The 60,948-nt window shown below is 37.1% G+C and overlaps 2 protein-coding genes and 1 pseudogene across 3 annotated transcripts in view; all 3 read right to left on the reverse strand.

The window, feature by feature from the left end:
* The window catches only part of LOC107304755, a 3,475-nt gene extending 738 nt beyond the window's left edge, over positions 1–2,737 (reverse strand). The window contains exons 1-6 of one of the 2 annotated variants that reach the window (XR_001550782.2): positions 2,571–2,737; positions 953–1,248; positions 650–865; positions 474–566; positions 284–385; positions 1–81 (exon numbers count right to left, since the gene is read on the reverse strand). The exon at positions 1–81 is cut by the window's left edge and continues 738 nt beyond it. Coding sequence is in view for 1 of the 2 variants with exons in the window: in XM_015840270.2 (XP_015695756.2) it covers positions 507–566; positions 650–865; positions 953–1,248; positions 1,322–1,661 (912 nt within the window). In the remaining variant the exon portion in view is untranslated. Of the gene's footprint in view, positions 82–283; positions 386–473; positions 567–649; positions 866–952; positions 1,249–1,321 lie in introns of both variants that reach the window. The other variant, XM_015840270.2, reaches the window with a different exon arrangement.
* Positions 2,738–4,401: 1,664 nt separating this feature from the next.
* On the reverse strand, positions 4,402–7,839 carry LOC102715326. Its single transcript, XM_040526716.1, has 4 exons — positions 7,060–7,839; positions 5,681–6,862; positions 4,642–5,195; positions 4,402–4,537 (listed from the first exon to the last, which is right to left on the reverse strand). Exons 1-4 carry the CDS (start codon positions 7,837–7,839, stop codon positions 4,402–4,404), a joined length of 2,652 nt encoding a protein of 883 aa, XP_040382650.1.
* Positions 7,840–44,467: 36,628 nt separating this feature from the next.
* Positions 44,468–50,832, reverse strand: LOC102715603 (annotated as a pseudogene).
* Positions 50,833–60,948: the final 10,116 nt, after the last annotated feature.

Consider the following 60,948-nt stretch of genomic DNA (forward strand, 5'->3'; position numbering starts at 1 on the left):
AGTTTCAGTAGCAATTTGGGTTGGAGACTTTGGTTCTTCACCTTCGTCAGGTTCACGCTGTCTTTCTAGTTCCATCTTGTCCTACAGAAAAAACCAATTATAGATAAGGATATGGACGGACTAGTTAGGTTTTTGTAAAATAAATATTCATTCCTATTCATCTAGCATCATTAAGTTGCAGAATCGAAATATATATAGGAACAACATTAGAATGATATGAATTAATTCTAGTATGAATATCCAGATATGCTCTGATTTTCAGAAGTAAAAGATAATAACTTACAATAACTTCCTTTGCAAATTCAGTACAACCCTTCTTTGAGCTAGTCATACATTCCCCAAAGAATTCAATAGCATCTGGATCTCTATTTTGAAACTTTGACCTCTAAAAGATGAAGGCATATATAAGTTACAAGCTGAAACAGAACATTGTGCTTTATTCGATAAAAGTAGATATACACACACAGGCTTACAAGAGAAAAGCGATGTGCAGTGTAGGAACGAGATCATGTCCTTTGGTGAAGCTTGACTTGGCCTCGATTTTCCTTATTCTTGTCACAGGTTTCCTGAAATAAAAATAAAAAGGCTAATTATCTTGTTGTCACATTAGTAAGTCACTTCAGAGCACACAAGTTTATGAGATTTTCACCTTGTGCTTTGGATCATTCCACTTCTTAAGAAGTTTTTCCCAGTCGGCAGCATTTACATTTGGTGGTGGACCTCTTAACTGGATTTGTTCATATGACAATCCATTAAAGTAATTCTTTTTCAGATGGTAACGTTGTTGCCTTACACCCTTCTTAACTATATCTTCACATGTTTTTTTGCTTGGTCCGTCATGGTTAACATCAACAGCTAGCCTGGTCTAATATAGCAAAAAATCAGAAAATTAGTAGTGATGAATCCAAATAGAGAATTTTAAACCTGATGGGGGAAGGTACATTATACTTACAGCTACTACACCTAGTACTTTTGAAATATGATCAATGTTTTCAACTGTGGCTCCTTCATTATTATCATTTTTATAGACTTTCTTGTAGTTCTTCCAGTGTGGATATATAGGAAGATGATCTCTAAGGGCAACACCACATTCAGATGCTAGTTTTGCAGCCTGTACCGGATGTTCAGGGCGTATCTTCCCTTCAGGTACAAAAATGGCCAATCTGGAACCGTGTCGTTCATTTATCTTGTCAAGACCATGATCCATAGTCCTCTTACGCACATCACGTCTCTTGGGAGTAGGTGCACCTAGCAATCAAATGATTTTTGAGACATATTCTAGAAGAAATTTACACATGCACCAAAATAGAAACTAGTTTACCTCCAATAGATACAACAAGGCTAGAATTGGAGTGAACTTGTGCATGTTGGTCCTCACATGCGTCACCATCAATTGTATGATTGTTAGTGTTAAAAGTTGAGTAATCCTCATTAAGATTGTTGCCTAGTTGGCTTTGGCCTCCTACTGAAGTGTTCAAAGAAATTGGCATATTTATTCCATCAACAGGTGGGCTATTCAGTCCAGATAATAGTGATCTTGTGCACATTGGAGTACTGGATTGTACATCATTAGTAGTGATTCTTTGGTATTTTGAATGATGTTTACCTCCAGGAGCCATCAAAGAAGCCCGGTAGATCAAGGAAACAAAACTATTATACATAATAGTACCTTATGCAAAACAAAATCACTACTGCTATGGTGCCAACAATCCAAATGGAAAGAAATGAAATTTTGATTAGTTTTAGTAACAGACACAAAAGAAATTGATTTCCTTGAGCTTATCTATCTTATTTTATGAAAAGATTAGCACCTTAACATGTGGTCTAGTAGATGTGCATATCTCTTCTTCCAGAGCATCCTGTCCTATTCCATCCTTCTCAAGCTCTGGATTGTCTTCATCAGATTGAGTACACTTCTCAAGACATGGATCGTATTCAGAATCAGATCCCTCATCTTCAACATTTTTGCTCATGTTCTTATGACATCTTGTGTGTTTATTGGCACTCTTCCTCTTGGTGGTCTTGCTAAGGGATTCTACTAATTTACGCAAGTGTAGTGACTGCACCATTGCTTCATTGTTCTTTATGTTCTCATTCTGCTTGCGCTCATAGTCCGTAAGTTCCATTACTTCAAATATTGAGTAACATGTGTAGGGGTATAAGAACACAAAACTAATTTTGAATTTTTATTATTCTACTGAAGTTCTTGTTCCATCTAATATTCTATCTTGGTAACCTCATCCCTATAAATCTAACTTAAAATTGCATAATGAAAAAATTGGAGAAAGTCTGGCAAACAAGTGCAGTGTACATGGAGTTGCAAATTATACTTACTAGCATGGTACAAGTAAAATTAATAAGGCAAGTTGGCATAGAAAAATAAAATGTACTGCATCATCTAAAGACTAGTTAATATGTATTGAATAATTTGTTGCATCATCTAAAGACTATTTAATATGTGCTGAAATATTTACATGCTAATCTACAAAAAAAAATCAGAAGAAGAAAAGGGGGTAAACCCTTGATTAAATAGAGAGGACTCTGGAGGACAAACTCCCAAATCCCCTCACATTTGGAGAGTTGATCCAAGCCTCCTTTCCTTGGTCTGATGAGGAGATATGCTGAACTTGTGATACGTTGCTGCACGAATTTGGAGCAGGAGAGAGAGAGAGGAGAGAGAGAGTCTGGGATGGAGGATGTGTAGAAATGGGGCAGCTTGTGGAGGCGCTGCTGGAGGGAAAGGAGAAACCCAGGTGGGTGCAACTTATATAGTACTGACAGAATTACGAAATTGTCCTAGCAAAGAACACAGGCAAAGGAGAAACCTAAGGGCAGTTCTACCATTTCGCATTATGTTTTGGCGCCAGCACGAAAATTTCGGTCACTGTGGAGGGAAATCCGGAGGGAGAGTTTACTGTCATTTTCTAATACCCAAGTCCATTTGTAAATGGATGAAAAATAGTTACTAGAGTAACCATTTTTCCTACTTATTTGAAAAAATAGCTACTTTTATATATGGCCGAACAAAATAAAATTTGTACAATTTTTATAATTAAAGGAATATTTCAACCATATAATGTACATTTGTATAGGGAATTATACCAATGTATATGAGAATTGAACATTTCAACCCTCTAATGGCTTATTTAGGATAGTGAATGGTACCAACTCGTCTAAGAATTGAACATTTCAATCAAAATTATTATTATTAGGGTGCTCCAGGCTATTCATCAATTAAGAGACTATCGTCTTATAATAGTTGAGACAACGAAAGTTGTAATCATTAATGTACTAAAATAATTTTTTATTATATTATTTTATTTTCTTCACCTCCATGTAGCAATTTTTTTATATTGATTCCTAGAAGTCATAAAAGGTAACAATAGATTTTGACAATTGATTTCTTATCTAATAAAACACAATATTGAAGGAAAACACTAATGTTATAATAATATTTTTTTCTCCATTTAACCATGCACTCAATGAATGTGCAACAATTATTGCACTTTACCAAACAAATATGCCAACTTTTTTAAAATACAAATATTTGTAAAATGTTTAGTAGGAATTAAAGTTAAGAAAAAAAGATTGGTTCCCTTTTAGAAATGCTTAAATTTAAAACGGGGTGAGTACATCGATGTTGTTAACACATAGGTTTAGAAATGAGAAATAAAATAAATATGTTTTCAATATGTAAATATTAAAATATTTCTTAGCCTAAACATTAATATTAATGCTGGGTTCTTTTGTCCCATATTATTTCTTAGTTTTTTCGTGCGCGCTCACCGAATTGTTGAACAGTGCACTTTTTGCAAAAAAGTTTCTATATATAAGTTCATAAAAATCATTTTAGAATAGATTTTCAATTTTATACTAGCTAAATTTATCATTTATACTATTAAATAGCTATCAAAAAACAAATATTTGTTTATCTTTCATCCTTCATCAAACAAATGAACACATCAATGTTTGAGCATTGAATCGTAAACTATTGAGCCTAGATTTTTAGATAATGCATATTTAAGATGTAGATAAATAAGACTTTGAAGAATTAAAATTACATTTCACAAAATAATACACATGATTTTAAAGATCTGAAACTCTGATACAACAAAATAGACCATGTATTTTTTTTTAATTTTATGGTACTACGGATATTAATCTAAATTGAAGTTACAAAAAATTAAAGTGAAAACTTAATACGGTAAACAGCCAAACACAACTAAAACTCCATTACGCTTACGCTCGAAAACATCACTGAGTTTATAACAAAGTCATAAATACATTTCATCAATAAGCATACTGAATATTAAATTTCAGAAGCACGACAACAATATACTGATGTCACATAATTGAGGAAGAAAGAGATGAAAAATTACATTTTGCTAACTACCACAAATTCTATTCATCATCAGTTGAATTTGTCTGGTCATTGGCTTCAGCATCGCTACAGTACTCAAACAAAGTTTCATCTTCATCTTCACTGTCAGTTTCACTAACCATAGGATCCTCATTTTCTTTCATAATCCTCTCAAAACTGTAGCCTCAACATTGCTTTCAGTACCCACATCACAATGCAGAGTTTGTATGATAGGGTCAATATAATTTAACACACAAACTCCAGATGAAGAATTGTCTTACTGGTATGCAACTTCAGTCTGTTGCAGGTGAGCATCATCTTCCTGGCACCTGTCAAACTCAGGCACATCAAATATATGTCTATGATTGAAATCCTTCACAACTCGCCAATTTTTCCCTAGTTTTGTATCCTCCAAATAAAAGACTTGTGATGCCTGTGTAGCCAAAATAAAAGGATCGTCCTTGTACCAACGACTTCCAACATTAATGCTTTTTAAGTACCCATCATTTTTCATACGATACTTCTTTCCCTCGAGATCATACCATTCACATCGAAACAAAATCACTGAATGGGTCTTGTTACTGTTTTGTATATAACTCAACTCAATAATTTCTGTGAGCATACCATAGAAATCTATTGTTTCACTGTTATGAGTACCTGCTGTCTTGATGCCACAATTTTGAGTTTTCTTAGCCTTCTCACGGGCAACTGTGTTAAATCGGATGCCATTTATAATGCAGGACGAATATGATCTTATACATTTGTCAGGACCATGAGCCAATGCATAGAGGCCTTCACTAATTTCTACTGATCCTTCCCTATGCAAACCTTGAATCTGTAGGACATGTCAGTATGTAGTACTTGAAAATAATCAGTACAATAGCTAGAATTTAAATCCAGTACACTTACATGATTCTGGAACCATTTTGGAAATTCTTTCGCAAGCCTCTAATCAATATTATCTGCATTTTCTTGCTCTAGTACATCTCTAAATAAACTGAAATAGGAATATAAATTCTGTTAGTAGATTTAAAATATGGTAATATGAATTTGCTATAACAGAGCAAAGGACTGAAGAGATAAGATTCGGAGAACAAGAACTTACTTTATATATTGATCAATCTCATGACAATTATTTAGCACATACCAAATCATCTTATCATATTCACTATGTAAATATTTGAGCGTACAAGCTCCTAGTAGATTAGCACCGTGTAAAAAAACCGAGAGATCAGAGGGTAAAATGCTTGTCCTTCCATCTCTGTTCCTTTCTCCTCTAGTAAATTTTGTTTGAATATCATCAAAATATCTTGAGCAAACTGTCAAACATTCAGAGGCAATATAAGCCTCTGCAATAGATCCTTCGGGTCTTGCTTTATTTCTAACAAAATGTTTCAAAGTGCCTAGCTTTCTTTCTACTGGATACATCCAGCCATACTGAACTGGACCCCTCAGAATTGCTTCATCTGGTAAGTGAACAGCCAAATGAACCATTACATCAAAAAATGCCGGTGGAAAAATTTTCTCAAGCTTGCAAAGGATTATTGGAATTTCAGCTTTTAACTGTTGCAAGACATCAATTTTCAAAGTCTTAGCACACAACTCCCTAAAGAAGTTTCCCAGCTCCGCGATTGCCTCATATATATCTTTTCGCACAAGCCCTCTTATGGCAACAGGTAAAATGCGCTGTAGTAGTATATGGCAATCATGAGTCTTCAATCCTTGCACTTTATATCCATCAAGATCTACACACCTTGTTAAATTAGAGGCATACCCATCTGGAAATTTAACACCACTTAAAAATTGGCAGAAACTTTTCTTCTGCTCCTTATTCATGGTATAACATGCTGCTGGCTTTATATAGGAATTCCCATTATCTTTTAAGTGTAATTCTGTTCTTATACCTTGGTCCTGCAAATCAAGTCTTGCACTGACTGTATCCTTTGACTTGCCATCTATATCCAGCAAGGTTCCTAAAATATTATCACAAATGTTCTTCTCAATATGCATAACATCAAGGTTGTGTTGTAACCTTAGTTCTGTCCAATAAGACAGATCAAACAGGCTACTCTTTAGACACCAATTTGGTTTATCATTCTCTACACGTTTTCTCTTCTTATTTCTAGCAGGATGCTTACCTAGGGTGATATTTTTAACTTTCTCTAATTGTTCTAGTACTTCAGCACTTGAAAATTTTCTAGGCCTCTCCCTATTTTCATGTTTTCCATTGAATGCTCTGCTTTTCCTCCAAGGATGGTTGTGTGGGAGGAAACGGCGATGACCAACATACCCAATTTTGTGCCTCAGTCGTTGTAAGCAAGGTTCCTCATCACAATCTGCACAAGCAAAGTAGCCCTTTGTGCTTCGCCCAGACATAGTACCACGGGCAGGATAGTCATGAATTCCCCAAATAAAGCATGCTCGTAATGAAAAAACTTCGTCAGCATATGCATCATAAGTAGGCACACCATTCCAGAGACGGATCATATCTTCAATAAGAGGCTGCATATATACATGAAAATCTTTACCCGGTGCTTTTGGTCCTGGGATAAGTAAGACCATCATAAAATTGGACTGCTCCATGCACATCCATGGTGGGAAATTATATGGTATCACAATGACTGGCCACATACTATAAGAATTACTCATGTTACCAAATGGGTTAAAACCATCCGTAGCAAGACCAAGCCTTATATTACGAGGATCTTGTGCAAATGATTCAAATTTTGTGTCAAAATGTTTCCATGCTTCACCATCCGTCTCATTTCATTTTCAACAACTAATCTCTTCTCCTTGTGCCATCGTGCACACTCAGCTCTATCCTTTGACATAAAAATTCTTTGAAGTCTTGGTATTATAGAAAAATAACGAAGAACCTTTTGTGGAACTCTCTTTTTGCCTCCTTTGTCTTTCCACCTTGACTCTCCACATACTAGACAATGATTGTCATTTGCATGCTCCATCCAAAATACGGCGCAAGCATACTTACATGCATGAATTGACTCATAGCCTAGTCCAACCTGTCGGAGTATATTTTTGATCTCATTGTATGACTTTGGCAAATTACTACCATTAGGAAGTGCTGCAGAAAGCAATTGTAGCAAAGAATTGAATCCATAATTAGTAATTCGATTGTAAACCTTGATGTGCATTAGTTTAATCAAGAAGGATAGTCTTGAGAATTCAGTGCAACCCGGATAAAGCTCACGCTTGGCCTCTTCAATCAAATTTGCAAATATATTAGGCCCATTTTCATCATTTGCTGCAGCTGTGTACAGATCCTCAATTAAACTAGGCACTCCACTGTCCTTATTTTTCTCCTCATCTCCAAAGTCATCCTGAACCATTGAAGCCCCTTCGCCAAATATCCCTTCTTGATCTGCTATATAGCCAAGTTCATCATCATTCACATCAACTTCCGCTTGAACATCATTTATTGATTCTCCATGGTGTATCCATCGAGTATATGTCCTTGACATTCCGTAAATATGGATATGGTCCTCTACCTCTTCTTGAGATTTGCGTTCATGATTAAGACAATGACGACATGGGCAAAATATTTCATCATTTTCACTGAAATGATTTCGAACAAATTGCATAAATTGGGCCACACCATTTACATAGGTAGGAGTGAACGGCAAAGCATTTATCCAACTTTTCTCCATTTCACCCTAAAAACAAAAATATTGATGTCAATCCCCATATTGTGTGCAAAATAATATCAATGTGACATACAATTTAACACATCAGTGTAATATTAATGTTTTACTATGGCAATATTTACATAAAAACATATATCTTTTACATTTTAATACATAAGGTTCAGTGAATAAATAATTTTCTGTATAGGCATTTCATCAAACAGCTTCAGCTCAAAAAGTTAGGGTTAGAGTTCTAATCAAATTTTGTTGAGATCCGGTATAGAGAGCTAAATACAATGAGATTGGTAAGTATCAGTTAGGAAAAAAAACAAAATCGATTTCTTTGACATTTATAATTTGTAGGATTCAAAGAACCCAAACATCTAAATACTAAAAATTGCAAGGCATACAACTCACTTTCGATTGCACACAGCACCTTGAAATGTTTTGCTAGCTATCTTCTTATCGGAAGATGTTAACAACACCAAGAACCATGGTGGAAGATTAGAAGAGAAATGATAGAGTAGATCAGAACACCACCCCAATCCTTTTTCAGTGGTGTATTCAAGTGAGCAAGAATGGGGAAAGCTAGCTGCAGCCTGCAGTATGGTGTGGATATTTTTAAAGAATCTATGACGATTGAGAATCATCATAAACAATATAGAAGCCCTATGCTTCCAAATATGTGACAAATGCCTTCTTCGTCATAATGTTGTAAGCATTTTATGACAATACTTAATTATCATTGTGCAACATTAGCGTCATAAAGTTTCATTGACTGGTCAGTACTTGGCTTCCTAGTTTTCTATGACAAAATTCTTTGGATATTTTACGACGTAATTTTACCCATCGTCATAAACATATAGGCCATGCTAAAGATTCTGGCAACATGATTTTTTCGTCATAATTGAGCACAATACATGACAAATACATCTTTTGTCATTAGGGTAATCGTCATAGTAGACCAACTTTGTTGTAGTGTATAATGCTAATGAATCTAGACATATATTTAAATTATATATATTCATTAATTGATGAATTTAGATAAGGCTAGAAAGTCTTACAATATCAAATGGAGATAGTATATTGTAAAACCGATGCACGAGACTCCAAAATCTGCATTAGTCTTTTTATTTGTAACATGGTAATTGTACTATCTTTAAGCAACTATGTACATTTAGGTATCACAATTTACACTCAAAATTTTACTACATTAAAGTACATGATGGTATCTAAAGATGTAAAATTTTACACTAGAAAAATATAACATCTTCTTAACGGTGATAAAATTGTCCCGTGTAAATTGACTAACCGAGGGCTGAGGAGCGTGTTCATATATTACCACACTTGTATTTTTTTTATCGTTTTTGTGTAAAAAGTGTTAACTCAAAGTCCTCTAGATAGGTGGTTTGGAAGGTAAGTTCACCCTACTTAATCCAGATTGCCTAACCTCTCTTTTTTATAATGTACCTAACTTCATCCACATTATTTATTGAACTAATGGGTATTCATTTATAAGCATATTTATCATAAAAACATAAAAATGAACCATATTGTTTATAATTTAACTTAAAACTAAAGTTAATTTAGACAAATTTTACTTTTCTAATCAGATATGCATATCTGTAATTTAGATAAAGGTAGCAAATGTAGATAAAAATGGTTTTGCAATTATGGAATATCGGGAGGTGTTAATCTCTTAATGTAAAATTTGTATCAGCTATATAACTTTAGATAAAAAAAATCCGTCAAAAACTTTCAAATATAACAGTACCATAATTTGCGTGTAATTATGTTATATGCAATTTTAACATTATTGAGAATGTATGACTATATTAGAACCTACACTCGAAATTTATCTTGGTACCTTAGATACATACTATTTAAAGCTACCAAAACTATTATTTGTAAAAATGGCACATCTCGGTACATTTTTAAAAATAATAATATTGCCCATGCATTATACATCGCATGTAGCCGTAATATCATGCATTCTAACTTCTCAAAATATGTCGTAGCTGTAGGATCGTAGAGGGTCTTTTTTACCTCAAAAGCTAGCCATTGAGGTGAGGGGCTATCCCACTTATATCCTAGGCCTATTGCCCTTCCACAACTAATGTGGAACTATTCAACAATCTCCCCTTCACACATTGGTGTCCCTTAGCCCCTTCACCGTAGGCCCCACATGTCCATGGTCTCTCAGGTATACGGGCACGTAGGCACCTGCAGTCCATCAGTCCTTCACACATTGTGTCTCTCAGGCTAGAGATGTTAAACTAGCTAGGCTCTGATACCAATTGTAGGATCATAAAGGACATTTCCCACCTCAAAAACTAGCAATTGAGGTGAGGGGTTCACTCACTTATATCATAGATCCATTGTCCTTTCACAACCAATATAGAACTATTCAACAATACAAGCAAATCAAAATGGCAAGCAACTATGTATTGCTACATGTGTGACTATATAACCATGTTACTTTGAGTTGTCAATGTGCCATACCCACATGATAAATGTTGCTATATAAACCCCCAACCAACACCTGATTCCTCTTCAAAGACAAGTTATTTCCCATCACTAATCCATCATCATCATCATCATCAAGTGTGTCAGTGTGCTTGTCTACTCATACAATTAATACACAAGATGGCCATGACCACGACGATGATGGCACAGCCATGCGGCAGCTCTGCGTGGCGTCACGCCGTCATCCAGACCGCCGGCGAGCTAAACCTGTGCTCCCGACGACGTCCATCCTCGCGGACGACGACGACGACGGTGGCGTTAGCCAAGAGACGACCGGCGGTGCGGTGCCGGTCGTCCCTCCGCGACGACAGCTGCGGCGGCGGTGCCGCATGCCAGCTGGTGGACGACGGGATGCCCGTGCTGCGGCGGAGGATCCTGGAGATGAAGGCGGCGGCGGCGGCGGTGGCCGAGTACGACGAGGAAGACGACTCCTCCACCATCACCTGGAACGACGAAACGACGCCGGAGGACGTAGAGTGGCACTGGCGCGGCGGCGGGCAGCTCTTCCATGCGCTGCGGGGCTCCATGATGGCCTTCTCCTCCCGGCCGGGCGTCGCCGTCGGGATCGTCGTGTTCTTGGTGGCCAGCGTGCCGGCCTCTGCCCACCTCGCGCTCTGCAGCCGATTGCTCGCCGAGTTGCAACGGCTTCATCACTTCACCATGCCTTCCTCCGTGGCATCACCCTCGCGTGCCGGCACTGCATGACACGGTGAGCAGGTTGAGCCGGACCAGCACGACTAATTTTTGACATGAAGCCTGATGGGCCAGGCCGTGCATGCCTAGCACGGCACGGCCCAAGTCCCAACTATACCATGACCAAGGGCCGAGTAGGTTAACTGATTATCCGTTTTATTACCGGCTACTGTAATTCATAGATATGTTATTTAGTTAATCATAAAATTAATTACAACAGACATTGAATTTATATGGAGGTTAAATTTCTTGAAAGACCCATGAAGATATAAACTAGGACATGCTATTTTCCTATGCAAATTTCGATTTTTTTGTGATTGAGTTTTTTCAATCACCTAGTCAATGGTATGTTAGGTGCAATATATTTTTATATAAAAGTTCATCATACGATATTTTTGAGTAAATTTTTAACTTTGTTGTAGTTAATAATTAAATCTATTTGTACCTCAAATAGTTATGACAAGAATCACATAATATTATTACCTCCTTGCATGCTGTGATGTGAAACTATGCACATGACTTCGGGAGAGGACATGGACAGACTTAGTACTACGTTCTTCTACAATAGTCATAAATTATGCAAGTATAATATATGAAAGTGACGCAATACAAATATCAGCACACACAGTCGTCATCACATAGAGGTGTCATACACTTTTTAAACCCCTGTCAACAAAAGCAAATCCTTGGCCCTACGTTATGTCAAAGTTTCTGAAACCATATGGACATTATTTCCATATAAACCCTAACTTGTTTATTCTATAAATGGTCCAACATGATTAAACTGAACTTCAAAATAACAGCCTATCAACAACATTGTTTTGCTTCTTCTTATGCTTATAAGCCAAAATTTAATTTTTTTAACCTTAAACTTAGAGTTCACTTTAAGGTTTTTTCACCGAAGTTTATTTTCTAGCCTTGGCTTATAAGCATAACCATAAGCGAAAAAGATTGGAGTGAAGGCACCTTGAGCCTTGCTTTTACTGAAAGCAGAATGGAAGCAAAAAATCAGGTGCTGGGATTACTTGCTTACAACATAATACCGAACACAACTTATTTAGTCTCCAAACCTCCATAACATGACCAGACTAAACAATCTCTGTTTATAGCCCGAGCCACTCCAAACAAAAAAATTTTTAACCTCACAATACAATGACGTCTTAAGAGGAGAAAAAATAAATAAAAACAGTTTTAGCCATGTCCATCTCTACTCTAGATTGATTCATATTTTTGATAGCTCCCAGCATCTACAGAATCATCGTCTGATCTATTTCTCCTTCCTCGTGAGAACTTCTCTCTAGAATATGTGATCCAACATTATTGCACCATCAGTTGAATGAACAGGACTATTTAGAACATAGTGGCCATAGCTCAGGATAAACTTGAAAACATGTCGTTCCTAGATCCTCCCATCCCTAACAAATATCAAGAAAAATCTTGTGGTGTTTTCCCATGACATGATGCACAAGAAATGGCATGTGGTTTGCATCATGAGTTGCTTGAGTTTGGAAGGTAGAAGAGGCATCCTATATTTGAATAGGTATCCATTAAGCACAAGAGAATTGGTATTCAATAACTGAACTTCACAGAGCCTCCTCCTTTCCACAGAGATCAAATATTGCCCAATTTTACCACACTCATAATATCTTCAATTCGCACAATCTCTGGGAATCTCATTTGTGCCACCTGGTGCCATGATTCTTACCTTCTTGTGTTGTGATGGCATTAATTGTGACCCTAAAAAGGACTGCTCTTTAATAACCCATTTCGATTTCTGCCGTAGCATACATGTTTCACTTCCCAATTTTAAGTACATGTACATATAGTACCTAACAATTCCCGGCCCCGGTTGTAAACACAAGTGCAGCTTTATATTTATCTGATACTAATAAATAACTAAGAAATAAGAGAGTAGATTTAAGTTTGGTATGAGCTATATACACTGACTAATGTTACCCATACATGTCCCTGATCATATAGAATAAGATCGAATTGTGTGTGATTTGATAGGCTTGAGCTATGCCAAGTAAGCTCAGTAGAAAAGGATGGTAGCTTCTTCCTAGGAACAAGAATAGTGTCTTGATGTAGAGATTTAATGTCTCAACAATGTCAAACAATGGAATATATATATTCCCTAGAGCGCACGTTAACATTGTCACTAAATTAATAGAACAACAGCTAAACTATGTAACTTTTCAAAAGTGGAGTGAGAGTTCTGGGAAGGATAAAATACCGATTAGTTTGTGTCTTCAATGATTCTCAAGCTCTTATCACAATTCAGCTTCATCAACTTGAATGGAGTATTGCAGATGGAACATACAAACTGTCATAGACATGTTGAGTTATCACTCAACTCACCAATTGACTGCACAAAACTAAAACTCAACATCCCAAAGCCTCCCTTTCCCAATATAATTACAACAGAGCAATGGGACACTGTACCTCACTATCATATACACTTCTCATCAGGAAATTCAGTATATATAGAATACTTCAGATGACATGGCAATGGGACATATTCATTTGCTATAGTACATATAGGATAATAGATAACTAGTTAACTAGAAAGTAAAAAAGATCATTAAACAATTTGCAGTGGAATGATTGAGAAACAATATTTTACTAACATCAATTGATGAGCCTAAGAAGTGAAATACAAATAAGGCCTATTTGTGTCTTGAGTAGTTGAGTATATATGTTTGTTTTTCTTTTGTAATTACTACCCTCTTCTAGATAGACGAGCATGCAGGTCGGAGCTACCGCGAAGAATGTGGAATCCTTATTTGTTGAAATAGCAATCTTCTGAACCAGAATATTTTCGAGATACTAGCAAGAGCTCAGTATGATCTTGTAACTGAATTCCTAATTCCTCCTAGTCCTAGTAAATATCAGTGCCCACATATCTAGAAGGCTAATGATATTTTTCCCATGACACTTTGTGCTATGATTATTACTTCATATGTGCTCTAGTTCAAATATATTTGAAGTAGAGTGCATATGTTCGCTTTGAGAGGGCAGGTGGTTTGATCTCTGAGTTTGTATTATTTAAAGAAATGCACACGTGCATATATGTGCTTCCGGTGTCAATATTAATAAAACTACTAACTAGCCTATGAATTTAACGAATTCTAAAATTAAATTGCACAAATATTAGTCCATATTAATATATTTGTGTTGTTTTCGTCAGAAAGAAGTTAGATTACTGGAATAATTAGCATTATGATTAATTTGTGTGTCTACCATACTTTAAATATAATCCTTGTCACAATAATCAGCCTTCACATCTCAGAAACTCAAATGAATGTTTCTAAAGAAGGTGTAATACCCTTACCTTCAATAAAATATTCTCGAGAACAATTATAGCTCTGATGAACGATTAAGGACAACGAATGCATATATCAGGAACTGACAACTACTTCTCGAACATCTACAATATCTAGCTAATTAAGGAACAACATTAATAAACGTTAGCTTTCAGTGACTCATTGAGATGTACCATAAGACAAGCGTAAGATTTGTTGAATACTCTCGCCTAAAAAAGTGCAAAGCCATCTTTTCCAAATAGAATTATGAGTGAAAGGCACCAGCGGTCTCTAAACTTGTATGTATGTGTCATCTAGGTCCCTAAACTCTCAAAATACATTTTTGGGTCCCCAAACTTGTCCGGGGGTGTCATCTAGGTCCAAACAGACTCCAACCCGCTCTATCCATTGACGTAGCATGCCACGGTGGCGCCTACGAGAAGGAAGAGAAAAGAATAAGTAGGAGAGAGAGAAACTGACATGTGGGACCACATGGCACCACCAACACGTAGGCGCCACCATGGCATGCCACGTCAGCGGATGGAGCAGGTTGGAGCTCGGTTGGACCTATATGACACCCCCAGACAAGTTCGGGGACCCATAAAAGCATTTTGAGAGTTCACCTAGATGACACATGCATACAAGTTTAGGGACCACCGGTGCAATTAACTCTAGAATTATTATAATAAGAACAAACATGGGCCAACCACACTGTATCTCACACTGCTGCGCCTTCTAACCAGGAAATTTAGGAAATATTTAGTCTCATCTTTTGGCTTATATTAAGCACTAAGCGAAACGATTTATTGATACATGTTCTTAGGATCTCTATAATAAAAAAAATCAAATCTAAATTTAAGTTATAAAATTTAAATTTTGGTTTATAAACATAAGCATATGAGAAAAGACGATGCTTATAAAATGTTAGGTTGAGATGACAGAGCAAACGGACTTGCTTATATGCCATCATTGAGTCATGGATGCTACTCCATCACTAAGGTTTTTCATATTTATTCATATAACAATGTATATGTTTTGTATATATGTCTAGATTCATTAGCACATAAATAAATTTAGACAAACCAGAAAATCTTATAATATGAAACGTGCGGAGTAGATGCCTAGTAGGCAGTTGTTTATCATAATCACAAAGATCTGCATTGCTCTTTGCTCACGTATTGATACAGTCATGCCATCTCTGTTGAACTTGTGTTAACATAACAGCACAAATTCAAGTAGCTTCTGTTGGGCTCAAATGGTTTTTTTTTCTTATAACATTATGTTGATCAGCCTGAAATAGAGGTCTGTTTTGCCTAATTTTTCTTATAACATTATTATATATCGAAATATCTTTCGCCAAGTATCCTAAGGTATCAAAGTTTTATCATAGAATATATATATAGTATCTTTGAGATATCTTCTATGGAGCAGAGAACCTCACGAACTCATCTCGATCATGATCTTCAACTAGGGTTTGCTGAGAAAACCTTATTGCAACCGGCAAAAAACCGTGAAGGAGTTCTTCTCTACACCAAGCAAAAAGAACAGATGTCGCGTTACATTTAGTGCTAGTCGTCACATTCAGATAACCCACCTAACTCTATTTTAGTATGGATCTGTAATTTGTATTCCAGTTGCCTCCCATGCCGTGAAACTAGTTGTGCAATCCTACTTATCAATGGTTGTAGCTACAATTCAGTGAAACTACTTGTGCCATATTGACATAATTCGAAACAGCCATCTTGTGAAAGAGTGGACTACCTTCGTCTCTATTTAAAGGCTACAAAATTCATACCATATATATATATATATATAAAATTAATTGTTTGGTGCCTACCTGCAGTAGACAAACATTGAATTCACATTGTGATAGGTCTAGAATAACTTTTGGGAGTATAAGTCCCAGTACAAATGATTGTTAATTAATTAGCGCCAGGTTTGGGATGATCAGACATTAACTATGTGGATGTTTTTTTCTGATGGTGTTGAAATAAGATGAGTGCTTGTCATTATAATTAAGCCAAAGTAATAATGCATGCAAAGAAAAAACATATTCATGGCTTGTCTTAGCTTCAATTGCTTACTAATTATCATTCCCCAGCCACTGTTTCACTGTACACTACAGTAGTGGATGTTAGAATACTATGCTGTGGATTAGAGATTAATGATCTATGGAGCAGTTGACTTTTATAATTTTTGTGCTTACTCAATCAATGGATACTTGTCAAGTTGAAAAGGCCAATATTCATTCGTATTCCTATAGAATTTGTAACAATAATTGCTACTGACTCATTTTGTCTACTAGCCGAACATCATTTAAGCGGGTGTATATCTATTCTATGTTACAAGTGTTTTTGGCCCAATGTAAATATATTCATGTATTAATGACTATATTTTCTGTATATATTAAGATTTATTAGCATCCATATGAATTTAAGGATGATCAAAAAATCTTATACTATAAAACGAATTTAATTAATAGATCTTAAGAGGTTATTCTCATTAAAATAACGAGTAAGGGCACATGCTTAATTATACTGTTAAGCACCTCACTAAGTACTCTGCATTGGAGGTGATACACCAATACATGATATAATCTGCTTCCCTAGCTACATCTTGGCAGTTTCTATGCAAGTGGTGCTAATCGTGCCAATTCTTGGTAAATAGAGGCACCTAATGTAGTTATGGTATTTATTGGCAGAAATTTTGTTATATACGTTGGTTGGGCACCAAGAGTAGGGTTTACAAACCATTCGCTAATCGGAATATTTTACATGAGCGTTTTTGTCAATTTTCGTTGAACCAGAAATACTGAAAAACCAAATTTCAAATAATTTAAAATTTATTTTATTTTTTCTATTCTGACCGGTTTATCTAGAAGTTTGTCAGCTCGAAACCATTAACAAAACTGTTTTTGTCGGTTTAGTAAATATTGTCATATTCTATTTTTTATATATAGGAGTTTAGAGCATCCCCAATAGCTCATCTATCTCATACTCTATCCTGAAAATAGAGGATGAAGACTACAAATTGAGCTCCAACAGAACGGCTATCCTATCATCTATTTTTAGATGTCATCCATATTAGGAGAGAGAACCATCATATTTGGATTATCTCTCCATACTCCAAAGAGATATAGAGGATGTCATATATGGATGATTTAGTGGAGTATAAAGAGATATAAAGGATGAAACTAGTTTAGATGATCATCCAAATGAAGTTATGGATGATCAAATTTAGATGACCTATTGGGAATGCTCTTAGTATACTAATCCTTAGTTTTTTTTATTTAACGCTATTAGCTTTTAGATGTATGTTTAACTGTTTTTTCTATTTAAAATTTTATACAAATATATAAAATTAATCATGCTTAAAGTTTCTTTGTGAATAAATTAAATAATAACGAAATAATTAAAAATTTAATATTTTTAATAAGATAAATAGTCGAATATAGACAAAAAAACAACGGTGTTAAGTAAAAAAATGAGGAAGTATCAATACAACTGAAAAGGGGAAGAGAAGAGCGTTTTTCCAGTTCCTGGACATATTTTACGGCAACGTTCACCAACCAACCGTTATATGTCAACTAGCCATGTGTTTGCTTCGTGGTATAGTTACGAAGACCGTAAACTAGGTAACCGAGCTAGATAAGTTTTATGGGGATGAAACTCCTTTCTCATATCATAAAACTCTCTTATTTAATAACCCTACCTACCAAGTCAATAATTTTATTGATGTGACACCCTATTTAAAGTACATGATATCCCATAAAACATATATTGAGACTGCTTAACAACGCGTCTTTTGACACACCTCTTCCATGTCACAAAAATCATGGAATTGGCCCATCCAGGACCTGCTAGTCTTATATACGTGGTGCTATACTATCCATACACCGATCCTACCACGAGAAATTTCACCATCTTTCAAAACATACTCGAAATTACCATAATTTCTAATCTCCAGTTGCTTTGTGTGTTAAGGTATTAAAATCTTAAACATAAATTTTAGTACTGGAGGTGTCTTTTCAAGGATGGTAAAAATATCCAAATAACCGTTTAATCAACCCAACGAAACCAACTTAAAAAAAGCGTCAGAATAAAATGCAAGTGTATGCTCTTTACCTTCAATCTCTCATGCAACAAAATCAGTATAATAAAAGAACAACTTTCTTGTGCCATCATCCTGAACAAGAACACTGAACGCATAAAGCATGTGTGCAAAACGAAGATCACACCACGAGGGAGTAAAGCCAAAGAAGGTTGTTGAGAAGGAAATCAAGGAGATCAAGCCACCGGATGCTACCTTTCAGAAATGAAAAGCACATATTAATTGGACGACGACGTTAACGTTGCCATCTTTTCACTTCTGATTACTTTTATAAATCAAAATTTGAGTTTTTAATCTTAAATTAAGGGTTGATTTTGGTTTTTTTATCACTGAAGTTGTTTCTCGGCCTTGGCTTTTAGAATACGTATATAAAGTTTTATCACTGAAGTTGTTTCACTAAGAATACGTATATAAAGTTTTATTCATAAATTATTTTTCGCTTGTAAATATGTAATTTAACTTTTTTCCATCAAAAATCCAAATCACGAGCATCCCTAATTATATCTCCAAGTGATAGGGACCTGGAACGGCCGGAGGAAGGCTGAATCTTGCTTGTTGACAGTAGACGTCCATTAATTTTCGTGTCGAAATGGGAAGGTTTCTGTGTCGATCCATTTGATAGCATTCTCGTTGGGCCATCCCAACCAGAGATATGTATACATATGGGATTCATACAAATATCTTCATGTAATATACTTGTTTGTAAATAGCATCCATCGCCTGTGCTTTCCGAAGATGACAAATTAAGTTAAAAATCTGCTAATGAAGACATGGTGCAAGTTGATTTATCATATATCAGCAAAATTGAAGTTGTCCAGCAATTTATCCTTTTCGACAGGGACCATGGATCGATGCAGTAAAGTAACAGTAGGTGAAAGTGAAATAATTAACTTTTTGCCACTTTTATATTTGATCATAACAGATTTATCACTGTACTCACATGTCATATACACACGAGGACTCATATGTCATAGCAAGCAAGTGATAAATCTGTTATCCTTCATTTTTAAGAGTAGCAAAAAGTTAAATGTCCTAGTGAAAGTAATTAAAGTGCAAAGGGAGCAAAAGTAATTAAAGTGCACTAGCTAATTGGTTACTCCACTGCTGTGATTAACCATATTAATTTGTTAGTTTGAATTGTCAATGTGGCATGGCACTTGATTCGTTTGCTATATAAACCCTGGCAACAACTTGATTACTCTTCCAAGACAAGTTCTCATTCCCATCACCATATCAAGTGTGTGTGCACGACGCTGCAGCCTCCTGAAACATGGCAATGTCCGGCAGCTCTTCATGCCATCACGTCGCCGTCAGCCGGAGCACCACCGCCGAGCCGCAGCACTGGAGGTGGTCCCGGCGACGTCCATCGTCAGTAGCACCGACGACGGCGGCGGTGGCGTTAACCACGAGGCCGGCGGTGCGGTGCTGTGCCGGCAGGCAGCTGGTGGACGAGGGGATGCCCGTGCTGCGCCGGAGGATCCTGGAGATGAAGACGGCGGCGGTGGCGGCCGCCGAGCAGGAGGACGATCTCTGCTGCCAGCTGGTGGAGGCGTCGCCGCCGGCGGTGTGGCGCGGCGGCGGCGGTGGCCTCGACGACCAGCTCTTCCACGTGCTGCGCGGCTTCTTGATGAGCTCCCGGCGGCCGGGCGTCGCCGTCGGAATGGTAGTGTTGTTGGTTCTCAGCGTGCCGGCGTCCGCCTTCACCGTGGTTTGCAACCGTTTGGTCGTCGAGTGGCAACGGCTTCTCTTCAACCTGATCATGAAGCAACACCAGCTTAATTAATTGATGGAGGTGTATTATACTTATCTCTATTTGTATGATAGAACTAATATAAACCGTTTACTTTTTTAATTATATTATCATATCTATTAAATATGTTATCCGAATTGTAACTGAAATTATATTCGGATTAGTTTCCTAGTAGGTTTCTCCCGGTTGTTTTCTACTAGGAGGCAGATTAGTTTCCTAATAGGATTCTTTCGCCTAATCCTACTAGGACTCTTAGATTTTCCCCTTATATATACTCTTGTAGTCTGCACGGGAAGAAGAGAGTTATCATTATTTCCCCTGCATTGTAATCATATCCTCATAGTGGTTATTACCGGTTGGCGTCCGTGGTTTTCCCGCAAGGGTTTTCCACGTTAAATTTGTGTCTCGTTTGTGCCTTTTGTTTCTAATAAGTGGTATCAGAGCCGTGAAGATTAATCTACGCTACGCTGCTGCCACCGACCGGGTTTTTTCTCGGCGATCTACGGAGTCGTTGTTCCGTCGAATTGCATTATTCGGCGAGAGCAAATCGGAGCCGGCATCCTCACCCAGCAGGCGCGCGCACGCACAGAGAAAGCAAATTGTTTTTTCTCTACTCCTCTCACGCACGTTCCAAACACTGGAGTTTCGCGTATCTGCTAGGGTTTAATAAATTAATACTAGCAAATTCAGGATCTATTCCCAATGGCGAGTTTGAAGTATGATCTACCTCTTTTGGATCGAGACACAAGATTCTCATTGTGGCAAGTGAAGATGCGTGCAATTCTTGCACAGCAAGATCAGGATGATGCGATTGATGGATTCAACAACAAAACGACAAGTGATTTATCCGACGATGAGAAGAAAAGAGATCGTAAGGCTATGGAATATATCCATCTTCATCTATCTAATAATATTTTGCAAGAGGTGCTTAAGTAGAAGACAGCCGCCGCGCTGTGGTTGAAGTTGGAACAGATATGCATGACAAAGGATCTGACCAGCAAAATGCACCTGAAGCAAAAGCTATTTTTGCACAAGTTGCAAGATGATGAGTCTATGATGGATCATCTCTCCAGTTTTAAGGAAATTGTTGCTGACCTTGAGTCCATAGAGATAAAGTATGATGAAGAGGATTTAGGCCTTATTCTATTGTGCTCGCTGCCTAGCTCATATGCAAATTTCTGAGATACTATCTTGTATAGTCGTGATATTCTAACTTTGCAAGAAGTTTATGATGCTTTGAATGCCAAAGAAAAGATGAAGAAGATGGTACCTTCCGAAGGTTCTAATTCACAAGCAGAAAGCTTGGTTATTCGGGGCAGGGAATAAGAGAAGAACACGAACAACAAATCAAGAGACAAAAGTTCTAGTAGCTACTACGGGAGATCAAAGTCCAGAGGCAGGTATAAGTCGTGCAAATACTGCAAGAAAGGTGGACATGATATTTCTGATTGTTGGAAGCTACAGAACAAAGAAAAGCAAAAGGGAAATTACAGACTGAAAGGTAAGCAAGAAGAGCAAGGTAAAGCCGCAGTTGCTACTGAGAATAAATTAGATGCAGAATTACTGGTTGCTTATGCTGGTTGTGTACAAACCAGTGACCAGTGGCTTCTTGATACTGGATGCACCTATCATATGTGTCCTAATAGGGATTGGTTTGCTACCTTAAAACTGTACAAGGTGGTAATGTTTTGATGGGTGATAATACGCCCTGCAAAGTTGCTGGCATTGGTACGATACAGATCAAGATGTTTGATGACTGTGTTAGAACATTGTCAGATGTGCGACATATTCCCTGTTTGAAGAGAAATCTCATCTCTTTGTCTACTCTTGATCACAAAGGATACAGATATTCCGGTGGAGACGGAATTTTGAAGGTAACAAAACGCTCTCTTGTTATGATGAAAGCTGACATTAAGACTGCCGATTTGTACCATCTACGAGGTACTACGATAGTAGGTAATGTTGCTACAGTTACCGATCCACTATCAAATTCCGGTGTTACTGATCTTTGGCATAGGCGTTTTGGGCATATGAGTGAAATTGGTTTGGCAGAATTGAGCAAGAGAGGATTACTAGATGGACAAAACATCGGAAGTTGAAATTTTATGAGCATTGTATCTTTGGCAAATACAAGAGGGTGAAGTTTACCACATCCACACATACTACTGAAGGTATTCTTGATTATGTGCATTCTGACTTATGGGGTCCTGCTCGTAAGAGGTCATTTGGAGGTGCTCGTTATATGATGACTATCGTTGATGATTATTCGAGAAAAGTTTGGCCCTATTTTCTAAAGCACAAATTTGAAACCTTTTCAGTATTTAAGGAGTGGAAGACTATGGTCGAAAGACAGACTGAAAGGAAGGTGAAAGTTCTTTGTACTGATAATGGGATGGAGTTCTGTTCTAGGCAATTTAAATCATATTGCAGGTCAGAAGGTTTTGTGCGCCACTACACCGTTTCTCATACACCTCAACAGAACGGCGTAGTTGAGCATATGAACAGGACAATTATCTCAAAGGCCCGTTGTATGCTGTCAAATGCAGGTTTACCTAGACGGTTTTGGGCGGAAGCCGCTTCCACTGCTTGTTATCTCATTAATCACTCACCCAGTTATACCATCAATAAGAAGACTCTAATTGAGATGTGGTCTGGTTCCCTAGCTAATTATTCAGACCTAAAAGTATTTGGTTGTACTGCTTATACTCACGTTGATAACGGTAAATTGGAGCCTAGAGCTATTAAGTGCATTTTTCTTGGTTATCCTTATGGTGTGAAAGCCTACAAGTTATGGTGTCCTGAAACCAAAAAGGTTGTGATTAGTAGAAATGTCATCTTCAATGAATCAGTTATGTTGAATGATAAGTCTTCTACTAATGTTCCTGTTGAGAGTCAGCAGAAAGCAAGCGTGCAGGTGGAGCGCTTGATCAGTTCAGGACATGTACCAGAAAAAGAGAATATTACTATTAACCAAGATGCACCGGTTATTAAAGAGTCAGATTCTTCTGTTATTGAGCAGTCACCAAAATACTCTATTGCACAAGACAGAGCTAGATGAAATATTAAAGCCCCTCAAAGATTGATCGAAGAAGCGAACATAGTTGCTTATGCTATGAGTGTAGCAGAAGAAATCGAAGGTAATGCAGAACCTTCTTCATATTTTGAGGCTATTGTTTCTGCCGATAGCAATAGATGGATAGCTACCATGCATGATGAGATGGAGTCACTTGAAAAGAATCAAACTTGGAAATTGGTGGAATTGCCAAAGGAGAAGAAACCTATCCGTTGCAAATGGATTTTCAAAAGAAAGGAAGGTATATCTCCAACTGATGAGGCAAGATACAAAGCAAGGTTAGTTGCTAAAGGATATAGCCAGATTCCAGGTATTGATTTCAATGATGTGTTTTCCCTAGTTAAGAAGCATAGTTCAATTCGCACTTTAGTTGGTATTGTTGCAATGCATGACTATGAACTAGAGCAATTAGATGTGAAAACTGCATTTTTACATGGGGAGTTAGAATAAGACATCTATATGGAGCAATCTGAAGGTTTTGTTGTTCCTGGTAAACAAAACCTTGTATGTAGGTTGGATAAGTCACTTTATGGGTTGAAACAATCACCTCGGCAATGGTACAAGAGATTTGACTCTTTCATGCTTTCTCAGAATTTCAAAAGATCACAATTTGATAGTTGTGTTTATCTAAAAGAGGTTAATGGTTCAACTATATATCTGCTTCTTTATGTTGATGATATGTTGATTGCTGCAAAAGACAAATCAGAGATAGCAAAGTTGAAGGCACAATTGAGTAGCGAGTTTGAGACGAAGGATTTAGGTGCAGCGAAGAAAATTCTCGGTATGGAAATTACTAGAGAAAGACAGTCTGGCAAGTTGTATCTTAGCCAGAAAGGTTATATTGAAAAGGTCCTTCGTCGCTTCAATATGCATGATGCAAAACCAGTGAGCACTCCTTTAGCTGCACATTTTAGATTATCTTCAGATTCCTGTCCACAATCAGAAGTTGATATTGAGTACATGTCTGGAGTTCCATATTCAAGTGCAGTTGGTTCACTTATGTATGCCATGATATGTTCGCGTCCTGACTTATCACATGCATTGAGTGTTGTCAGTAGATACATGGCTAATCCTAGCAAAGAGCATTGGAAAGCAGTTCAATGGATTTTCAGATATCTACGTGGTACTTCTAATGCTTGTTTGCAATTTGGGATGTCTAGAGATGGACTTGTTGGTTACGTGGATTCAGATTTTGCTGGAGATTTGGATAAGAGAAGATCGCTTACAGGTTATGTTTTCACTATTGGAGATTGTGCTGTTAGTTGGAAGGCAAGTTTACAAGTAACTGTTGCCTTATCTACTACTGAAGCAGAGTATATGGCTATTTCTGAAGTTTGCAAAGAAGCTATTTGGCTCAGAGGCTTGTATACTGAGCTTTGTGGAGTTACGTCTTGAGTAAATATATTTGTAACAGTCAAAGTACAATTTGCCTTACAAAGGATTAGATGTTTCATGAGAGAACTAAGCACATTGATGTCAGATATCACTTTATTCGAGATGTTATTGCTAATGGTGATGTTAAGGTATTTAAGACAAATACTCATGATAATCCAGCTGACATGATGACAAAGTCAGTTTCTGCCACTAAGTTTGAGCTTTGCTCAAGCTTGGTTGGTGTTACGGTATAGTCCAAGAGACTATTTGGCGCGCAATCAATTTGACCTATGAGATGTATATTGGTGATTGATGATTTTGATGCTACAAGAGGAAATTCGTCTCAAGGTGGAGATTGTTAAATATGTGATCCGAATTGTAACTGGAATTATATTCGGATTAGTTTCCTAGTAGGTTTTTCCCAGTTGTTTCCTACTAGGAGTTAGATTAGTTTCCTAACAGGATTCTTTCGCCTAATCCTACTAGAACTCTTAGATTTTCCTCTTATATATACTCTTGTAATCTGCACGGGAAGAAGATTGCATGGGAAGAAGAGAGTTCTCATTGTTTCCCCTGTATTGTAATCATATCCTCATAGTGGTTATTGCCGGTTGGCGCCCGTGGTTTTTTCCCGTAAGTGTTTTCCACGTTAAATTCATGTCTCGTTTGTGCCTTTGTTTCTAACAATATCAACTATTGTTAAAAAATATTATTCGTATTGATGATAATAGTAATAGTAGAATACCTTCTATTTGGCGTTTATTACATACTTCTGCATGTATTGCTATACTTCTTTTTTTTTTCAAAAAACACAGTAGAAGCACAAGGTCTTAGACATGTGTATGTAAAAGTTAGGAGTAATACACACCTATCTTGTTTACGTTTTCTCTGTTTTTTTAAAATTGAAGTTATGCGAGTACTATACTATGCGAAAGGGACATAAATACACATTGCACCACACACACACCACGTGCGTGACACGAAAATTCCGTAAAGTTTGGAAATTCCTATCAGCAAAAGCACTCTCCCTTGATTGTGTATTTGTATTTTGTTTTCAAAGAAGGCCGAAATTGTTCTAGCTTGTTTGGCACAACCAGCCTACCTACACCCGGTACCACAAAACACATCTTTTTCCACGCCTAAGGGACTCTTCCAAACACATGAATTTTACAGGATTTTTTAAGAAAACAATTCAGTTCCTCCAATTTTACTTTGAAAATCCTATGAACTGAAGAGGCTCTAAAACATTTTTTTTCTTGTGTCTGACATCCAGTCAGCAATATCACCCGGGTCGGTAGTAAAGACATTGTGATTTTTACTGACATATGCTTGTTCATCTGTTACTAAAAATAAAAATGGTTTTCACAAGCGGTCCTATTTTCAGTCCACCTCAAAATATAAAAGGGAAGTGTTAGAAAAAAATATTTTTCTTAGTGTCATCGTTTTACAACAATTATTTGCATGATGTTGGGATGAATTACAGACACCTAAAATATTTGGAATGAAATGTACTGCAATATACTCCTCCATCGAGGCAACTGGGTTATGGACGTTCCAAACTAATGTTGGTGTACGAGTGTTTTTTTTAAAAAAAATGGGATAGACCCGAGTTCAACCTCCACTGGCGTAGATGTACACAAGTAACCACTAGCAAGATAACTTGGTTGTATGATCACTTACAGATTGTTTGGTGTTTAGTATAAAATTTGTTATATGTTTATATCTTAGGTATTAGGAGATATTAGATTTTACCCGTAACTTATCAAGTACTATAAAATTGCTTTTGTTTGATGTGTGTGTGGTGGGGGGAGGAGAAAACGAAAGGAAATAGTTCCCCAATGGGGTATTTCGTATGACGCATAAATCTCTTTCACTTACCACTGGCAGAGGATCCCGTGCGTCATTTGGTGCAGGCAGGTAACACAGTATAGTACCACAGCAGCCACTTGGCCAGGATTAGATTTCCATCGGCAGCCGGCCGGCCGGTTGCTGTGTCGTTAAAGGCCTCTTCGGTTTGAAGAATTTTTTTTTAAAAAAAATAGAGGAATTGAACTGTTTTATCTGAAAATTCTATAAATTCCTGTGATCTGAAGAAACCCTAAATTTCCTAACATGTTGTAAATTTGAAACCTAAATAAAATTACTAATGGTGCGGAAGTAATGGGATTTGAAAAGGAACCTGTTAAAATTCATTTATATATGCGTTCTTAAGATTAAAAATTTAAAGTTTAGCTGGTAAGTACAAGCAGAAATGAAAACAGGAGACTGTCTAAACCTTAGTTGTAGACTATGAGAGCCCTCCAGTTTGGGGGTGGGGAGCCTGAGCAGTCGCTCAGCCTGCTCTTTGTCTAGGACGGTCCAAAAAGTGAGAGGCAAATGCATTGTAATTTTCTAAAGTAAAGCATATCCTAATCTTTTCAGTTTTTTCGGTATGTGTACGTGTGATATGGACTGAAACAGTTTTTTCGGTATATGTATGTGTGATATGGACTGAAAATAAATCTTTTTTAAGACAGAGGTTGTAGCTAAAAAACTGTTCATGTCTTTAGCTGGAGTTGACAGTACAATTCTAATCTAAATAAGTTATGTTTCCCACTCTTAATGGTTTTACAAGAACAAAGTTTAAATATTATTCAACTAAGCAAACTTGAATTCGATCTGTACAAATTATTTCTTCAAAAACTACAGTAGCATGCATGAGAGATATGACCGGCAAAAAAAATAGAACTTGGCAGTGACAAGCAGCTTAATCGATACTGTGACGATTTGAATGCCAAATCCTGTTCCAAACCCAGACCCCCACCAAAATTATTGTTCCCGCGTATGCCAGCTTGCCTCCTCTTTGGCATGCACGTTCTCAAAATTGTCCTCCCGAGGCCTCCCATTCCGAATAAGCCCTCACAAACAAACTTTTCACTAATTGCATAAACTTCTCAATCCTCAATGAGTCAACGTATATGTATTCTGCATTCCTGCTATCTATGAGCAGAATATGCAGCATGAGTTGTAACTTATTTATATATGAACTTGTTACTTACTAACATTGCCACACCATATCAAGGCCTACAACTTAATGTTTATTGCGGAGCTAAGCCAACCCTTGGGACTTATGATGATGGCAAACATACATAATGTAAATGTAATGCTTATGAAATATGGACATATATTTTCTATATTTAAGATAAAGAGAATACAGTTACTATACAAACCATCATCAGTCTCTTCAGAGCTACTATGCACACAAACTGTCAGTATTTAAAACAAAAATGAGAAAAGGAGAGCGCCACAACTACCAAGAACGTGGCACGGTGAACTACAACCATACGGTGACGCCTGATGAGACAATCGATCAGACAGTGACACAAGATGCGAGGTTAGGACGTCAAACTAACAAAAGATGAAGAGTCGATTGGATGTAGCTCGTGTAAGGCTACGAACCTGCGGGCCTTCACTTCACTACACCTAGCGCGTCTGCAGGCTGCATGTGGTCGTGATTTATCATCATGTGGGTTGCCTACCGACCTTATCATAGGAGGTGGGAGCCACACAAGCCATAGCTATAGCCCGGTCGCCCCATCTTGCCCAATAGGCAATTCCATTAGTAACATCAGGTGCGCTCAACACGACATTCTATGTATAAATCTTCCATATATAAAGTTTAGTTATATTATTTTGTTTGTATAATCTATGTAGATACATCTTTCTAAGATTATATTTTAATGTAGATTATTCTACTATATAATTTATATGTTAAACTTGTTTCTTTGTATAGATTTTCTACATTTACACTTCTGTGTGTGTAATGAAGAAACTATATACAAACAAACTTAAAGTATTAAAAAATTATGTATATAAACTAAACTAAAAATACATACATAGGTATTCATGCATGTGGGTACAAGGTCACAGTGAACGTTCGCCTATTGGACATGCCCCATTGGAGGTGGAGCTAAGTCAGGGTAAGGCGGCTGCCACTAGAGCAGAGGATTGTTGACACATCCATTATCGTGTGTGTGTCATCACCAGGTGACCTCATCCAGTTAATCTCCATGTTTTGTGCATGTCAGTTATGGTACTCTGTACGCATTATTGTCGGCATGAGTTATGGCTCTAACGATGATTGTTTGGTTTTTTTAGAAATACTATTTTGCAAATGAAAAATCATTTCTGGATAAAACTTTTATAAATGTGTTATATAATTAGCGTTCTTTAAAAAAGGCTAAAAAAATAAACTATGATGAAAACAAATCAAAATTAAAAATTAAAATATGGCTTATAAGCAAAATTTTCACTCTAAATTTTGATAGCGAGATATAAAGTATCTAGATATACCAAAATTTGTACTAGAAAATATAATTAGTATCTTCCAATACTTTATGAATGATGGTGAAATTGCACATATTGTATAACACGATAGAGGAAATGGAAAAACATATTTTGGAGAAGAACACCCAATACGGCAGAGAAAACCAGAATATTAGAGTGCAAGGAACTGGGACATGAGCACGTTGTTCTCCGTAAGTTATATAGTGATACAAAATGATCCATCTGCTTTGTAAATACTTCAGTCTACAACTACTCTCAAGAATTAGCGTCGGTCATTTGTTAAAACAGTAGTCTTCTGAACCGAAATGTTCTGAAGATATTAGTGGTCGCTTTGTATGAACTTGAAACTGAATTCCAAATTCCTCCCATTCTTAGATACTGTAATTATTCACATATCTAGAAAGCTTTTGACATTTTAGATTTGCTATAGAGGCGGAAGCTAGAAATGGACCATGACAACTCAACGACGCATGCAGAGAATATACAGATTGCTTAACAACTATGGAGTAATTTGTACTCTTGCATCCATTTGAATTTTACTCTCGACACTGACAACTTGGAGTTTTGTATGTGTCGCTTAGTTTCTCTCATGTGTAGCAGAGCGACACATATATCTGTGCATGTAGCCTAAAATAGGGCGTGCGTTCTTATGAGAGAACACACAAAAAAAAACAAGAAATCTATTAATCCAGACTATTTACTAGTCCCAACTAATCCCTACTTTCTATACAAAGTTAATGTCATTCTCTCCTTACTCATGAAGCCACATAATCTCAATTATTTTTAGCCTTAGGATGATACACCAAAGGTATAAATTAAACACATTATCTCAATTATTTTTAGCGTTACGATGATACATCAAGGGCGTAAACTGTATCTCTTCATATCACTTTTTATTAACCTTTAGATAATTCATCAAGAGTGTAGATTGCATCTTTTTTCTTAAAATGCACACCATATAGTCCAACCATTTATAAACTATATGGATAATTGATAAATGTACAAAAATATATAAACACATGACAAAAATCATACAACGGGTAAGAAATTTTGGCATCGATTATATTTTGGGCCTTAATCTTACAGTCAGTAAGCTCATCAACCGGCATGCATAGGCAACAAATGAAATAAAAAAAGATTATCTACCAGTTCCCAGTCAAATAATTCAGAAATGATAATTTTCTACCATCCATTACTGTGCTTATTAATTCATCAAGTGAACATTATCGATAATTGGACTTGTGGGATTGTCTGAAGGTGGTAAAAACATATACAAAGTCAGCAGTAGGGTTGGTTGTGATTGCTGGTCTCGTTGTGGCTAGTTAGGAATGTTTGGGTTTCTGAAAATGTCTTGATAAAATCTCCATTGATTGCAAGGAGCTTAGAAAGCCTTTGTCTGCCGAAAGTAATATATGGGCTAATTAAGACCCATAAGAAGATTAATTTTTTAGAAACTTATGAAAGTCTAACTCATGGGATGATATGTGAGAATGTTTAATACCACTTAATTTGCTTATATATTCTGAGAGACATAGCATTTGAGACATGTGTGGTGTAGAGAACAAGAGGAACACACGCGCTAGCCTCGCCTGGCCAAGCACGCGCGTACGCGACATGCGCGTGAATAGTTCGTCAAAACTAGTTCCTCATCCATGTCTTGTTTTGCTGCAATTTCAGTTTTGTTCTATCTAAATAATCCGGTGCACGGATCGACGTGGTGCGGAATCCGTATAAGGTACATGCGATTTATCCGGTTCAGATAACTTGTTCATTCCATATCTTGCCCCTCACAGGCTCACGTCGCACCACCTGGTGTACCTTTAATTATCTCGTAAATATTATAAAATCCCTTACATATTGTTTGTATCTTATGATTTTAGGTAATGTCCAAAGGTATTATATTTTAAATCGGACGTACTAGTATTACATCAGATTCACGATGAAACCATCCGTTATATATATTATAGTCAACACAGAGTTCCTCCCCTCCGGAGACATCCAGTAGTTCCACAGCCTTCAATTGACTTCCAAGCATGGGGCGAGCAACACAGCAAAAAATGAGATGGATTTAGTGCCTAAGCTCCAATAGTTAAACTGCAATAATTTTTTGCCTAATCCAAGTACAAGTGCTACAAAAGGCAACAGCACGAGGTCCTTTTTTAGAAGACACACATTGGGTGTAAGGATGGATTGAGTGTTCCGTAGTCCTATCAGTACTTTTCCAGGATCTTGCAAAAATATATGTACTATCTAATCCATTACGCTTTATCCAAAATACCATTCACGGTGAACTAACAGGTTTTAAAAAAGAGCAATTTTACGGTCTTTGATAAGGTATCAGAAGATACCACTTTTTTCTATGTAAATTTTAATATCGTTTGGTACCTTAGATACTAGCGGATATTAAATTTTACATTAAAATTTTGATACCTCTCGGTGCCTATTTAAGATAAAATTGCTCTAAAAAAAGAATCGATCACCAATGATGGCTGGAACACCAAACAATATATGCTTGCTCTGATTCAAACAGCACCAAAATCTAATAGAGTCTCGCAAGAAATTCATTTGGACATGAAATTCATCGAAAGAAACTGAGCAAATAATTTTGGAAAGGCTAGCAATAAGGTAATTATCGATTCTATTTGAACAACGTTTATGGATAAAGGGATTTTCTTCAATGTGCCATTTTGACATAAAAAGACTTAACACATGTTGTCGAAAGAGTTTGGAGAACTGGTTTGTTGGTGGATAAATTTGTTGTTTGTAATAAGGTAAACTGATAAAGACTCGTGACATGATACTTCCTGTTGCCACAATCACTGTTCAATGTGGTACTTGACATTACTCGTTTTGTTCCATATCATAAGAGTTTTTGATTTTATTTAGATTAATTCATATATTAATGCATATATTTTCTATATGTCTTTAGATTCGTTAAAATACATATGAATTTAGACAAAACAAAAAAATTTTATAATATGAAACGGATAAAATACATAATTTGGTCCATATATATAGCGACAGCAGAGGATAGAATTTCTGATGTTGACTCACATTAAGTAGAAAGAGGCTTTTGGAAGCATAGCGGAGAAGTGGGCAATTTAACTAGATCTATTTAATTTATCATACGGTCTAATTTCAATTAAAATACGTCGGGGTCCTTATTCAATTTCATGAATTCAGAAAGTTCAGCTACCATGAGCTAGCATTACTTTCGTACATACCAATAAATAGGAAAAAATTGATAACAACAATTGTTACGTTAAATGATAAAACTAATTCACTTGCCGACATGATCAAACACAGCAATGAGATTGAACATTTAAGGGGCAATTGCAAATCTGATCCTATTTTAAATGCAGACTATGAATTTGATCCTACTTTTTCAACTTTACAGATTTGACCCTCTTTTTTAAAAACAAAGCAGCTGAGTGACCCTGCTCCGTGAAGGTCATCTAACACCGTTAAATGAAGATCGACTTGATCGACTTGCCCTTGCTCTTTTGACCCTATTGTATATTAACTTATATGAAATAAATGTAAATATTTATTAAGAAATGTTGGAATAAAGTTTGAACTATATTTCATAGATTTGATGTTAGTTCGATATATATAATTTCAAAATTGATAAATTTGATTTAAATTAATATAATTCGAAATTTGATATTTATTTGATAGATTTGAGATTAGTTTGATATATATAATTCTAAATTCAATAAAGTTGACATGTAAGTTATTATACTTCAAAATATGAATTTTCTTTAGATAGATTTGAGGCTAATTTGATATATAACTTAAAATTCGATAATTTCAACTTGATTTAATAAAATTCGAAATTATTGATTTGAAATTCGATAATTATTGATTTAAAATTCGATAATTTCTTTGATAGATTTTGAAGTTAATTTGATATATACGCGCCCAACGAGTGGCATATCGTGGCCGGCTTCCTCGTGTTCTGCCACCACGCCGGCGTGAGGCCGTCGCTCGCCGTGTTCAGGCATTTCTTCAAGCTGTGCATGTTCAAGTTTAAGGGCTGGTACTACTTCTGGGGCAAGGACACCTTCAGGGCGCTCTTCAAGGGGCTGCCTAAGCACATCAATGGGTGGAAGGAGGGTTTCTTCTTCCTGTCGTCGCCGGTGCCATGGTCGTGCCAGGTGCGGTGTAGGGCGGGCCGCTGTCCAAGACCTCTACCGCCGACCCGGTGCTCACCACCGAGGAGAAGAAATTCGCGGCAAAGCTTCTGGACGCGCACCGCGCAGTGGTTGATGTCAGGACGTATCTATGTGAGAGCAACCTCGCTGCGGCATTCTCCTCCAACCTCGCCGGCGCAACATCACCGCAGCCTCCGTCTCCTCCCCCACTGCCGGCCACCGCCGGCGCCGCCTCCTCCCTGCCCGCATTGGACCGAACTGTCGCGCCGCCCAATCTGCAACAGCGCGAGCGCCTCCTCGCCCGCGCCGCCGGCGAGAGGGCCACTGGGGCATGGCGTGGAGCGGCCTCATCCTCCTCCCCTTCCCCCAACCCCGCTCGGCGCCCCTCACTCCACTGTCTGAGGGACACTGCGCTCGGCGTCGACGCCGCCGGCTCGCCCGACCATGCGTCGGCTCCCCACACCGCGCTCGGCGTCGCTCCTCCCTTGGCCCCGCTCGGCACCGCCTCTCAGTGCTGCCCCCTCAGATCTGAGACAGATAGTGAGATGAGAGAGAGATGGAAATATTACTGAGGGGCAGAATAGTCCATCCATATTTCAAGTTTATTTTTTTAATTCATTTATCCTAAACCCTAACGGCATGCATCAACCAGGGTCAGACGGATCGTTTGCTTTTGAAAAAGAGGGCCAAATTTGCAAAGTTGAAAAAGTAGGGTCAGATCTATATTTAGCTTTCAAAGTAAGGTCAGATAAGTAATTATCCCAACATTTAACTTAGATTTCTTGCGCTTGTAATTACCTCTTTGTATTGCCTCTATTTATCCACGTTAATTACTTTGGTCCCGCTGTTATACTTCAAAAAAAAATTGTACTATCCATGCAGAAAATCACACCGTCGATGTACCACTAGAGATTAATTCCTTGTGTTTTTATTTTTTCTTCTGCTTGTAAGACATATTTGAAATATCAACTCTAATTGCGGAGTTGATTTTTAAGTTTTTCACCGTGGTTTATTATTCCAGCTATTGCTTTAGGATCACTAGAATCACGTTTCCAAAAGTTATATTGACAAATTATATCTCATTTTAAAATGTACCGTTTATTTTTTTTTCATGGAAAGCTAAAAGATGAGTCTCTTTGCAGTGATCAGCCATTAATTAACAGTGTGCATGTTTTCTGTTCTTGTTGAAAGGAAATAGTGTTAGTCATTCTAATTATATATGTCCATGTAATAATCCATGAAAAAAGATGCCGTGCTTATATATATCTTAATTCATGATGATGAACTATTTCATTTTCCAGCTCTGTCTAACTATAGTTATATACTTTCACTCTAAACCAATTATATATCTAATTATAACCTTGCACTGCCAATAACAAAAACAAGTTGCAAGTTGGCTACGAATGTGAAATACAATTTTAGGTAACAAAAAAAATTGCTGGCGAATTGTTATATCTTAGAAAATCATTTATCCAGCAGACCACAGAAAAATTACTGAAGCGTTTCAAAACCAAGAAGAGACCAATAGAGATTTTCTTCAGTGGATCAATGAACAGATTTGTGACAACAACTGGTTGGGTTCTTTTACTTGATGAAGGATGAAAGATACTGATTTTTATAGCTATTTAATAGTATAAACGATAAAATCAACTACTATAAAATTAAAAATCTACATACTCTAGAAAGTGAAAGTGCGCACGTAAAAGTCAAGATCTATAGAACCCGCAGCCGTATGTCCTCACGCTGCATCGAACTCTTTGGATAACACAAGGAGTAGGGTACACGAATGGTGCATCCTTTTGCATATTTTGCTTGATTGTGACTGAAATTTTGTATCATGGTACTTCATTGCGTCCTGTAAACCTGGAGCGGGAGAAGTTGTGGTGAAACATGACCAAGCAACAGACTGGTGCTGAGATCCGTTCATGTTAACCGTCATGCTTCAATCTGCAGCTGAGCAGGAAATGATGAAGGATCTCAATCCTGGAGTCCTGGTGCCTCTCATGCCAATTCTCAACTAGATGATCAATAGCTATAGCTTCAGCTAAATTTTATGGAAGCTTTGCTTTGGGCCATTAATTTGCTGTTGGAAGCGGTCTTTTTGGGAAGATTGGAGTATACCTTGCTTATATTTATCAACCTGTTGCAAGTTTTGACAGTCGTCCTGAAAGATCGAACTAGTACTTGTTCACTTTTGTAAATATAGGTGTTCTATAATGCTTTCTAATGTTAGTACAGCTAATCAACACTGTTTATTTTTCCTAATCCATTGTATCGGATCTACTTATACTATCACAACTACTATTGATACTAGAATATTTTTTTACTAGTAGTAGAGCTTTAATCAACAGTTGAGATTCTTATATCGATGACTACCAGTGGAGAGTATTATAGTAAAGCTCTTTTAAATAAGGGTTATTATGGGAGAATTTATCCTCCCGACTTGGTTTCATTTAAATAAAAAGAAACTGACATCAGTTTGAACGTATCATTTACATTAAGAGGGATTGATAATATTGTTTTCTAAGCTAGAAACCTTGTAAAGTTCTCCAATAGGTTAGAGCTCAAATTAGTGACAGACACAAACGAGAATACATTATTATCTTAAAGTCGGTTTGGAAAAATCACGGTTTAGACATGGAGATCAAAACCGCTCGTTTGCACAAATAACATAAGTGCATGAATTGAGCCAAGTCAATCACTGCATCATCTGTCTAGCTAGCTAGGTGTACCTTATAACTCAAAAGATCTAATCTAGTCGAAGAACCAGTGAGTTGAGATATAGCATGACTGAAGATCACGAAATTTCACAGCTGAGCATATGCATGGTGTAGCGTGTTTGATCTGAATTCCCTATGCCTCCCAGTCCAAGTATATATTATTTGGCTACAATTCCTTCCATATTTCATCAGGAGCTAGACAATTCTTGTACTTAGTTTCTATTTGCTCTCTACTATTTATCAACTGACTAGTAGCTAGATAAAGATAGCTGTAAGACGAAACTGACTAGTAGGTAGACTGCATTGCTCCTAACTATTACCAGACAAGATACCACTCGCATCATTATGTTGGTACACTTGTCTGCATCGATTAATTTGATGTATTTTTTGCAGTCATGGGCACAAATATGTCACGAGTTATCATAACTTATTATATTAATTTATTTCAAATAAAAACTTATTATATTAATTTGCTGTACATTCTAGAACCTTCCAACTGCCTCCTGGAGGAACCACTTACATCAACAACCTTCAAACCTTGATAAAAATCTTCATGTGTTCTTGGTTCATCCTATAGTGATGATGGTCTCTGTAAGTTCGTGGTAGAGGATCTGTACCAAGCATTTGCACTTGGAACACCGAACTTGCCAATGGAATGGGTATGTGATGAGCCATGCAACAGTGATAACAACATAGGCAGAGATTCATGATGTGGAATATGCAAGGTCACCCGTGATATGTAGCCAGAAATTTTTCGTTGGGTAGTTCTATGGTACAAGTTGACGTCACATATATCCAGATTTTTAAACAACATAAATCACAAATATGAGTATAGTTTTAGTTAAAGGATAATACAAATATAAAAGTAACATAGATGGGTTCTTGTGGATCAAAATCAGGGTTAGTCACTTGGCCACCTGAATTACCACTAGGTACGCCGTGTCTTGTGTGCGAGTGAATGGATCGATCTCATCACCTAAAGTATTGATTAGCTGCAAGTTCTCCCTCTAAATGTACAATTCACACTTGCACTCCAATATTAGTTTTGTACTGCATATCTAGACATTTTTTAAAAAAATTAATGCAGGTTGTTTAAGGCTGACAGTGTAAGTGATATCTACCAGCTGCATCAGCAGCACTGACCATGACAAATATGGACTAATATTTTTTGATACAAAAGCCGGCAACATTGGTTTCCATTTACTAACAATTAATTAAACCCTGACACAACTTTGTTTTTATCCAAACTAAATATCCTCAAGCCACTCTATATACAAGTTAATCGATTTATGTGTCATATTTGAGCAACATTAACTACAACAGTAGGAGCAACGACCTCTTGAATGGAATCATACACTTAAAATTAACCTCCTGAAGCCTCCCATTCCTAAATATACCTTCACATATACAATTCAACCAATTGCACTTCTCTATCCTCAGGTACAGGTGCATTCTGAAGATGCATGGTTACTATCAAGGAATTCAGTTGCCCCAGATGCCTGCTATTTATCAGCAGCATATGCAGTCTGGTTACTTGTAGATAAATTGTTCACTTTACCCACACCATCACAGGAGAGAATATAAACTGAATTACCAAACAAGACTAACTGAATGTTTATTGTGTTTATATGCAACTAAACCATCCTCTCAGACTAGTCATAACAGCAAACACAAAGTAATGCTTATGAAATTTGGTGTTACGCTCCGTAGATTCCCAAATACTTGTCACCATTGACGGGCAGTGCTTCATGTTTTTTATTTGAGCAAGAAAGGGCCTTCCATTATCAGAAAATAAAACACACAAGTTTTGCAGGAAGGCTAAACTGACAGCAACTAATGAAAACTGAATAATAAAATAATATCAAGATAATAGAGCATCGACCCAATATTTTGGATGCCAGGGTGAAGCTAGAAAATTAGTTCGTCAGGGTCAGAATACACTAAACTTACTTAATTTATAATTTATAGTATCATCTTAGCTGCCAAAATAATATAACAATAGATTTCGTTGAAGATCATCGTGGTCGGATGACCCCGATGGATGTGCTGTAGCTCCGCTGGCACTGGCCACTGTTATTTCAATCTTGACAGGATATTCAGTCATGCAATGGTATGGTCAAGCTGTCACTCATGTTCATCCTCTGACGTGGATGGTCATGCGAGTACGTACTTTGCTTTTCTGGTCATTGAAACGATATTCCTAACACCGTCTTGCTGAGTATACGCTATCAATTTTGAGCGTAAATTTTGGTAGGTACTTAGATAATAAATTCTCCATAATTACGTTTGTTAGCGACAACAAATAAGGTTAGAGATAATAATGTCAAATAAAAACTCTATAGATAAAAATAGAATCCTAGAGAGACAATATAGAGCATTTGTCTTATACTCGGTGTTTCTATCTCTATGCACAGTATATATAAAAGCCCATAAGACTTGTTGCAGTACAGCACATAATATATAATTATTTGTATTCAATATTTTTCATGATGTCCACCATTTTCCTTTCCCTTGCCAGTGCTCTACTATTTATTGACTTATATGGAGTTGGAAGAACGGATAGCTGGTTCATTTTTTTTCTTTGAAAATATATAGATGGCAGGGAAGTACGGTTTCATCAAGTAGCATGTTGTATTAATATAATTAATTGCGATGACGCTTATATCCACATGAATTAATTAACATATGTCAAGCTAATTATTAATTTTGTGTACAAGATATTGATCTACCCATTATATAGCTAAATATAATCTGGTTCTTGGTAGCAAGTTTTTCAAGCCTGACTAACCATGCTTGATAGTTGCACTGATTGATTAACCAATGCGTTATATTACATCAAACAAAATATATTGAAAGTCGACATGTTTTAGGGTCGATGAGAACGTTCTTCTCAAAGTCATTGAAGCACAGAAGTCTACGGAGCTATAAAAATAGATAAAGTTTCAGCCACCAAAAGAGCACAACTATACTCATGTACACACATCTGAAAGAAGAAAACAAGATAAGAGAGATTAGTACAGTCAGTCATTAAACTATATATGATTTCAAATGAAATACTGTGGTTTTCTGCAGCCAAGCTGATTTTATATATAGCTCAAGTTAATCAACACACTGTAGGGAGGAGTAAATCTTTGTGTTGTTGCTGTTCAAGAAGACCATCTTGGACAAAGGTTGTGCAGTCTAACGGTCATCATGACCTATGGGTTTTGCTAGACTAGACCAGACAAAGGGACTAGGTGTGTGACAAGGTAAGGCGATGCCTTTCGACGGTAGAGCTGTTGCTTTCTACTTTGTCATTGTTCGAAGTAAGATTCCCAATGCTTCTCATGCTCATGGTATATGCATACAGTATGTGTAGACATGATACCAATATGTGAAAGGTTAGCATATCCTTCCTATATTTATCATATCAAGAGAAGTTAGTGTTGGGCAACCAAGGGACTGGTGTCCCCTTATAATAAACCACAATTAATGCATCTTTTAAATAGTCCCAATATAACTCACAGCAGATGTTACTGTCAGTTGTGATTTTGAAGGATGGTTAATTAAAAGTATGGAAATGCAATATTAAGTATTAATGAAATGTTTGATGCTAGAGGATTCATCGGATGCTCACAATACCTGACTCAAAATGGCAGAGGTCCCAGCCAATAGCCCATTAGTAGAGTTGGCAATAGGATAGGTCGAGGCCGGATTGGTTAAGAATGGCCCCAAACTCAATGGGCCCCCAACCCCAACCGAGGCCTTGTGGTGGATGGGAAGGGTGCGGTCGGCGGTGACGAGCCGGGAGGCAGCGGGCCGGCTGGCGGCGATGAGCGCGGAGCTGTTGGCCAGTGCGGCGATGGGTGTGGAACTGACGAGCTTCGAGAGCACGAGCGGTGACGGTGGGAGTGGAAGCCAAAAGGGCAGCAGCAGAAGCCGGAAGGGGCAGCGGCAGCAAGAGAGAGGGTATGAGAGATGTGAAAAAAATTAAGGTTTGATTTTATATATGCTTCAGCAATTGGGCCTATTGGGCTAGATTTTTAATGGGCTAATACACTTCAGGCCCTGTGGAAAAAGCTTTTAATGGACTATCACACTTCAGATCCATGGGCAAATCTGTAACAACAACGAGCTGCTCTCGACAACTACATTCTCACGTTGGGTACACCTCTGGGTTGAACGTACCCACAAGAGCGAAAGCATGTGGCAGCCTCTTGCTGTCTTGCACACTCTCCTTGACTGAGATGACAAAATTTTGGGCCATGCAACCTTGCAGCCTCATGCAAATCTGGAGTGTGAGAACACATGATGAAGCGTGACTGAGCAACAAGCTGTTGTCAAGTTCGGTTCATGGTAACCATTGTGTTTGGATCTGCAGGAAATGGGGAAAGATCTGAATCCAGGACTCCCACTGCCTCCCATGAAAATTGACAACTATGATCAATAGCTGTAGCTACTGCTAAAAGTCACGGAAGTTTCTCTTTGGGCCATTTGGCATTTGCCATTGGAAGCAGCCTTCTTGGAAAGACTATATAGTTTGCATGTGTGGTGCTTTGTGATTCTATTTATCAATTAGTGCTCGTTAACTTGTATAGACTGTATTTCGGTAGAATTTGTATGGCTTTTTCGCAATTAATGGTCACTGGGGAAAATTTGTCCACCTGAATTGGATTTATTGAAACGAAATGTAAATAAAATCATTCTGAAAATCTCATTTTACACAAAAGGAGTTGAAAACATTGTATTCAAAGAAACGTTATATGCCTTCTCAGGCCGCATTTGATGCGGCTATATAGTAGGTTATCCAGTTTCCCTCGTTTTCCACGTGCACGCTTTTCGAACTGCTAAACGGTGTATTTTTTGCAAAAAAAATTCTATAGGAAGTTGCTTTAAAAAAATCATATCATATTTTTTAATAATTAATTAATCATGTAGTAATCTATTACTATATTTTCTGTGCGGGTAACTTAACTTATCCCCGTCACTGCCGACCGCGGACTCTGTAGATCAATTAATGCTCAAATTAGTGAGATATATGCAGCATGCACACGAGAATACATTTCAGCTTCAAGTTATTCTTGAAAAACAATTGCATAGCGGTGGAGATCAACATGGTTCAGTTGCTCGAAACACATAACTGTATATGAACTGAGCTCCCTCAATATCTGGTCCAATAACCTGTGGGCTAGATCAGAACTGACAAAGGACGATGTGGCATGCATGAATGGCATTCTTCGCAGAAATATTGCAGACTATGGAATTTCATGGCAGTTATATGGCGCATGGTTTCGCAGATGAGCAACATACACTGGTATAGTGTGTTTGATCTTAATTCCCTATGCCTCCTAGGCCGAGTATATATTGTTTGGCTATAACAGTTTAGATTGTGATTTACAATCTGTGAATTTTTCCTTAGTTCTCACAGTTCATTTCTTCGGGAGCATCCTTCTTTGGAACATTTCTTGTATTTAGTTTGCATATGTTCTCTACCATTTTACAACTAGTAGCTTGGAGTGTTTGGAAGACATATGTTACAATAGGTTATAGTTGGGGAAACTCTTTTTAGCACACGGGTAGATATCTACATGTGCGCTTGCATGTCATCTACATAATCACCAAAGAATATGAAAAAGGTTTTATAATATACATTAATATGAGTTATATCACTGTAGAAGCATGCAAGTTTAAATTCAACATCCTACAAAATATAAATTTATGTAGTATATAACTCCTATAATTATACTATATATACACATACATGCAAGATTTATGACTAACTAGATATTACTTTTTTTATTCTTGTTAGATTGCGATAAAAGAACGTTGTTCACTGGGATTGCACAAATTTGCCTGAATACTTTATTTTACATGAACTAAAAGACAGATTCTAATTGAATTGTATTAAGAACCGATGTGTGCGTCTTTAAAAAGATTTCTATTTAGTATATCTTTAGTATAGACATGCCTTAATAGCATGGTGGATGGTACACATAAGGCCATAAAATTTATTTGTTTAAATATGATTATATATAGATAAAATTGTGCAATGTCTAAAACATAAACTTTATTTTGATCGTTTGATTTTTTTTGTTATTAAATGTCACCATACGTCAGCACACGTATATTTGATATATGACTTGAATTGAGTTAATGTGCAATTAGATCTATTTTGAGAAAATTAGTTCAACTAACAAAATTAAATGATACATAAATGAAAATATTATGACAAGGTAGCATTAGCAAGGATGTAATGCTAGGCAGTTTTAGCTGACACGAATAAAAATTGGAGTAAGCAACTATTTAGACCGTTGGTGTTGCTGGTTTTGGTCCCCAAATGGAATATCCACCCCATTCGTTATGGTTGCATGCTTTAGGGAGATTCAAGTTGTACTTCATGCCTTCCATAAAGTACTTTCGTTAGTATTTTATTTATACGCGTATTGCAACAGTTACATACTGTACGGGTTTACTGTTGATGTTACTTCTGAGGTCATTCTTAGTGGCCTCTTTCATGTCACAGTTTTTAAGTATGATGTGTCAGTGTTTTATTTTTGTTCCGTGGGAGGACATCTCTCAGAGGCCTCTGTCATTTCACATTTCACAGTTTCAAACTTAATAGACCATTAAATTCCTGCAAGAGAGCATGCTAAAATATGCCATACAAATTACTACATGAGAGAAAAATAGGAGGTGGACCCCACACAGGATCTGGATAAAAGAAATGTTTGGCCTCAGCGGGCTTTCATTTGCTTGAAAATAACGCCACAAGTTTTTTACTGGGATGAAATGGTTCTCTTCTCTTTTTTAATTAAATTATTGTCATGTTATAAAAAAATCTGATGTGGCATCTAATTAATACCAAATGAAAGAACCACTGAGAATGGTCTTATAGTGTGTAATGTCTGGTCCACGTTATGGGACCAGACTGGATTTTTGACATTTTGATCCTTTTGAGAAAATTATTTTACAAATAGACCCCTAAAAAATACTCCCTCCTCTAAATGTTTGATGTTGTTGACTTTTTAAATACATGTTTGACTATTCATCTTATTTAAAAAATTACATAATTATTAATTTTTTATATCATTTTATTTATTGTTGAATATACTTTTATGCTTATATGTATAGCTTTAGATATTTGATAAAAAAATTTGAATAAAACGAATAGTTGAATATTTATAAAAAGTCAATGGCGTCAAACATTTAGGGATGGAGGTAGTATATGCTTAGGTACTAAAAATTCTCAATTTGGACTTGATTCCACCTCCTCTCTTCCTTGCTCTTCTTGGGCGGTTGCATAATTCGAAGTGAACTAGGGCTGTTTGATCCAGGAATTTTTTTTAAGTCACTTGTCAAATCAGATGTTTGGACGTTAATTAGGAATATTAAATATAGACTAATAACAAAACTAATTGCATAAATAAATGCTATTTCATTAGACAAATTTTTTAAGCCTAATTAATCTATGATTAGCAAATATTTACTGTAGCACCACATTCGTTAATCATGGACTAATTAGACTCAATAGATTCGTCTCGTGAAATAGTCCAGAGTATGGGGTGGGTTTTATTAATAGTATATATTTAATACTTCTAATTAGCTTTTGTTTATGCAAGTGACGACGGGTGGGATGGTGCCATATTTCACCAATATCCATTAGCTTTTGTTTATGCTTATAACATAAAAGTTAAATTTTTAAAAATTGATTTTGGGGTTTTTTAATATAGTTTATTTTTCAATAAAGGCTTTTAGATCACTGAGAATACATATAAAATTTTTATTGATAAATTATTTTCTATCTGCAAATATGCCGTTTGATTTTTTTTTCAAAAATTGAAAAGATGGCACCAAAAGTTCCTACATTATTTCCCCACCCTCTGTTGCGTTTAAAGAGCTCATGCATAACCTACTGACTACATTATTTTCTTTAAGCAAGAATTTCAGCTTTTAGTTTATTCAGTTTGATATGATGATGTATTAACAATTTCATTCTTATACATGAACTGTAGGGCAATTGAAATGAAATTCCATGATATGCCGTCATCTAATTGTTGGTCAAAGTTTTATGCTGGTTACAAAGTACTAACAGAGTGTTTATGAATGCAAGCAAAACTAATGGATAACGTAGCATCCAATAGAACCTTTTTAATCAAACATCAGTGTAAATTGTAATGGTACTGTTCATTTCGAAGAACAAGATAAGTTCAAAACTTGTAATCTCTCCGTTTCATAACATAAGATATTTGACTTTTTTATTTACAATGCTTGACAATTTGCCTATTCAAAAAATTATAGAAATATCATTTATTTTGCTTGTAACTTATTTTATTATCAAAAGAACTTTAAGCACGAGTTGCCATTTTTTTATATATATTTATACTAAATTTTTAAATAAGACGAATAGTTAAACGTTGCAACCAAAAAAGCCAAACATATTATACAACGGAATCAAGCGTTTAGCGCACTTCTAGCGTTGTAATACTCATGTGGTTCAGAGATCTTCTCGGGTTGTCTCTCGAGTGTTCGTCGTTCTCGTAGTTCCTCATAGTGAAATACATAGGCTCCTTGGGAGCAGGAAGCACTGCAACCTCGTTCTCCAGCATGAACACGATGGATGACATGAGTGGCCTCGCACTTGGTTGATCTTGGACACACAGGAGTCCCAAGTTAATACATCGCAAAGCTTCATGGATTGGGCAACTCTCCACAATTGATGCGTCCATAAAATCCCTTGCATTACCATCCTTCCATAAGCTCCATGCCTGATAAAAATTAAGTTCCAATCAAGTCATGACATTTAGTTTTGAGTTGTACTTCTTCGGTTTTATATTATAAGATTTCTTGGATTTTTCTAGATTTATCATCTATTATCTATCTATCTACCTATCTATCTATTATATTATAAAGACAGACTTAAAAGCAGACTCCACGTTCGCTATGGGGCTAAAAATTTTCACGTTAATCGGAGAAAAAAGAAAAAATACCGTTAAATCATGGTGCGTCCAGATTATAACGGTGTAGATTAATCGGAGAAAAAGAAAAATATGACCACTGGATCATAGTAGGATTAGATTTTAACGGTATAGATTAATCTAATTCTTTTCCCGACTGTTTCGATGATGTTTGTATTTATCCGAGTATGAATTGGTGCCATCTACGTAATATTTTTTCACCGCATCGTCGTCCACGTATCGATGCAGGACTGGCCGACTGGGCCTACACCAACCAGCGTCCGCCCGGCAGTTTCGACGGCAAAGATTAACCAATAGTAGTCCCGAGGATTGTATGAGCAAGGTCCGAAGAGTCTCTTTCTAATTAACTTGAAGGCAAACGTGGTCTAATAACATTTGAGAGTTGGTTTTATGAGCAAATGACCAAAATATATTAAACTACTTTTGACCAAAAGATACTGTTAGGTCTAGATTTCAAGGTCTGATATTTTAGATAAATCAGAAAATAAAGTAACATAAAAAAAAAGCCATCATGTTCACTTTCACCGGCTAGAAAATCTTACATTAATCAGAAAATAAAAAATAATCCAATTAGAATAAAATTTCGAAGTTAAAAATAAATAAAAATAATATAGAAGAGTTCAGGTGTAAATACAATTTAAGAAAGTCCAAATTTTAGATTAAAAATTTAATAATAATATAAAAGAGTCCATCTATAAATACAATTTGAAAACATCTAAAATTATGGTTAACAATAAGTAAAATTAAGAAAAAGAGTCAACATATAGATATAATTTATAAGTATCTAAAATTTAAATTATAAATTAAATATTATATAGAAAAGATTTTATGTACAAGTATAATTTAGCATATAGGTAAATGAGGTTCATGTAAAAATAGATTTAGAAAATTTTAAATTCAAATTAACAATTAAAAAATATTATTATCAAGATAGGAGACATAAGACCCTACATAGTACAATCTATAGGGATGCTTGCCGCATAATATGTGTACTAGATCATAATATATGTAGATCATGAGGTCTACATCTTCTATAAAAAAGAAAAATCTACACTACTAAATCATATTATATCTAGATCGCAGGGTGTAGATATGCTATAAAAAGGAAAATTTTGCACAACTAGATTATAATATATCTAGAACGAAAAGATAATTATTTTAACCATCGGATCATAATATATTAAAAAATTAACTGTTCAGATTCAATGAAAGTATATGGAAACGGGACAACACACATCCTATGCCCAAAATATGCACAACACGACCTCGCTTATTAGAGAGAGCTAGCTTTGGTTAGACGCAGCAGAGCACAGTGGCCTCTGATCCTCAGTCGTTGCACGTCGCCGCTGACACAGTGGCTTCCCGGAGCTTTTCTTTGTTTCGCCCCATTCAAACACGGAGAGAGAAACAAGCAACCCAACGCAAGCCCGAAAAGAAGACTCCAGAAAATAATTTAGAAAATTTTAAATTCGAATTAAGACTTAGAAATAATTATTACCAAAATAAAAGACCCTATATAGATATAATTTTATAAGGATGCTAGCCGCACAATATGAACGGGCCAACGAACCATTTCATCCCTACCGAGCCGCTATATATTCATGTTTTCTACAATTTTGACCATAAATTGTGAGATAATTTGAAATTAACATGATTATGTCCTCACCAAATCTATTGACCCATTAAAGTGACATGAAAAGAAGGTTAGATGTTACCCCTGACGGGCTAGAAATTATAATATTAATCAGAAATTAAGAGAAAAGAAAAATAATATTTTTTTAATCGGTCAAGAATCAGTTTTCTATAAGAGAAAAAGGGGAGAAAAGAATGAGTTTTCTGAATCAGACAAGAAAAACAGAAAAAAGATAATATTTTTTGGAATCGGACAACGAAAGCAAAGATCAATTAAAAATAAATAAAAATAGTCCACGTGCAATAAAGTTTTAAAAAAATCCAAATCTCGGATATAAAGAACAAAATCCATGCGTAAATACAATTTAGAAAAAATCTAAATCTTGGTTAAAAGCTTTAAAATAATAGATGCCGAGGGAAGAGTCCATATATAAATACAATTTGAAAAGATATAAAATTTTGGTTAAAAATAGAAAAATTAAGAGAAAGAGTCAAAATATAAATATAATTTATATTATCTAAAATTTGAATTACAAATTAAATATTATGTAGAAAAGAGTTTAGGTACAAGTATAATTTATAATGCAGGTAAACGTGGTTCTATGTAAAAAATATAATTTAGAAAAATTTAAATTCAAATTAACAATTAAAATAATAATTATTAAGATAATAGACCCTATATAAAAATAATTTATAACAATGCTAACCACGCAATATACGCGGGAAGAAGCCTCCAGGTTCTTTCTGAGGGGCTAGAAATTCTAAGATTAGTCGAAGAAAAAAGAAAAGAAAAGATTGTGTTTTTGTTGAAACGGACATGGACACCGTTGAAACTGCCAAGTATTTTATCAAATCGTGAGACATGGAAAACATGCAAGATAGTAGTGAGAAACCCAATCATAATTAAACTCATGCGCATCCATAAATTATAAATAACTTTAGAATAGAAATATAATAACAAAAAAGTAATTTATATTAAGATCAAAGTCCATGTAGAGGTACAATTTAGAAAAATAACAAAAAATCAGATTAAAATTTAATATATATATATATATATATATATTATTGCGAGAAGAGTCTGTCCATCTAGAAATACATGAACATTTGAAATTTTATGGACAAAGAACTTATTATAATAATCTTATATCAAACATATAAAATCATGCTGGTAAAGTTACGGAATTTAAAATCATCGTTGTTTTAATATTTTTTTAAGTAATAGAACGTAAAAATATATATGTACATGCGTAGAAATATATACCAATGCTAGCCACACAATTTGCGCGGGCCTCCATTCTAGTTATATTAAAATATATGTTTTATATATATATATATATATGTATCCAGATTCATTATCACATAAATAAATCTACACAAGGCTAGAAAGTTTTATAATGTAAAACGGAAGGAATAGATAAGTTGAGTGCTCTGCTATACTTACATAGGCTATAAGGTTTGAACACTCCACTTTGAGATGGGCTGAGCTGATCTTTAAGCCACTGACAACTTCCAATAGTATAACTCCAAAACTATAGGTGTCAGACTTGACGGAAAAACATCCATCCAAAGCATATTCAGGTGACATGTAACCACTGTAAATATTTCAGGAAACAGTATACAGTTTGGATTAGTGGAAGCGGTTTCGATGCTGAACATTGGCTAATATTACGAAGCATGAGTTACTTACTATGTCCCAACAACCCTGGTGGTGTTAGCTTCTTGCTCATTTCCACCGAAGATCCTTGCCATACCGAAATCTGATATTTTAGGAGCCATTTCTGTGTCCAACAAGATGTTGCTTGTTTTCAGATCTCTATGGATTATTGTTAATCTTGAATCCTGGTGAAGATACAGAAGACCTCTTGCTACCCCTTTAACTATCTTGAACCTCGTCGACCAATCAAGCACATCTTTTCTGTTAGTATCTCCCAAGAACAAACGTAGAGTGAAATTAATTTATTGTCAGACATCTTGAGTATCCATCCCGTTAATATTTGAATGTTTGCTATATGTGATCATATGTCAGAAATAACATACCAAAAAGGAAGGAATCCAAGCTTTTGTTTGGTAAGTATTCGTAGATGAGTAACTTCTCATCTTCTTGAATGCAGCAACCGAGAAGCCTAACCAAGTTTCTGTGTTGTAATTTGGCAATCAGAACCACTTCATTTCTAAACTCCTCAACGCCTTGCCCTGAACCCTTACTAAGCCTCTTGACAGCAACTTCTATTCCACCCTCCAAAACTCCCTAAATATATATTACACCATTCTTTGATTAAATAAATAGATAATCTGCAATATATTACTATATATATATATATATATATATATATATATTCTACTGTAAAACCAAGCTAAAGACTTTTCATTAGCTTGTACACTTTTCCAAACCCTCCTTTTCCAAGCAAGCTGTAATCGGAGAAACTGTTTGTTGCTGCGAGGATCGCATCGAAGCCAACAGAAGAAAATTCTACATTTTCGTTTCCAACTTCGCTTGGATAATCCTTCCTCCCCTGAAATGAGTGTTTGCTCTGAACCTTCTTGCTTCGTTGTTTGCCTGACAGTGACAGGAAAGCCTCTAGATCAGTATATCTCATCCAAAGTTCAAAACTCGAACTAATTAAATCTTCTGAGCTCTACCTCTTGATTTGCATACAAGGTATATGCTTGCAAGAATCACCAGAAGAACAGACATAACCGGGAGTACAATCTTCAGCACACTACTTCTCGTCTTGTTACCTTGCAAAAACATATATAGTCAAATTAAGCAAGAGAAAAATATTGAATTGATCCTATCATACAGTCAACAATAGAGAAATTTACGAGAAATCATTTCTTCTACATATATACCTTCTGAGCTGGGAACACGAAGGTACAGGTTCTCAACGCCGGTGCCGTCTCTGAACTTGCCGGTGTCGATGAGCTCCCCCGTCCAGACCAAGCACCTCGACCGGTCGTCCATGGTGCCGTCGACGCTGCTCAGGCTCGCATAAGCATACGCTCTGCAGGAGCAGTTGCGGCTGCACTCTGCGGTGCACTCATCGAAGCTTCTGTTCCTCACGCGCAAGAACTTGTCCGGCGTCTTCATGCTCGGCAAGGTCAAGAAGCCATCTCCGGCGCCGCCGCCGCATCCCAGGTCGGCCTCCTTCCTCCGACATCCTCTGGAGACGTCGAGGGTGTCGACGGGAACGAAGCCGTCGAGGCACTTGCACGACGGAGCTGCCTCGCCGCCGTCGCAGTAGCCGAAGGGCCGCACGAGGCGTACTGGTCGTAGGCCGCGGCGGGGAACTCGGAGAAGGCGGTCCACGACGACGTGTTGCTGTCCCAGCTCAGGAAGGTGAGCATGCCGGTGTACTCCAGCGTCAAGCGCATCGGCGGTGAGCCGTCGGGGACGGTCAGCCTGAATCTGAGGCCGTTGGAAGTGTCGCCGTCGATCGTCTGGTACAGCTTGAAGCTGGTGTTCCTCTGCATGACGCCGAAGATCGGCGCGCCGGTCCACGCGGGGCGCCGCCAGTGCAGCCTCGTCGCGTTCCAGACGACGATCTGGAGGCCCGAGCTGGAGTCGCCGCACATGGAGAAGTCGCCGGCGGACGGGTCGTCGGGTCCCCTCCACGAGACAATGCGGCGTGACCGATCGGCCACGTAGATAAGCCGGAAGCTCACGTTCGGCACGATGGTGTCCGTCGGGTGTTCGAAGCTCCGCCACACCTCGGAGCCGTCCGGAAGCCGCACGACGAAGTTACCGGTGTCGAGCAGCACGGCGGTGGCTCCATCGCCGCCGCTGGAGATATTGTTCGCCGTCGTCCAGACGGTGCCACCGCCATTGGCGTCGGACAGCACGAGGTCCGAACCATTTGTCAAGAACAGCTTCACGGAGGAGGAGGAAGAGGAGCTCGTCTTGATCGGGACGTTGCGATTGGCGACCCACACGTAGGTGCGCACGGGGATCTTGTTGTACCATACGCCGACGTAGAGCTCCGAGGTTGAGTTCGTCGGGGAGAAGAAGCCGAGAGCGAACGCGCCGCCGCCGGAGACGGGAACCTCGCCGGGGGACAGTGGCCTCGCGGGTGTTAGACTGTCGTCGGATTTGCAGAAACAAACAAGGAGCAGGAGGAACACGAACACTTGAAGGTAGCTTGCCATGGCGGCCGTCACGAGTTCGATCTGTGCCACCAATATGGTTGGTGAAATTTGTGATGATCGCAGGGAGAAGATAGCAAAAAGATACTCCCTCCATATTTTATTTACAAGACATCACCGATGTCCATCTTATTCAAAATTTACATCCAAATATATAAAATTATAGGACATACTTAAAAATTTATATAATAATAAATCATATTATACCAAAATAATTTATAATTGTATAATTTTTTTAACAGGATGAATGATCAGGATCTGAAAGCTAACTACATTTTATAAAAATATATGGAGATTGGAGAGAGCAGTAGATAAGATGTTCAACGTATTGACGAACGGTTGAGGTTCAACGGCTCGCAATCAGTAGGAGTTGGAATTTTTGTTGGCACCCCAGTTGGAATTAGTCCGCAGTTTCACATCAGAGAATGCTGACATCTGCTGAAAATGCACCCGATTTTCATGGAACCATGCCGTTACGTCTGGGGTATAAATGTATAATCTGTGTCGTGGTTACTCTACAGCCACACAATACAGTGAGACGGTCAAGCTTTTAATAAAACTGCCTATCTTGAAGTCACCCTTAGAGCAGGTACAATAGCAGGCTATAAGCCAGCTATAACTATATTTTAAAGAGATAAGAGGGAAGAGAAGAGAGATGGGCTACTAATTTGTAGCCAGCTGCACACGAGCTCTAAGATAAAATATGTGTATGACATGTGGGACCATGTATTGATATTTTGTAGATACTATTATATAAGTTGAATATTAGATTGGCTATAGATGAATTGGAGCTAATAGTTGGCTATACTATTGAACTTGCTCTTAGCATCAGGCTGCAGAACCTGGCAACGATATGGAAGGCGGTGATTCATATTTGCAAACGAAAAATAAATTATGCACAAAATTTTTATATGCGTATTCTTAGCAATCTAAAAGCTAAGGTTGAAAAATAAATTTTGGTAAAATAAGCTTAAAATCAACTTTGAATTTAAGATTGAAAATTTAAATTTTAGCTTATAAATATAAACACAAGCAAAAAGATGGGACGAAAGACTTAACTAGGATTAGAGCAAGATATTGACTTGTCAAAACTTTTTTACAATTTTGGAGGTTTTTCATCATAGCTTTTTCTTCGTCCTCTACGTTTAGTCGTTAAGAACACATCCATAAATGTTTTTATTCATAAATAATTTTTTTATTTTCAAATATATCGTTTAGCTTTTTCACTCAAAAAGCTAAACAATCAACACATTAAATGGTCCTAGCTTGGCAAAGAAAAGTGTTGAATTCAATCTTTTCCCTTTCTTTGGTTTCGTTGTTTCGATGAAAATAGTCTGGAACATCGAAAGCTATGTTAACATGCTACACATGAAAAATAAAGAAAGTGTATTCTCAGTTTAATTCAGGGTCTATGGTGATGTTCAACATATATTGCTTTATTTTTCTTTCTTGGGCAATTTTACTATCCTTAAAAAGTAACTTGACATACCATATTTTATAATATAAATTATTCAAGGTAATTTGAGATACCATATTTTATAATATAAAACTTTAGTACCTTGAAGATGCTAAGTAATGTACCAACAAAATATATACTAAAAATTTGGTTCCTCGAGTTATTTTTCTGAGGACCATAAAGTTCCACTTATTTCTTTACTTCTAGACAATAAAAATATGTTTGTAAATGGATCCTATAAGCTGATGTTCATTCTACGGGAAGAAGAATAGAATAAGATGATTACAGCGACGGAGAAAAAACTACGGGTATCGACCAACAATAACCATTGTAGGGAGATGATTACAATGCAGGAGAATAAACGGACGGTCATACCTTTCCTGTACAACTTACAAAAGATATGTATAGAGGGAAATCTAAGAGTTCATTGTTTACACCATAGGCTGCGTTTTTCCCTAGATTATTCTCAGATTGTTTTTACTTTTGCACACACGGTTACTAAACTACTAATTAAACGACACATTTTTGCATAAAATTTCTACATGGAAATTAATCATCTTACTTTTGGAAAATATATTTTTAACTCAGCTAATTTCATTATTTACACTGTTAAATAGCTATCACAAAAATATGATTATCTTTTATATTTCACCTGCAACTGAAAATAATAGTGATCTAGCCACCGTACTGCAGTAAAAAAGAAGACATGACAGAAGGTTTTGTTACTATAGTTGGCCATACGCCCGAGGCTGAACGGCCCAACCCAAGCATGGCACGGCTCCGCCAGTGTCGGGCCTAGGCTGGCCTGGTCCGATGGTTGGGTTGTGCCTAGGCCACACCCTCGGCACGTTGGGCCGACTCGATACAGCCCGGTTCATATAAGGCCTAGCTCAAAAAGAAAAGTATGTAAAATATAATTATTCTAGTCATATATAACACAACCCAAAGAAAAGGGATGAGAAATAGGCTTATGAAGAGGGATGAAATACAGACTTATTTATTAAAGAAGCACGATGGGCCATCGTGCTTTCAGGTCGGCCCGGCATGGCTCCAGTGGTATTTGGCCATGCCTGGACCTCCGGTGCTGCTCGTGGCCAGCACGGCACGGCCCGGTATGTTGATCGGGCCGTGCCGGCTCGACGCATTTCGGAACAAGCCGGATCGTGCCTGGGTCGTGCTGAGCCAAGCAGCCCATTTGGCCAACTATATTTGTTACGTACACTATTGTAGTTGAGTGTTTTGTTCTCTTTGATTGGATGTTGAACTGTACATGATCTGCCTTATCGAAGGCGTGTGTCGTGCCATCCTCTGTCTTGAAGGTGTTTGGAAAAAAAATCTCCTAATGTTGCAGTTGGTTTTCTTTGGTGTTTCACATGTTGATTTCTTAGTGTTGCAGTAGTTCTTTTTCAATCTTGCATCTGGTTGAAACATTATTCACCAAATAATGAAAAATCTATAATAATCCTGAACCACCATATAAAAAATCATCCAAAGTTAACTAGGAACATATGTCAGAGCGCTATACAGTTGCATCCCTAGAAATAAAGGCGATTTGAGGAGTTTTAATTTCGTTGGGTGGTTAATTAAAAGATTACGACTCTTGATTATGATGATGATGAGTATTGTCAGTTAGTAAAAAATAGTATATGTCAAATTAACATAATTTATGAAAAGCAAGATATTTCACTCCCCACGTGCATAATGATAATGTACCAGCCAAAGTACATGGTGAAATGCAAATCGGGATAATCCCCCATTGATCTTACTAGGTGACTATGGCCCAAGGCTGCCTGAAGGTATTGTACAACACCAAACTATGGCGACCACATTTTGCCATGCCTAAGCTTAAACATGACACAATTGCTTAGGTTAAGGTTTGTTTTTGCACTAACCATAGTAGAAGTGCTACAACTTGTTAGGCATGTTTCCACACTTTAGCTGTATCTTTTTTCGCCAAATGTGTGGCGTTGTTTTCCCTCACCATGCCACAGTTTAGCCACAAGGATCTAAGTTAGAATTTTTTTTTCTGAAAACTTAACTTAGAACTTAGTAAGGTTAGCAGTAGACCAAACAAGCCCTATATTCCCATTGCTTCTCATGCCCATGGATGGTATACAAATTTTATCCCATTAGTGCAGATGTGCTAAATAAGCATCCAAGCAATTATTTGTGTCTGTCGTTGAATGGTTTTGAAGTAATCCTTCCTATATTTATCATCAGGGATCCAGCAAGGTGAATACACTACCATTGTCCCGCTCATCACTAACGGCTCAAAATCGTCATCTATAAAAGCTGAATTTACAGTTACTAATATTTATTTGGTTAGTGGGTCCATCTCTGGTGCATTAATTCTGAATTTAATCGACATAGTGGATATATTTTTATCGGACGACTATGATTAAATTATATTACCAACGATATTAGGTGCAGTAGAAATTTGAAAGGATAATATTATTATTTTTATTGTGATTTTTATTGCCAAACAGCAAAATTACAAAAGTACTACTAATCAATTAATAAACCAAGTAAAAAATACCCTTTTTAATCAATGATTGAGATTAGTTGTACTGGTAGTAGAGTATAATGCACCGGAGAGGACCATGTCAAAATACTTTTTTGAGTTTATTTTCACACCACAAAAAACCAAAATGAAAATGTGGAAATCGATTTCTCTGGTGGCTGCATGCGTTATGTCTCCCACCAGCAAAATTGATTTTCACTGCTCTCATCTGACCGATAGCGAAGATCGTTGGTTTTCACTAACCTTTAATTGCTGACAGGATGCGACAGTGAGGAGTCTCACCTGTAATTAATGACTCCAAATGATGAGCCAATATAGATGGTACGTGTTTTTCATTAGTAATATGTCAAATTTGATAACCGTAACAGATTGGTACACCATCATCTCTAATAGTTGATGCATATATATGAGCCGTTACAGATGACGCTAACCACATCAGATTCTAAGTGGGGTGAAGCCGAACATACTTGATTTGTTCAGTCATCATCGTTACAACTGCATCTATATCCCTACAATGATATATGGACCAAAAGCCTGAACATTTTTGCAAATTCCATTATTGCTACACCAAATAAAATTACATACACTGACAATTTAACCAAACCAGCACCAAAAAAAACTTGCATATATGACGAAAGTTTCAAAAAAAAAACTTACATATATGACATGTAGTAAAGATTAGATTTGCCAAATAAATTCTAAAATTTCAAAGATGGGAGGCTCCACTAGCACGGGATAGTTCATCTCAACCAGACGGACAGCCTCATCTCATCAGTGTCGGGAAAAGCCCTCGTCGGTACGTAGAGGTCACATATGTGAGAAGTTATCTCAATTGGGTATTTGGCCATTACGTATGATAGTTATCTTAACCAGGCTAAGAAGAAGACCCGCCACAGATAGGTTTGACCCAACATATGAGTCAAATGTGTTAGTTATGTCTCCTGTCACGGATGACTAATCTCAATCGGGTATAAAGATATGCCTGTCACGGATGTTGTTGTTTCTATGGGGCATAAAGATATGACTAATCTCGTTGCTATTCGTTAGCTCCGTTGCAACACCAATAAACTAAAGCTTACCCTAGTTTCGTGGAAGGCAGCCTTCCTAAAATCTTTGGCAACAAGCTCAAAAACAGATCACTAACGTACTTTACAGCTTCAACTACATCTCCTGACACCTCCTTTTCCTACGTGATCTCACCATCAGGGAGGGGCAGAGGGAGGCCTGGCCTCCCCCCATGAAGAATTAATTTACTTTCTATTACCAACTAATTAATCTATAATTACGTCGTTATGACAGGGCACTTCGCTGTATTTCTGCAAAGGATTAAAGTTCTGGTTAGCCCGCCCCCCCCCCCCCCCCTCTCCACCATGATACCTAGATCCAAATTCAGATGGGAATTTCGGGGGTGGACATTTATGATTTGGGTGAATTTGTGATTTCTGTGATTTCAGAATGATTTGGATTTACCTGGCTCGGTTCGAGTCGGCTTGATGCTTTTTTAATTAATTTGGAAAGCTATCGGTGTCGAGTGTGAGAACCAACACGGATGAATGGACCTATTTAGACATGCCGAGGATTTTGTGTTGGGTCCAAACCAGACACTAGCTGATGAGATTTGAGGCCCTGCACTAATGTTAGGGCTGGCTTGTGACAACCTAATTAACAAGCTAACACAAACGAACAAGCTCGGTTTTGTTACAATGGCCGCGTATTGTTGCTTACTGCCAGTATATATTTCTTCATAAGCCCTAACACATCATTTACCTCTCCACTTTATATTTGAAATAATAAAATATTCTGAAATTATGTATGTTGCCAAGTGATAAATATTGGTAAAAGAATCATCCTTTTGTATGTCAAAACATATATATTATGCGATGTATGATTTAAAATCCATGTAAAATATTTGAATTTTGTGTGTATTATGATGCAACTTTTTACAGTCATTTATCATTCGGTACTTAACTTAAGTTGGTTCCTCTGAAGTTTCAAGTCCATTTTTGTGTATATCATTTCTGACTCCTGGATAAACTTCAGCACAAAAGGGCAACCTTTTATGTTGGATCTTTGCGGGATAGAGACGATTAGATTGAACGAAAGAGACATAAATAGATATATATATATAAGTTCACTACTCAACAATGTATTTATTACAAAAAGTTTTTCATCATTTCATCTCTTATAATAAATTAATTTTTAACTCTATAGTGGCTAATTTGATCGTTTATAGGAAATTAGAAAAAAAATACCATTAACAAACTATCACACAAAAATTAGACTATCAGCAAGAGAGAATACAGCTAAAGTCATTCATTTCATTCACTATGACAGAAGACCACTACTAAGTCCTTATGATCCATTCCGGTTATGATCCATTCCGGGAGGCTACAGGCATTGAAAACAAAACTGGTCCATTAGCCATGAGTGGGCATCCCAATTGATTTTGCTGTGTAGTGTACAGCTTCTTCATACAGTATGCATATAGCATGAAACTATATTCCCTTTGCTTCTCATGCCTATGATATATGTACAACAACGGTGTAGACCGGCTGAAGAGGCATATGTAGCTATTTTTAGGTAGTGTTGCATGGATAGGTGTTTTACATACCAATAGCAGTAGAACTAATATATACTGTTTATCTTTATAATCCAAATGTGTAAAGGAATTCAAAAACTCCACCGCAGAGTTTGGGGTGTCCACTAGTCTTACAATATAAATGATGACTTTGCCCTTGGGCATGATGCCTCGCTGTGTGGCGCAGCCAGATAGAAGGACTGAGCACTCAAGCATAGTCATCCGATTAATAATCAATGATGAGAAAAAACAATGCTATGGATCTGAATATAACAGTTAAGATTCATAGGTACTTTTGTAGAAAAAGGTAACAATCTGACTTCTCTCAATGGGCACATACTCGATCCGCCCCTATTTCCGGAAGCTTAACATTTTAAGAAGCGCGGGATTTTAGAATATACAAAAGTTGGGTTTTCTATCTTCTGTCTTTTACTTTATTTTATTTCTAGATTTTTACAACTACATCTTCTCATAATCTGGCTGAGAATTGGATTGTTTGGGGGAAGCTAGAGATTCTAGGAAAGCTATATGTTTTCTCCTAGAAAACAGGCCCTAGAAAATTCCTATGGTGAGCCATAGTGAATCTTCAAGGCTCAAGAAAAATTGGCTACCATCAAAACATTTTTCCTTTCTTGAACCAATCAAAATTATCCATCAGAAAGAGAAATCCATAGAAAAAAACATCACATATTCATATTCCACAGGCTTCCAAAACTAGCTTCCCTTTTCAACTCGATCGAAACATACGAAAAGCCTACTAGAGAGAGTGATTGGTAGGAACACCAACAACCAAATACTTTTAGCAGGAATAAAAAGAACCCTCTAATTAAACTGATGAAGTCGTCGATGTTGCTAGTGTAACCGCCTCCTCTCGCCGCTTAAAATAACCCAAAGATGGCGAGAAGTAGATCAACTTTATTGCATCAAGTTTTATTTACAAAGTGCATACAAAGCACTTCTTTCGAATTATAATTTTCTCTTACAATAGCTACACAATAGACACACCTCAGGCCTCAACCTCTCTTCTATTTGTACCTAAAACTTCTACCTCAAACTAAGAGTAGGACCCCTTGTTCTACTGGGACTCAATTGTGCAATTTCCAAAACCAAATTCAATTTACCAAATTAAATTCTCTATTTACAAATTCTGATGTCCAAAACCAAAACCAATTTTTTTCATTTGAATTTCTCCATCATTTTTTCAGTGTTTACATATAACATGAAGCCCCGTTACAATGATCTTTCTACACGGTATCCATTCACCGTGTGTTATCTTGTGTCCAACATCATGACTTGACATCCCCGACCATTCCCCTACCATTTGGTCACTTGTACACATAGATAAACCAACCATATTCGGGCCTAGATATCGCAACCTGATCTACATTAGTTACATGCACAAGGACCAACACCATAGATTTCTAAACCAATTTCTAGTAAATAAACCATTTGCAATGTCAATTGTTTATCACAAAACATTAATCTTAACAATTATCATTCAAATATGTTGTGCATAAACAAATACATTATATACAGGATATTACTTCTGGCTTCCATCAGGCATGCCAATTTTCTAGTTTATAACAAAGGCTAGTCGTGTCAAATAAATTTTGAAAATTTTAAGACAAAGAATGTTCTTTTTGCAAATTCTTAGCTCCATTTCAACAATTATAACTCAAGCTTACCTGTCTAGTTGCACCCTAGGAAGATTTCTTAATTATCTCTCGCAGCAGGCTCAGCAAGCAGATCATCAAGGTACTTTACAGCTTCAGCTACATCTCCTGATACCCCTCTTTCCCATGTGATCTCACCAGAGTTCTCTAAGGTACCATTTCCTAGCAACTTTTGTGACATTTGTGGATATGCATGCAACCCAAATAGCATAATTAAAAGAAGTGATCAACAAATGAAGATGGAAGTTCATGCCCTCTATTTGTGACAGCATAAAAATACAATGACCTATAACACAACGCAAGCATGATCATCTCCACCATAACTGACCATTTCTTGCATTCTATTTTAAATGGCACAGATTCTGAGCTATGTCGGATTTCTTGCAGCATCTTCGAATAGAATTCATGATGGCTTCCATGCCAAAGATCGTGTATGTGTCAACATCTAGATGTATACTAGTATATATATGCTTCATTTAGCAGCGATCTCACTAGTTACCAATTTGATGCGAGATGGTGCATGGTTTCTCTATTTATTAAGATTGGAGATATGAATGAAAAGTGCACATGTATAGTGATGGCGTGGTCTAGAGCAGTGCCTCTTTTATTAGAAAGGATGTTGGCTCTAAGTACCTCTTTAAATAGAACCACATTCTTCCAAGCCTAAAGCAGTGTAGGGTAGTAGTAGCATTGATTTCTCGGTCACTATGCCGATGTCAAGTATGGCCAACGACATTAACCATAAGGATTTCAGTAGGAGAGAAAGAGAATTGAGGGGCCAACTCACCATGATGTTGCAAAAGCTCATCTCAACCATCCAGCTTTGAAGCGTTGTAGCAATATTCGTACAAGCTTTTCTACTACACTATATAGATGGTAATCTTTGTTCTAGCAGCCCATGCGAGGGCTGGACAAGGCATGGCTTGGGGGGCTTGGGCAGTATCGAGGCATGAGGAGTCCAACACTGGCACATTGTTTGGAAGGAGTCAGTCAGCCATTTGGAGATAGTCACCACAGACCAGGACCTGTCAAGAATGATTGAGGGAATATGATGACATGTGATTCTTCTCATGTTGACTGACTGCCAAATCCTAGCAAGGAAGTCATTGCACAATGGCTGGCACTGCAACCTTCAGACTGGTCATGATCCTGGTGTTTGTCCAAACTTAACCCCAACTAAGCAGACGATCCTCATGTTTGTCCAAACTCAACTCCAGAAGCCTCTCATTCCTATGAGCCTATCGAGATATGAAACACTCAGCTTATTACTATATGCAGGTGTTTTAACATTTTGGCTACTTGGAGTACAATTAATCTAGTCCATTTATTTTATGTAATCCAATGGATCCGATCTATTTATACTACCACATGTACTACTAGTAGTACAATATTTTTTACTAGTAGAAGAATTTTAAATCAACTATCAAGATTTTTCTACCGATAATGATACTTGTTGAATACTATCAGTAGAAAGCACTTTAGATCATTGTTTAGAAATTCATGAATCTTTTGTTGTTTACATTTCTTTCACATGTGACTCTTAGGTAACTATAACCGGTCTATCCGGCATATATATACTACTTTCCTAGCTATCTATTTACCAAGCATTCAGATACAGAGTATTGTGTCTATTTATCATCGTGAGTAGGAAACGCCCACAAATTGACAAGGTTGTGATGCTGACATGTTGTCTCTCTTTATCAAACAAGGTGTGTGATTATCAGCGCAGCACGGTAGACAGAGGAGGAGGGGAGATGACCGGATGAGCTTGAGTTCGCCAACAATTGGTAGAGGCGTAAGAGTAGGGTACTTGAGTCGTACACAAAAAAAACTAGGAGTTTGAGATTGCCGTCGGCCATGCACATGAGGAGCATAGGCTCGCCGGCAGCTGCACCACTGGAAAGGTGCTCAGGTCCTTCACTATCATACTTCCCACGCTCACATTGTAATTGGGTCATAACCCAC

This window comes from Oryza brachyantha, chromosome 8 (assembly GCF_000231095.2).
Source record: "Oryza brachyantha chromosome 8, ObraRS2, whole genome shotgun sequence".
NCBI lineage: Eukaryota > Viridiplantae > Streptophyta > Magnoliopsida > Poales > Poaceae > Oryza > Oryza brachyantha.

Bases quoted from the DNA above. Each gene is read 5' to 3' on its own strand.
- LOC102715326 (XM_040526716.1), bottom strand. From the start codon at position 7,839: ATGTCAAGGACATATACTCGATGGATACACCATGGAGAATCAATAAAT. The intron at 6,863-7,059 runs GTAATATAAGGC...GTATATATGCAG, and splicing joins ATCATTTGCACAAGATCCTC to CCTCTTATTGAAGATATGAT. The intron at 5,196-5,680 runs GTTTGCTCAAGA...CATGTCCTACAG, and splicing joins TTGCCTCTGAATGTTTGACA to ATTCAAGGTTTGCATAGGGA.